The sequence below is a fragment of the Myotis daubentonii genome, chromosome 9 (genome assembly GCF_963259705.1).
Source record: "Myotis daubentonii chromosome 9, mMyoDau2.1, whole genome shotgun sequence".
NCBI classification, from domain to species: domain Eukaryota; kingdom Metazoa; phylum Chordata; class Mammalia; order Chiroptera; family Vespertilionidae; genus Myotis; species Myotis daubentonii.
In genome coordinates this window covers 79,409,555-79,470,502 of record NC_081848.1, presented here as the reverse complement: position 1 = coordinate 79,470,502, position 60,948 = coordinate 79,409,555, and the positions used below count along the sequence as shown (strand labels likewise).

The window sequence follows — 60,948 nt, the reverse complement described above, 5'->3', positions numbered from 1 at the left end:
ATACATATATTTCTATTATCATTTCCTAATTCTTACAATGCGAAAGTCTTTACCAGTCATTGCATAAGCTCAAGCTAAGAGTTTTACTGAATGGAAGTTTTATTGACCTCTTCCAAGTGGTCTCCAGAGTGTGGGTTTCACCATCCCACACAGCAGAGCCAGGACAACATAACAACGGAAAATCAGCTCCTTGGAAAGCGTCAGCGGTGACGGCCAGGCTGGGACGCACAGACTCCTGAGACAGTGACGGCTACCAGGTGTCACTGCTCAGACCCTGGGAAGGCCAGCCTCAAAGGACCAGGCTGCCATACAGTTAAAACTAACATCATAAATAAGTTACTGAAAAGAAGCTTAAAAATGGAGAAAAGTGGGCAATAGGACATTTTATTACTTTTCCCTTAAGGTTGACATTCCTGTAATGGCTATTGTTGGTATTCCAGGAAACAGTTCAAGATGGGTTCTATGACTGTCTACAAAACACGCCAATCGGAGGTGGGGATGAGGTGACCTTCTGTCTGCTGGGCTTTCCACACGGGGTCTGGGCCGGACCTACCCTTGTGGCGCGAGTCCCGCGTCTACACAGGGACACCGTGAGGGTCGGACTGGTCAGTCAAGTGCTCTGAAGACCTTGGGACAGGCCCCAGGGGCTGCCCTGCTGGCACAGGAGGCACGCTGGCTGAGCGAAGCGGCCGAGTGTGTGCCACATGCGCCACATCGCTACCTGGGGGCTGAACTGCACCGTCACACACAGGCGACACGAGACTACAGAAGTAATGCCTTGGGAAGGAAGTAAGGAAAAAACACTGCTACATTTAAAAAACTTTTATGGATATTATTAATTTCTACTTGGATCCTACTGGCAATAGTGTTAAGGAACTGAATTTCCCAGAATCTGGGAACTGGGGGAATCAATTAGGAATGACAGTGAGCACAGAGGTTTTTTTCTCCAAGGGATTCCATTACCTGCAGATTCCTTCAACATTTAAAACTGGGGCTCCCTTTCCAGACACTATGGATCCCTGGACTTGGTACATAGGAGCACTGTGTGTCGGAGAGTATACGCACACGCTTCCCGGAAACAGAGGCCCGCTGGCTCAGCGCCTGCTGCAGATTCACATTCCCCAATTCTCTGTCCAATGATTTGTAAAACAATCCAGAAAAAGCAAAGATGGGTACTGAACATAAAGTAGTAAAATTTCGTTCATTAACTTACTTAAAATTAATTTATCTTTTCAAAGTGCTTCAAAAACAAATTAAATCTGACTCTTCTTTTTGTCTAACTGATAATATAGTCAAAAACTCTTTGACATTTTCATACATAAACTAACATAAGTCAAGAACTCCCACTGATGCAGTGCTTAAAACTATGTATTTATAATTTCCTATTTTATTGGCATGGATATTTCTAAACTTAAAAACCTTCCTGGTAAGTTCTTTTAATTTCTTATGACAAAAATTTCTCACAACACACAAATATTTACAACATATACATTGTTTTCAGTTCTTTACATTGAATTTCAAAGACAAACATTTTTATAGGTTACCACAGAACAAAAGCTGTGACTCATGTTTTTATTTCATAAACTATTATAAGTTAAAGTGAATAGAGTTTTTTAATATTCCTTGTAGCATTTTACAAGTGCAACAGAAAACTTGAAGACCCAAATTAAGATAGCTGTAGTTCATTAAATGTTGCTTGTTGTCATCACATTGTTCACAGCAAATTTTTGAAAAAATAAGCACCAATCATTCTTGCAAAGAACAATTTTATCTAAAAGTATTGAAAAGTGTTAAATACAAGGTCTTTAATTTACATGACAAGCAATAAATACGCTGTATCGAAACTCATCCTGCACACTGCTACCCTCGTACATATAATGTACTGAAAAGTTGGCTGTCACGCATGGGATTGTACTTTAAAAAAAAAATAATAATAATAAACCAATTTGACTCCCAACTGATGGTCTGCTATTTAACCAAGGCCACACACAGTACACCTGGCCAGCAAACAGTGTGGAACTGATCAAACTCCAAGGGGGGAACATCTAGCAAATAAAACAAAAAGCCAAAGATCATTGCTGGTGATATTAGCATGGACTAGAAAACCTTAATATGCTGCTACTAGGATTGGTTTAAGTTATTATTTAGTCACATATTAAAGAGCCAGTTGATGCTCTTACAAGTTAAAAAAATTGTGTAGCCACATTATTGTTTTCAACGTCGTGTGGAAAGTTGCTATCACTGTAGTTTGCTGAGCCTTTACTTTACAACAGGGCTCTCCCTCTAACTCGGAATTGCACGTAAGGAGGCTATTCAAAAAGTACAATAAAAATGTGCACAAATCAGACTTCAGGTAAGTCAGTATGCTGTACACTTTCTATGTGTTATGCCGATAAGTGAAGAAATGAGAGAAGTGCTGCCGCTAAAATGCTTCAGTTGAGGAATAATACACTGGAATTTTTTATTTGTAAGTAGTTTATCCCAGGTCAAATTGAGACCCAGAGCTTATGCGTTAAGCCTCAAAGACTGATCTTCTCTTCTCCTGGAAGAAATGTCAATATCTATTGAGTCTTTCCCAACTATTAGCCTCAGTCGCTTGGCTGGAGGGAGGGGAATAAAGTCATCTTCAAAGTCATCGTCGTAATCATCCTCCTCTTCGTCCCCCTCAGAGGAGGAGGAGTCATCTGTACTGTCTTCCTCGTACTGACTGTAGTCATCGACGTCCATCTGCGACTCCAGGAGAGAAAGCGGGTCACCGCAGCACACCCCGTTCTCGTGACGCCCCTCTACACAGGGCCCCCGACCCTCCTCGTCCCGTTTGAGCTGGATTTTTAATTTTGTGGCACTGCTGCCCGGTCCTGAGTTAAATCCGTTATTAAGCTTTGCTACGTAGAGATTATTATCATTTTCATGGTCTTTACTTAACTTGATGCTTATTTTGGAAGAATTCATCCCATCATTCTCTGGATTGTTTGTCTTGCTGCTGCTATCGTGACGCCTGCGAAGAGTCAATTTGGGGATCCCAGAGTTATTCTCCAGGATTAACTGTGCGTCATACCTTGTGATCCGCCTCTTCTTTTTACTCTTTGCAGTCCTGAAGCCGTCTTTTGTTTTGAAGCTATCTGATGTCACCACCGAACCATCAACAGGCGAAGGGGCCCAATCCATGTAGCTCCCGGGCAGCCCCTCCGAGCCGCTGTGCTCACCCTGATCGGGGAGGGACCCCAGCACGCTGGGTACCACACCGGCTTTCCCAGGGGGACTGTGCTCCGGAGTGGACTCCCCCGCCTTTGCCAACTGTCTCACAAGTTTCCCTTGCCGTGACTTCTTTTTTGCAATGCTGCTGTCACTCCTCGGACACGTCGCCTCCCCGTTGTGTGCAGTGTCATGCACCAGTTCTTCTTCCTGTGTCGCAGGAGGTGGTTGCTCGCCACTCTCTGGGCAAGGCTCAGTCAGGCTGCTTTCATAGTCGTCCGACGTATTTGGTTCAAGCTTGATGTCAGAGGGCTCCTTCAAAATCATTCTCGTCCGTGCAGATCGCCTGGTTGTGTAGGTGCTGGGGGCGCCCTCCCCCGGCGAAGGGGCCCCTCGCCCCGAATTCTGTTTGTGCTCTCTTGCCGCATGTCTGGTTAAGCACCCACTGGCCATTGTGGCTGGTATTGGTCCCTCTGGCTCCTGATCTTTTTTAATGGGCAAATTTTTATATAGAACTACTTTAGGCTCTTTAAGGACTAAGTTTCCCATCTCGAGGTTTCGTGAAGCACTCTTCTGCTCCGGCCGTTTGCAATGATTTCTTAATTTTACCTTCGAAAGTAAAGGCTTTGCAGGCTGTTGCGGTTTCTTTGGTGCCCTGGAATTATGAATATGAGTTAGCTTGGATGAGGTAGAACTGGAAGAAGCCGGAGTTCTTGACACAGATTGCCTTGCTAACGTCCTGCTCTTGCTGGTCTTTTTCACACCAACGGAAGCTTTTCGGCTAGAAGCTGCAAAGTTAAAAAAAAAAAAAAGAAAAAAGATGAAAAATAGCCTTGATAACACAAAACAGCATCCAAAACCAGACTCTCGGCCCTGTGACGTTCACTTACACAGGCACCTGGCGGACAGACCCCGTCAGGTTTCTGCCTGCACATAAGCTCCCTGCACTTTCCTTCACAGTCTCTTTCTAATTTCAGCCTCTGATTCATGGAGCATCTATCACATTTGAACTGGGTGTTTGAAGAGTTCCTACTACCAAGTACCTAGATTTCACTCTATGCTTGTCCTTAATCTATCTATCATGATACTGGTCCACAATAAGTATTTCTTTTCCTGATTTAGTATTTTACCAAGTAAAAGGTTTAAAGTGGACCTAAGGAAAAAAAATCATAGTTTTATTTTCTTTCACAAATTCTTAAAATCATCATTTTAAATAGGTTTCTAAAATCCAAACTCAGGAAATATATTGCAAGTGGGCTCAGAGACAAATTCTATTCCAATGGTTTCAACAAGAGATCCGAGGAACCACATTGTATCCCCGACAACCACCCCGAAGAACTGCCTATCTAAAACCTCTCCCTGAGGCGCGGGGAGGTCAGCAGAGCTCACCTGGGCCGTCCCTCCCGTCCTGCTCACTGCCCACAGTCACACTGAGAGGGAAGGAGCATGCTGCCAGAATTACTCTCAGACAAGGGGGCTCCAACTTCCTTCCTCTGGACAAGGACACAGAAAGGCTGGGATGATCCTACTGGGAACTAAGGTGACAACTGAAGGGCTTTACAAAAGGCTTATATGTGACTCAAGTTTAAGCTGCGCCCCGAGAACCTCTGACCTTGCCACTGACCAGCTGCCATCTCTGCTTTCCTTTGCATTTACCTTTGGACCTACACAGTGTCTTACATGAGTCAACTTTTCAGCTTCCCACACTCCCCACCTGAAAACCTCATCCCCACCAAAGCGCCCCTTTTAAATTATTCACAGAGAAGCTGAGAATACCCAACAATCACCATCGCTCATCTGAAAACAAGGAAATAGAAAACAAGGAATGTGGTTAAGCCCAGCACACTGCCAACAAAGATGGTCCCTTACTACATGCCCGAAGGTTGCCAAGGCGACTGCTGTTCCTTCTGCTTGGTTGAGCAAGTAAGTCACCATTAGTTAGTTTTTATGGAGAACAAGAATGAGTAACAAGCATTCCAAGCGTCACACCACCAAGAATGGAGCTCTGTACTCAAGCCTGGCTCCTAAATGGAGTGAGGTACCCAAACCAGCAAAACTCCCAGAAATGGGGCCCACTATTTCTTGAAGAACAGTAGTAATTTTGGAGAATGTGTATATGAACTGGAATTACACAGAACTTGCTAGAAATAATTTTTAAAATACGAGGATATTTGGGGAATTCTTTGGCTAAAGAATTTCTGCTTTCAAGGCTTCCTTTAAGGTGAAACTGGTAGAGGTACTTATTTACTTATTTTTTAAAATGTATTTTTATTGATTTCAGAGAGGAAGGCAGAGGGAGAGAGAAAAAATATCAATGATGAGAGAGAATCATCAATCAGCTGTTTCCTGCATGCTGGGGATTGAGCCCTCAAACCAGGCATGTGCCCTGACTGAGAATTCAACCATGACCTCCTGGTTCATAGGTCAATGCTCAACCACTGAGCCACACCAGCCAGGCTTGATGTGTTGACTGATGTAAGTCAACAGCAGTGTTCCGTGCTCAGCTTTCTCAGAGTTGGCTATGTGGTCCTCTGCCCAGCTTGACTCTTCAAGGACCATCCTATGACCAAGCTTAGTGGTCCTCAGCCTATTGTTCCCTTTTCCTCATTTTGCACCTGCAATCAGCTGTAACTAGAATCACGGATACGTTGCATTCTCCACAGCGATCCCCCTGAAATCGGGATCCAGCCTGTCCCTCGCATGAGAGCCTTGGCCAATCTCTGACCACCTCCAGGTCGTGAAACCCGGTGAGCACTTTCCGCCCTTGCCTTCCTTTGCAGAATGTGATTCTGCCGACCATCCCTTTCCTGGAAAACCCTCTCCCCTCCGCTGTCCTAGGCCCTTGAAAAACAGTCTCCTGGTGATAAGCACCCACCCCCTTCCTGAGCCACTTTCTCTCACAGATTCTCTCCGGAATCACAGGCCCTACCACCAAATACCCGCTGGCATCCGGATCTCCCGAGGCTGCCTCGGAGCCCCTTGGTGAACATGCTTAAACTGAACTTGCCTTTAAGTCTCATGGCTGCTTCTCCGCCGCAGTTCTCTTGGCCAATCACCCCAGAAACTGGGGTCATTCCTGAGGTTTGCTTTCCCTAACTGCCTCACCCAATCGGCCTCCAGGTCCTGTGGCGTCCACTCCTGCCATGTCACTGGAGTGTCTACCTCTCTCCATTGTTAATGCCACAACCTCGTGCCTGAATGAGGGCCAACAGCTTCCACCATTTTTTTTGTCTCTCCTACTGCTTTCCCAACACCCCATCCTCCATCATGTAGACAAAATGATCTTCCTAGTACCCATGTCACTTCTGGGATTTAAACCTTTCAATAACCTAATGCTCTAAGAACCAAATCTAAAATTTTAAGTTATGCTCACATCCTTTCTTCCTACCTTCAATTCCACCCATGATAAACTTCACTTATTCAAGTCCTACACTCATCCCCTTATTATATTTTTAAAATAAAAGTCCCAAGTGCTTCACTTGGCCAGCTTCTCACCCTCTTTAAAGTTCAGCGTAGGAAACACTTTTCCAGGGAGCCTGCCCAGACTTTCTACATAGGACAGGGTACTCTTGCTACGTGTCTCGTGACACCAGAGCTCCCTTACTTGGACACTTATTTTAAGCCATTAGACGAATCTCATTTTATGGTGATTCTGGAGCGTGCCTCTCCTCTTGCACCCCTCCTTCCCATGGAATCACTGTTAGCTGACCACAGCGAACCACTCACAAAGCACCTGGGTGTTTGTTCTCAACAGCTCAGAATAGACGACTTGATGCTACAACTTGTTTCCCTTATGTTTATGTATTTATAGTGTATTCTCATTTTGTCTCAAAAGGCATGATCTCATCAAAAGTCCAGCTAAAAAGTGTGCTTACCAAGTCAAAGTTCAAAAAGGACATAAGCAAGCTGGGCAGAAGTGTGAGCAAAGTGGCTAAGACCGAAGGGTAGCAAGTGCCAAAGGGTCACACTATGCTTGGGCGCTGTGAGAACATCAGCAACAGGCGGGTAAGGGAGGAAGACAGTGGCCCCAGCGGCAAACTAATAAAAGTCCATCAGAGACTGAGGATGCTGACGTAGGACAGAAGGTGTGCCTGTGGTGGCCCTGGCACCAGCACTCACACCAGGCGTGACTCTCCGCTACTGGCTAGGACAAACCTCAAGTGCATAACCTAACAGTAACTTTAGGTGAAAACACACATTCTTAACAATTATTGTATAGCAGGTGCTGGGCAAATGGCCACCTTAGTATGATCTCAATGCTAATAAGCATTTTTTGGAGTAAGAGCTGTTACACTACATGAAACCAAGCTCACATGGACTAATGTGCCTCAGATCGTCCATCTGCTGAGTGGCAGGGATGGGATTTGAACTGAGGAATATGGTTTAAGATCCCAACTGGTTCAAGCACTGCCTCTAAGGTAAGCCAGTCCCAGCTCATGGGTAAAGAAGCCACGCACAGCCCTCAGAGTCATTTCAGGGTGTCCTCAAAATCATAAGGCAGCCCTGCCTGGGCATCAAGAATCGCAGGCAGACACAAGAGCAGCACAAGGACCCCAAAGCTCCCCGAGTGCCAGGGCTGCGTCCTCGCTCTGTGCTGGAGAAACCCCAGGAGCACAGTTAACACGAACCGAGGTGACACGAGGACCACACACAGCCGACACCTTCAGAACTTGAGGAGCCAGCATCCTCCATCTTACGTGACCAACACAGACTGGCAGCGACTGCCTGGATGGGGCCTGCGGGCTCGGCAGAAAGGAGTGCTGTCTGTGACAGGAGAGAGAGAAGCAGTGACACATCTCCTACCTCCAGGATAGGCGATCCTTAGTTAAGATAAGCTTACTCCACTGGCCAAGTCTTCCGGGTTCTGCACCGACCTGAGGCATTTGCAATGACACACATTCCATATCACAGTGATTATGGGGCATGGCCCAGCCATTCAGGCACAAAAACCAGAATCTTCCAATAGTGGCACAATTCAGGCATGCGAACTGAATCTGTGAAAAGGATTTCTCGCCTGGTTGGTGTGGGTCAGTGGTTGTGTTGACCCATGAATCGGGAGGTCATGCAGGAGGCAACTGATCAATGATTCTCTTCCATCATTGATGTTTCTAATTATCTCCCTCTGAAATCATAAAAAACATATTTAAAAAAATACTTAGAAAAAAAAAGCATTTGTTTCCGCTCTGTAGATGCTAAAGCAAACAGGTTGTGGCTCCCAAGACACCTTTCAAAAAAGGGTCTGGCCCTGGTAGATGGCTCATTTGGTTGGAGCATCACCCCACATACCAAAAGGTTGTGGGTTTGACTCCCATCAGGGCACATACCTGGGTTTCAGGTTCGATCCCATGTCAGGGCGTGCATGGGAGGCTACTGATTGATGTTTCTCCCTCATCTCAATGTTTCTCTCTCCTCCCTCCCTCCCTCTCTCTGTAAAGTCAATGAAAATTAAACATATCCTCAGATGAGGATTAAAACACTTTTTAAAAAAGGATCTGTGTGGAAGAAAGAAATAATTTTCTTCCCACTAGGCAGAAATGTTTAAGAAGAATATACACACTGCTCAGGGAAAGCAGCTCCTCCATCAGCCACTAAAGCCCAGACAAGCTGCAGAATCAAAGTGGGCAGCTACGCACGGAGAGTGCACTCTGACCCAATGGATACCACCGCCCTCAGGAGAAAGGCTCAGGCACTCTGGCTTTGCTACCAGCTGTGTTCTTAACAAGCCTCCCTCTCACACGGCTAGGAGGCTGTGTTTAAGACACGAGCACCAAAAGAAACACAGCCTAAAAGAATGCATGGAAGAGTTCAGGAAAATACTGCGTGAACACGGCGGAGTGTATGCTGGCCGAGGAGGTGACTGGGTAAGTCTGTAACTCCTTTAGAGCACAGAGCACGCCCACCACACGGCCCTCAGTTAGCACATTCACTCTGTACCAGTCAGTCAGTCATTCTGCAGAAAGCAGCTGAATGAAGTCAGCGTCCCCACATCCGCAGCCACCGGGAAGTGAGCACCTGTTCTGTAATGCTGAGATTACAGCTCAGAGGGATTACTGTTCCCTCTAAACTTAGGAAAGTGGCTCTGCGTTGTTACTTGTGCACCTGTCCTGTCCTGGAACTAGGCATAAGCTCCCGAGGGCTGAGTCTCCTACATATATGTATCTCTTCAACTACTACCAGGCTTTTAGTAAGTATTTGGTTTATTAATAAATATTCCCTGATGGTCACTTAGTAATATACTCAAAACCTTCCAAAAATACTTGTATTCCAATCTTTCAAACTAAGTGTTGTACTGAGTTCAGAATCTATGCATTAGAAATACAGTTAATGAATAAAAACACAAAGCACCCCCACGAATGTCAAGAGCCAATCAATGTGGACAGCACGGTGGCCGTCTCCACGTATAGGTCTCACAGGTCTCCTGTCTCACAAGGAACCAGACTCAGAAAACAAATCGTGATTGTGCTGTATTTATTATTAGAACCAGCAGTCCACAGTGAGTGACAGACTAACTGCTCTTTTGTTCACGTTGGACATTTTTATAAACCGGACGGTACACAGGACAACTTTTACACTAAAGAGGTCACGGGTGGCCTCCGACTCCCAGCAGCGGTAGATCTGGGAATTCATGGCATTGAGCTTTGCCACTGTGGGATTCTTCCCTTTCTTTGGGATTTTCTGTACAGGAGGGGAGCACCAGTGCTGGGTGTGAAAACAGGGAAAAGAGCCTGAAATAACCAGACCTCAGAGGGCATCAGGACCTAGAAGCACCTGTGAACATTCAGTGCCGAAACTCGCATACTCAGGGGACCACCAAGCCAAAACGTGCGAACTCAGTGCCTGTCAGAGCAGTCGGGCTGAGGAGCCTCCTATTTGGGTGGAGCCGGAGGAAACTGGCGTCACCGAGGTGAAATGCAGCCGCAACCACAATAGTCCCAGGACCTCAAAGCTCCATCAAGATGATGTGTTTTCTTCTGTTCGTTTCGGCTTTCTTCTCTTTCTTTTCTCTTTATTCTTCATTCCCTCTTTTTCCAGTTCCATTAGGTCTTGCGCCCCCTCCCTGACCTGGTCTCTTGAAGCTTGCTTCTTTCTCCTTTCATCTTGCTACTTCTGTTAGTGGCTAATACGTCATAGCACAGTGACATCTAAAATGTTCCTTTATCACAATTACGAGTCAGTAACTGGTAACTTAGGAAATTGGGTGAGTAGTAAAACGGTGGAAACCTTGAAGCCAGAAGCCATCACCTCCCCCAGTCCATCCTCCACCCTAACAGGCTGGCTAGGCACAGAAACACGTATGTGCCTGTCAGATTCCACCCCGTCCTGTCTTCTCAGAAGACATAATGATATAATTATGGTGAAACTAACACCTGGAAAATGTTTCTTTCATACATATATGATGACCCTGGAACACAGGCTGAAGAATATCCAGTTACCAAGTATTCAAGGAAAGCAGACAGGTCAGTCTAGACGAGTGCACTGAGTCTGGAGGCCAACAAGCCTGCTTCTGTGGCAAATCATTTCTAGAATCCTGCGATGCTGCTGGAGTGCACGAGTCCCAGGGTTTCTCTCAATACTTAAAAGATCAAAACTACTGAAACACACTTTAGAAAACAAATTGTGTGAAAACACTTAAGAAAAGATGCTTATCAAATCTCCCTTACTTACTTGCATTGTGTTTTTCCTGAGTGGTATCTGCATCAGTGTTAGAGCTGACAGATTGACTGTCTGAATTTTTGCTGCTGTCACCTAACTTTTTAAGCCTATTTAAACGTTTATCTGTTTCTCTGAGTCCATATTTGCTATTGATAACAGGAGCAGGCGCAGGCAGTCCCACTCTGGATTTAAAAGCACCAGTTCCTCGTCTGAAAGAGAAAACAGCACACGTCAAACAAACAGCGTACTTACTAACCGTAAGGTCGGCTGCCGAGGGCTCTGGGACGCATCAGATCTACAGATGTGATGAACTGATGAGGCCTCGACCATCACTGGAAATTTACCAAGTCTAGGACTCTCAAAAGGAATTAGGTATGTATATAAAAGCAACAAAAAACCCTAAACTTAAAACCACAAGACAAATTTTTATGACTATTGTCAATTATTAACTGCCCATGAGAAACCATTGAACCCTATAGAATTTCATGTGTAGATAACTAATTCTTCAATTTCAAAACTGGTTGGTGCAATAGTTAGGTCTAAATTGTAGCTTAAATAATGCACCTGTTAATTATATTCTAGCTTTGTTCTGCACAATTTAACACTACATCACTGAATATTGAGAATTAAGAAATGAAAAAACGAAACCAGAGAATTTCCATAAATGAGGCATTACTTAGATAGAACTGAATGTTAGATACAAATTCCACCTGAAATTCTGTCTAAGAAGGCTAGGCTGTGTTAATGCAAGGCTCACTTTCTGAACTATAAAAACTATTAAATGACTCTTTAAAGTTAGTGAATTAAACATAAACAACCACAATTAAGCTATAAAAATGTTACTAAATAAGACACTAAAAACTTGCTTTTCCCACGGGATAAGAACAATTTCTAACCTGCTCTAACTATTTGTATTGACGTAATTTTTCTGAAGTGAGCGTACTTACTAAGAGAGTTCTTAGACTTCCTAAAGGATGTAGTTTTGCAAAGCTCTGCTTTATTCAGCGTATAAAGGAAAATTCCTACTCAGCTCTATTCAAAAGAGTAAGTAAATTACATGTTAAGAGGTTTTTAAAAAGCACTCCTATTGCATTTAAGAAGTGAGAAGTCTCTCTGGATAGAACGGCCTTCACTGGTTGACCCTTCACTGGCCTTCGCTTATTAAGGAAAAGCCATATAACAACAGCTTCTGACCTGTGACAAAATCCTAACTGCCCTCCTCTGAAAGCGACCTGGCCCCACTGAGATCCCCTGGAACTGATCTTTCAGGGTTTCCTCCCCCAAGGAATCAGAGCGTTTCACTATTTGCTAAAGGACAACAGTTTTATTTTCTCTCCCCACCCTCTTCTTACCTTTTCATGCTAGGGAGCACAGACCCAAACCTAATGCCGAATCTATTTTTGTTAAGTAATGTAAGTATTTTTGCTTTCTTCATCTTCACAGAATGGATATGGAATTCTCTTTTTATTAAGGCTTTTGTAAAAACAACAAAAAACTTATTGTGGGACTGCCTCAATTCCTTTTTTCAAAAGGTGCATTAGAAATCCTCACTGAGGCAGGCAACCAGTTACACCCCACCCACCCCAAAATATATTCAGAAAGTAAATCCATAAATCCCAAAGGCCATTTCATTTCCTATGGACAAAGAAAGTAATAAATTATTTTTAGATATTCCATGCCTTTTTACCAGAACATGCAACATTTCTGGTTCATTTCTAGAAAGATGGGCCACATTTAAAGAAAGCTCTACTCTTCATCTGCTTCTCCACTACCCTCCCTTTTTCAACTTAGGAAAGTAATACATGCTTATGCTTGTTGCAACAAGCCAAACAATCCTAGGATATAAATATGCATAAAGCAGAAGTTGGTAGTATTTCCTAACCCCTGGAGCCCAGAGCCCCGAGGTCCAGTGCTAACCACCTGCCGGCACACCAGCTTCCACTCCTTTCCCACGGTCTACACACCTCCATACACTGTGGGAGCCCTCCAGGCAAAAAAACCAGCAGGGTAATGCCATACAGTCACTAAACAACCATGCACAAATACACTGGTATTGAACACATGTTACAAAAGTTGTACTTTTTACATAAACATCCCATAATTTATTCAATAACGCCCCATCAGTGATAGTAAAACCTATGGGCGATTTTGTTTTTGTTTGCCACCATGAATACAGCTGCTATACTGCTCTTGACACCAAATCCTTACTAACTGGTGCTCATATTTCCATAGGGTAAATTCTTCCATATGGGACTGACTGCCAGGTAAATGGATGCATTTATTTTTTGACACGTATTGCCAGATTCCTTTCCCAAAAGATTACAGCAATTCACAGCCCTAGTAACACCTGCCTGCTTCTCTAAGTCCTCACCAGCAGCATACAGTGCACTCCTTAAATTTTGCCACCCGATAGTGAAGATGAATACCTAATTGCTTTAATTGCTTTGTTTGTAGCCATCATTTTCCGTGCAGCATCTTTCTTACCTTTCTTTTCTAGTGGAATTTATTTTTTCCTTACGAGCTTACTTTACTGGAGCTTTTTGTAATTATAATATTAATTATTTGCCATATGTGTACTTTTCCCCTCTTCAGTTTATCATCTGTCTTTGACTTGCTTTACAGGAGCTTTTTGTAATTATAATATTAATTCTTTGCTATATATGTACTTCCCTCCCCTTCAGTTTATTATCTGTCTTTGACTTACTTTCAGCCATTCAAGAATTTTTGTATTCACCATTTCTTGTCTTCTTTCAAAAGAATTTTACTTCCCCAAGGTTAGACATATAATCTAAAGTTTTAAAAATAGTTTTGCATTGTATTTTAAAATTTACCTTTTTTTTTATTTACTCCTATATTCCCAGCATCCAGCTGGAATTGATTTTTACATAGTGTGAGATGGAGCTTAGCTTGGTTTTCCTCCAGACACACAATGAGTTACAGCTGACCCTTGAACAACGCGGGGATTGGGGCACCACCCTATCTTGCAGTTGAAAATCCACATGTAACTCCTTCAGCCCTCCACATATGCAGATTCCCAATCACGGATTGGAAATACTGCACCAACATCATACTCATCTCTCTTTCAGGACTCTCTTCATGCCCTCTTACCTACTTGTCCATTTCTGGGCCAATATCCATCAAGTTTTGGTCACAATTATTTCATAGTAACTTTTAATATCTGTTAAGATAAATTTCCCCTAACTATACTTCACAAAATTTTTCTTAGCTATCAAACATACTTTCATATAAACTTTACAATAATTTTGTCCTTCATTAGATTTTATTCTTCAAATTTTCTAGAGTGAAATTTGTAGTACTTATTAGAAACATACTACAATCACTATTGTGTCAGGATGGTTACAGCCCAGACACATGCATCCAATGCACCCAGGACACTCCACTTGTGACCTCAGCATCTTGTTAAACATTCTGTCCACTCTCAACTCTTCACTGGGCCACCTCTTCTCACCCTCAGCCTGACACTGTGCTAGTCTTGCTTACCTTTCACTTGTAGGCCTAATATAAAGTACCTTGTCAGTTAACAATTGAATGAGTTCCTCTGACTAGCGTCATCCTCTCATCAAACTGGTGTTCCTGAGAATTTAAAGAATATTCATAGCCACCCTTTCAGTCAAACTGCTCAAGGAGTCTGATTTAGCCATGTAGACTGTTCTGTATATTAGGCCTTCCCACTTCGGAAGGACTTGCATGTTTCTATTGTTCACACTAAGCCTGGAGAGGAGGTGGGATCACCACTATCTGACCGGTGAGAAACGGAGGCTCAATAAAGAGAACTAATCTACCTGAGGAACACGACAATGCGTGCAGTTCTGAACCAGTAAAAGAGCTGTTTCAGGGCTGGTTTGGAATCCTGAGTGTGTGGTTACATTTTCAGGACAACCTCCAAAACCTTACTGGCATGTCATTTGCTTCATTTGATCATTCACTCAGCAAATATTTTTCAAGTACTTATTATGTGCCAGGTACTGTTCTGGATGCTGGGAATATAGGAGCAAATAAAAAAGGTAAAAACTTCTGTCTTCTTGGAGCATCTTTTCTAATGGGAAAATAACCTATATTTAAGTGTTACCTGTGTACAGTTCTACATACTTTATGTGAAATAACTAATTTAATCCTCACAGCAACCCTATGAAATAACTTCTGGTATTATTCCCATTTTACAGATGGGTAATTAAGGTACAAGAGCACCTAAGTTGCCCAAGAAATCATAGCTAATGAATTGCAGCGTCACAGGATTCCAACTCAGGCAGTCTGACACAGATCTCAGGCACTTACTTAACTGCTACGCTATGTCATCTCTATGAAATGATTTTAAAGCATTATTCAACTATAATTAAACTACTTCATGGATTAAAGGGTCTTTCTGTAGACTGGTCTAAGAGTCAACCAATGCTTAAACCATTTTTTTATATAGAAAAAGATACATTTTATACTCCCACCCCAACATAAGGGAAATGTCTGGCTACCAAGGAAGAAGAAAACTGGGCCTCTGGTCTGGCTGCAGGCTGGGTGTTCTCAGTGGGAGAGGTAGCACCACCCGATTATCTTCGCTCATATTTGCAAACACAACATGATGCGGAAACTGTGAGGGCTCTGAAGCAAGGCAGGTCTGGATTCAGTACTTAAGTTCTGCATTTGCAACAGGGCCACACTGCTACTTCTCTCTCACAGGATGGCTGTGAGGACTGAATGAGTCAAGATCAGTAGTGTCCAGGGCAGTGCAAGGTACGTGAAATGGGCTCAACAAACATAACCAAGCCTTCCTGCAGCACCACCCAGATAAGTGTGGGGAGCTGCCCCTGTGAGCTCCTGCAGGCAGAAGCCACTCCAATGAGTGTTGTGAACATCACTGCTGCCAAGGGAGATCTGGGGCATCCACAAGGACTCCCAAACCTTGATGGACCACACAAAGTGACAGAACTTAGGATTATGAAAGTATGTGCATAAAAAAAATCCAGAGGACACAGCTTGATAATACACAAAACTATGTCAGGGTTTTTACATGACTGTCAGCGGCTGAACTTCACTTGCCATTTTCAGGGCAACCCCACCTTGGCTGTGGCTGTGGCTGTGGCTGTGGCTGTGTGTGTGTGTGTGTGTGTGTGTGTGTGTGTCTGTAAGGTGTTTCCCATTCTCTACTTAAGCACATTTGAACTCTGATCCATTCATAAGAACAGCTGGTAATAATATTTTTAAGGGTCAGGTGCCAATGCCCTTGAAAGTTAAGGACGCTTTGATTTTGTTTATGCATGCTACTGGCTGCAATGCTCTAGAATGTAAAAGACTATTCCTGCATTTAAATAATGAGGAGATAATGTGATTTCATGCCCATGATCATAAGGTGGTTAAAAGAATGGAAAAGCTGAACATCTTACTTAATACTTTACCTTTCACATGTGTAACACTCGCAGAACTCATTATTTTCTCCAAAAAACCCATCTCCATAATAACAAGAAATTTCTTCTCCAGGTTCAATATCTCTCAGAGCCTTCACACATGCTGTATCTCGACCAGTTGACACAAACTGAAATAAAATGAACTTATTAAGAAACTCGTACCTAAAGCAAAAACTAAATACTTGAGATAAAAAGTTTTTATGCTTACCTTACAGTTAGGTCTGCAATCTGAAAAATGTCCAAAAATAAAGTCAATTAACTGTTGATAAGATCTGAAACACGAACAATTACAGAAATCTGAAATAAGCTTTCCATGTAATTGTACAACCTTTGGTAGAAATGTATGTCTCCAGTTAAACTACAGGAATATTACTTTAATAACTCGGGGCGGGGCGGGGGGAATCATATTCTTACCCCACTTCAAAGGAAGATAAGGCCTTACTCAGATTGCTACGCCATTCTAATTTTGAGCAGTGCCACCCCACGTTAGTGCTGATACCTGAGAAATCGCGCTTACCATGGTTTATAAATGCGGCAGGGCCGAGCCAGAGCTGAGCACAGTTTTTCCTTGTGGAATACATGACACTGAAGTCGTTCTCTCCGTGTCTAAGTAGCATGTTCTCCTCAATTTCTGAAAGTTCGGCAATACAACCCACCAGTAATTCTATTTTGTCATTTCGTTTCCTATTTAAAATATGTGATGTTAAAAATTACTAGTAATTATAAATAAGGTGGCTTCTTTTATTAAAACAAGCCTGTCCAATAAATATCCAAGTATTGAGAAGACCCAGCTCTGCATATTTTAGCTGACTTGCTTGGATCCCCACCAGGAAGCCCCAGAACCTTTGCCATGGTTACTTGTGCAGCTGCCCTATTCCTACCAGAGGCTGGAGAGTCCTCCAGGACAGAACTGTGTACCTATCCATGTTTCTGAATACCCTGCAGCACCTAGCATAGTGCTTTGCAAGTAGAAAGGACTCAAATCCCTGCTACACGGAATTCAACTTGCTGACATTGGATGAAGGAGACATAGATGAGTGTGGGAATGAGCTATGCGGACCCAGAATTGATGCTATCCTCTAGAGCAGCGCCATCCCACAGACAGCAATGCAAGCCAAGCACGGAATCTTCAATTTTCTAACAGCCACTTTAAGAAAGTAGAAACCTGTGAAATTACTTTTAGCAATGTATTTTAATCCAATATACCCCAAATACTATTTCAGCAGGTCATCAGTTTAAGAAATATTAATGAAAATTTTAATTTAATATGAAATCTGGCATGTGTATCACATTTACAGCACTTCTCAATTCCGACTTGCCACATTTCAAGAGCTCAAGAGCCACATGTGGTTGGTGGCTACTGTACTGACAGCACAGCTCTAGGACCAAGACCTCAAACCTCTACACCCATTGACACCACAGGTAGCCACGGGAGCTGGCAAGCAGGCATATCATCCCCAAGATAAACAAGATGCGCGCGCGTGCGCGCGCACACACACACACACACACACACACACACACACACACACACACACACACACCCCCATCGAGCCTGAGAGTAATGCTCTCTGCCCTCCAATTTCAGGCACTTGACCCTAAATTTCTACTATAAAATATATTAGGGTGGTATATGAAAGGGACTACATGTTTCTTTTGGGAGAAAGGCATCAGAGGAAAGAAGATATAAACACACTCTCCCTTTTCCATATGGCTGTTACCGCTCTAATGGAGCTCAATGTTACTACTTGTATTTCAGCTGTATATATAATTTTAAAGCAAGCAATGTGCTAAGAAGTTTCCACCTGTCAACTTCCTAGGATCATGAATGCGTCACACCCAACTTTTCTTCTAAGCCAGTAAACGACCAACTCCGGAAGCCAGTCTGTCCAACCTTGGCCTCCCTAACTTTCAGTAGTCCCGTCATTGAGCCAGGAACCCAGATTTAACCAAAAGAGAACAAAACACCCTTCAGCTTAGACATAGAATCTGGTCAACTCAGACTTCTAATTCTAAACAACAAAGACGGGAATAAGGAGCCATCAATAGGCCCTGGTTGCTGAGCCAAGGCACTGGCCCTGCACTGGCTCCATGACTTCCTTAGCACTTGAACAGTAATTTCAGAGAGAACTTTAAATAAAATTACTTTATGGGTTTATACTAATACAATAGTTACCACTCTTTTGTTGCAACTATTTTGGCTCCATTTTGTTCTGATGAGTATCTATTACAAGGCAGTATTTCAAATCCACTATCAGTTGCAAACATTCTCAAGTAAATGAACACCTAAAAAAGAAAAAATTTGACATTAACATTATAGTAAATTGTTTGTCCTGCTAGACTTTCATAGAATTATAAAAGCAAACCACTAACAATATAAAAATGTTGCACTTTTAAAATACTTTGTTGATATTTTAACATTTCACATATTTGAGTACCTAATGGCTTGGCCATGTTACTCTAAAAGCTCACCACAAATTTCACTTCTAGATGACAAAGTTTTCTCTTTGGATAGTCAAAGAGGATCCTATATGTTATTAGATCTTCATATGAATAGTTTCACAAAAAATTGATTTCAAGTTTTCACCAAAATTTAGGCTTTCGTTTCCTTTACTCTTATCCAAACATATAAACAGTATTCATCTTATTAATAAACCTACATGTTCCTTGAATAATTTCTCCTGCATTTTGTTCTTGTTGAGAAAATAGTGTCGCGCCCATTCGCCTGAAGTCAAACATTTGAAGGCTTTCTCCAAGTGCTCATCTTTCTTAAAACGTTCAATTACTTCCTTCAGCTCTTCTTGCCTTCCTTTAATAGGCCGAAATCTGAACAAAATCAAAACGATAACTGTAATTATCTGCCATCACTCTTGAGCCACTGTTAAGAGATTACTGAGAAAGAGATAGTAACCTAAAAACTGTGAGACAGAACAAAAGAGAACAATCAATAATCTTTATAATTACTACTCAAGTAATATTAACCACCACGAAACATAACTTCTCTGTCTTCAAAATGCATTTTAATATTGTTATTTCACTGTTATCTCATTAACTGAGAAGTGACCAGATGACTCAAGTTAATGCTCTCTGATTCAGGCTTATTCCAGTCTGAGGTACAAAATGAAAGACCTACAATAGAGCTCATCTAATTGTGGGTTAGAATGACAATTTTTAAAAACATGCAGAATCAAGCCAGAAGAGTGCCAGGCAATGAGCTTCAGAAGAATGACGAAGCAAACAAAATCATGCCACAAACAAAACATTCTTTACGTTCAGTTAGAAAAACCCCAAACCAAGTACCCCAGTGAGTCCTGAAATACACCTTGATGTTCCAACACCATGTCAATTAATCTTTGACAACTGCATTCAGAGAGCAAAAAGAGGGCAAAAGTACAACTGCTGTATGGTGATGTAAGGAAAAACAGTTGGCGTAGCATTATAAAAGGCTTCTATTATAAAATTAGCTGTAATGACTTCAGTATATTACATTTCTAGTCATAAAATAACACATGATACAATCATAGTCCAAATAAAATTAAGTTTACAAGTCCCTCATTCTAAAGTTGTGTTCTCAATAAAACATGTACTACAATTAAAGGTACTTGGATCTTAATTTTAAAATGTCACCCTGGCAGGTGTGGCTCTGTTGGTTGAATGTCATTCAGTACTCTGAAAGGTTGCTGGTTCAATTCCAGTTGGGGCACATGCCCAGGTTGTGGGTTCAACCTTCCACCCCACCATTGGGGTGTGTGCAGGAGGCAACTGATCGGTATTTCTCACATCAATATTTCTCTCTCTCTCTCTCTCTCTCTCCCCCTTTCTCTTTCTCTAAAAATCAATATTTAAATGTTTTTAAAATGTCTTTTCATGTCAATTTCATTTGGCTTATTTTCCCAAATAAAGTTAAAAAAAAAAAATCCAACCAAAAAAAGGAATTTCAGACTGCTATTCAAATAGAATGCATTAAGAAAAAAAATATTAATGGCCAAGGAGTAAAAGCATTTGAACTATGCACCTTAACTATAACAATTAAAACTGTGCACCTCATAAACCTGAAAATGCTAAAACTGAGACAAGATCTAGGAAAGGAAGCACTCACACAGGATTCTTTCTAGATGAGCCATCATAAATGTAGTCACAACATTTCAGTAAAATTTTAAGCCACAATATTTCACCAAGGCTTATTTATTAAGTGCTGTGTACACAAAGGTGTTATGGTGAAATACAGAAGTGACAGACAGGCCACTGCTCTTACATGGAAAATTTATCCAGGATTAAAGGACATACACATGCATCAATAGTTAAGCAAAGCGGCGATAGGCAAATGCAGGTTACTATGGCACAACTACACTATAGCACTTTCAAGTATGGAAATCATAACTAAAGTGAAGATATGTATGGGCAATGAGGAGAGTGTGAATTTAGCTTTCCAGAATAGGCAGAAAGGAATCAAAGGAGGGCAGGCAAAGTGGGAGGGAATTTAAGCAGAGCATCTTAAGGCTACATTCAAAGAGATGCACACAGGGACTGAGGGAATCAGCTGGGCAACAACATTAAAGGAAAGAACAGGAAGAGAGAAGGCATGAGGTGAGAACAGGCATAACACTACTGCTGACAGGACTTCTGATACATTAATGCATGCTGACCCCTTCAGGAACTTACTTGCTTCAGACTCTAGCTTCGGTAAGCTCTCACAACTACTAAGCAGAACCATCTGAGAGAGTTCAAATATATCCCAGAGACGTCATATAAAGAAATGGACGTCATAATTTTATTTTCCCTGTTCTATTAGCATACCCACTCTGACAGATAGATGAGTGGAAGTCCTTTAAACAATTCAGAATGTGTTTAAGTAGGATTGTCAAAATAATCTAAAGATTTGCAGAATTGTGAAAGTCTGCAAACTTCCATCCAGTTATATTAAATGACTTGTAGACATCACAAGTGATTTTTGTCAAGATCAGGTTTCTTAAACCATTCTTGCTGCAAACCTACACTAGGGGTGTTTGCACATGAAGGACAGATAAGGTAACCAAGCAACTGTTAGCTAAGGCATGCCACTTCACACAATACAAAATATGAAATGTCAGGAAATGGATAACCCATGATTTATGCAGAGAACAGAAAAGCCAATACTAGTACTTCACTCTGAGCAAATACAATGTATAATCCATGACGTTAATGCTACAAATAACAGAGAAAGAACCCGGCAATATTGGTTATGTCCAACATGGAATTGACCAGTGGTGACACCCTACTTAAAATAATTGCATGGCTCAACACATTAGCAAGCAAATCAGAGTAAGGACTAAATTCACCTAAGGCTTTAAGGACACAACAGAAAAGTAAGTTGCAGCCCTGGAACGGACACTGGCTATTCCTATGGGCTTGCTAAGTGCACTCCACTTCCTGAAATCTGTAGCTTCCTACCTAAAAATGCCCTTCAGCTATCATAATTTTGTTTACTTTTTGTTCATGATGCCAATTTATATGCTAAAACCAACACAAAATAATCTATTCTTGATCTAGCTATATTCTGCTTTCCACGTTTCCTGTGCTGACTTTTGTTTCTGCTTTCCTGAATCAAACACAAGCAAAGCTGTTACTTGCCAACAGCAAGAACTTCCATTTCACTTAAAATATAATTTACCATCAAACTTTCTGTCACAGTTGGCTGACATAGGCGTGAAATGATAGTGAGGCAAAGGAAGAAAAGGGTTCTGGGTGCAGACAGGAAGGGGAAGAGACAGCTGTTTTCAATAATCCTACAAATAGACATTAAAATCACCAGGCTGACAGTTCCAAGTCAAATCCCAGTATAACAAATACTGAAGGAGAAATAAAAATTACTTAATAGCCTAAGATTATTACAACTATTAGGACCAGGCAATCAGCAATGAAGACCTTACAAAACATTAAAATAATTTTCTATTATTGAGTAAAAAGATACCCTTTGCCCTCTCCTTCATCACAATCGCTATAAATCTCACATACACATTGCACAAAGCTCTCCTTACACGATGGTTCTTAAAGCTAGAAGAAAATTTAGACTATCTAAAACAGCCTTCTTATTCCAGAAGGGAGAAAATAAGACCCATGAGGGCTAATTAAGGGAAGCCTTCCTCAGCCTGCTCTTATGTGGACACAGAGGGCCCTCTCATGTTGTTTCACATACAATAGGATTTGACTTGTGTCTGCCATGGAACACCAGCCCAGAGCCCAGCCAGCAACAGAGCTGGCTGGTATTCTAGCAATACAGGGAAAGGTACTAGATACTTTTAAATTTGGTATTTGGGGGTGAAGTGGGGTGACAGGGGAGGCAAGAGAAACAGGTATCTGGATTTCCAAATCAATATGCCCCTCCTCCCTAACACAAAATCTACTACTTTAAATAAACCAAACATTTCTTTTTCTCTTCCCACACCTCTGATGAATGGCTGCTATAAGAAAAAAAGTCATTTACAATCATTATTAATAAAAGGGGCAGAAAAAAACATGAATTCACACTCCCACACACCTGTTCCCCACTCTTTCCAGAGACTGACTTGCCAGGTTTTCTTGCTATTTGGTTTTTCTGTATCCAAACCCAAGAGAGCACTGTGGCAATGAAGAAAGGCTGTAGATTTGTGTTAGCTGTACTACTGTCCCTTCCACAGCATGTACAACCAAGAGCTGACTGGAGGAGGGGGAAGAAGAGGAGGACAGAAAAAAGGGGCGCAAGGGAAGGAGAGAGGAAAAGAGAGAAAAATGCTCAAATATTTAAGATATAAAATAAGAAACCACGAGGCAACAGTGTGAACACATTTCCCCTTTGAAGAAAGTTTAACTGCAAACTGACAGCGCGCAGGTGCCGAGGAGGAGGCGGCCGGCCAGAGCCACAGCTCTTCGTTCCTTCTTCACCTGAAAACAAATAACAACCAGAAACATACCTGGCTGAGTTTTGCACTCAGTGCTCAGCTAATCCCAGGGAGTGACTCCTGATCTTTTGATGAAAGATTTCTCTTAAAATTACCCTGTTATGGAGTACAAGTGATTTTTTTTAAATACAACTATGACTAAGACCAAACTATTTTAAAAGGTTTGCAACATGTTCTAAAACTCATGTTTTGCTAACACCTCCATTATTTAACATCAAAGAACATCATAAAGGCTGTGACAGGTGAGCGGGCATCTTATTATTGTTTGTAATGCACTCTACCTACCTCACAGGGTTGTTGTGAGGAAAACTGTCAGATTTTGAAAAATGCCTTGAGCTCCTCGAAGGAAAGGCGCTATATAAATGCAAAAACAAACAACAACAATAAAAAACTATTTTTACATCCTGTACTTGTAATCTCTAAGCAGATTCACAATATTAGCTGTTGCAAAAATCCTTAAGACACTGGTATTCCAGTCTCAGCATGATAAAAGCCAGATTCTAAAATTCTTTCTTCCCATAGAACATCGTTTTACATTACACCGAGTTAGAAGATCTAAGAATTTCTTTATGCTTTCTAGTCAAGCACTTAATTTCAAAGTGACACTTAACGTGATTTATAAATTCATATCCAACAGTAGATATAAATAATCAAATACATAAAGTAAAATAAAATTAGATAATTACAGTAGTAGAAGGATGAGTAAGGACTATACAGACTGCAGTTTGGATCAGAAAAATTCCAAAGAAAAAGTGACTCGTGCATTTCTTTATAACATTATTTTCTGCTCAGCTCACTTCCAAGTCGCCCACTCCGCAGGACACTGTCCGATCTCTGGGTTCTACAGTCTCCACAAAGGGCATGACTGGAAGCATCTGTACCGGCTTTACTATATCTGACTCCCCACTCTGATCTTTTGAAAATCAGAGGTATTACTAACAGCTCTATTTTCCAGCTAAAAGGAAGAATTTAATTTTCATAATTGAAGTGAACTAAATCTAAATATTTTCCAATAAACTGAAATTACTATTTTGTTTATACTATTTCTAGGAATTCATGCTGTAACTCTGACTTGCTTATTAGTAAATAAAGGGGTATATTAAGATGAAAGCATGATAGTTAGTTTGGAAAATTTTCAAATCATTAAACATCTACTGTTTCTGAACACAGTACATTGAAAGAAGTTGAAAGGAGGAAAAGGAACACAAAAGAGGAAATGAAAACTGACAATCAATTACAAATGTATAAACATGAAACAAAGAGACCATTCTATAAGTAACAGACAGCGAGTATTAAAATCCAAGCTCCAAACTTCTCTCTTCCAGTCACTTTGTTTGAACCCCAAAGAGAGAAAAGCCCACAAATTAGTAATTTAAAATATATTTATGGTTTATTCAAATAAAGCACTATAGATTTTCCTTATTTTCTATAAAATGATATCTTTGAACATGACGTGAGTCAACATTCTGGTAAATCCTTGCTCAAAAGATGAACCAGAGCAGATAGTTTCATATTCAAATAAGTCCACCAAGATTTAAAGCTTCATTAATAAATTTTCTGTGTATTCCTGTTAAAGTACCTTTGCATCAACTGCTGAGCACAGGGGCTAAGGGTCCCCGCTGCTGCCAAACCAACCCGGTCTGCCCAGGGGGAGTAGGACTGTCTACACCATCAATGGCTATTTTAGAAACTGTATGAGAAGAATTAAGTGTTGCACTGAAAATATATGTTTTCTTCTGCATGTTTAACTTGGTTTAATCAGTTTTTATTTTAGATCCTTCAATTTCTATTCATAAAAATTTTTACATACTGGATACTTTTTAAATTTAGGGGCACTTGGATAAGGTTTTGAGTTTTAATATTTGTGTAGCAATCTTGAACTTTACATTTTAGGACACAGTTTTTAAGTGAGTCCTAGGAAACTACTGGTAAGGAGCTTTTTATCCACTTACAACATAAGAAGGCACAGTAGGCCAGGTGCTTTAGGACCTGCTACTGCAGGAGTAGAAATGGAGGCTCTCAGGCCCCACCCCACAGCTATTAAGTCAGCAACTGCATCTTTTTTATTTTTTTTATTCTTAAAAGTTTTCCCCAATTGACCCCCCCTCAGCCATTCCCACCCCAGGCAAGTCCCCACCACCCCAGTGTCTGTGTCCATTGGTTAAGCAGTTGCATCTTAACAAGATTCCCCAAGTAACTCTCATAAACTAATTACCAAGGGGGATTTTATAGAAAACTAGAGGCCCAGTGCCTGAAATTCATGCACTCAGGGGGCGAGGGTCCCTCAGCCTGGCCTGCGCCCTCTTGCAGTCCGGGAGCCCTTGAGGGATGTCTGAATGATGGCTTAGGGAGCTGGCCTAAGCTGGCAGTCAGACATCCTTAGTGCTGCCATGGAGGTAGGAGAGGCTCCCGCCACCTGCTGTGCTCACCAGCCATAAGCCCAGCTCAGAGCTTCTGGCTGAGCAGCACTTCCTCTGTGGGAGCACACTGACCACCAAGGGGCAGTTCCTGCATTGAGGTCTGCCTCCTGGTGGTCAGTGTGCAGCATAGTGACTGGTTGTTCTGCTGTTCAGTCAATTTGCATATTAGCCTTTTATTATATAGGATAGGATAGGAGTTATTTCCTATAGCAGAAGCCAGTAACAGGTAACCCTTCACCCTCTGAAACAGTCAAAGCATGGGGATTCTGAACACAGATTTTTTTCCTAAGCCACTAAAAATGTTTTATGATTTTGATGGAACGCTTTCTAAAATGGTTTATATGCTTCCATATTTCAGTATATAAGGCTTAATGAAGATAATCCCTTTCTTAATGACTCCAGGTCATAATTATGGGCCTTTGCAGTAAAATCTTGAATGTTACTAGACCAATGATGGCGAACCTATGACACACGTGTCAGAGGTGACACACGAACTCATTTTTTTGGTTGATTTTTCTTTGTTAAATGGCATTTAAATATACAAAATAAATATCAAAAATATAAGTCTTTGTTTTACTATGGTTGCAAATATCAAAAAATTTCTATATGTGACATGGCACCAGAGTTAAGTTAGGGTTTTTCAAAATGCTGACACGCCGAGCTCAAAAGGTTCGCCATCACTGTATTAGACTGTTATTAGAATCAGTGATTCACATTTCTTAACTCAAAACAAAAACAAAAAAGGCTAAAGGGTGGCTTAAATACTATCAGGATCCTCTGCAAGCATGTCACACTCTTGGCCAGCAGGCCACGAGTGTGACATGCTTGCTCTAGAGCAGTGGTTCTCAACCTTCCTAATGCCGTGACCCTTTAATACAGTTCCTCATGTTGTGGTGACCCCCAATTTCATTGTTATAAATTGAACATAATTAAAGCATAAGGATTAATCACAAGAACAATATGTAATTATATATGTGTTTTCTGATTGTCTTAGGCGACCCCTGTGAAAGGGTCATTCGACCCCCAAAGGGGTCGCGACCCACAGGTTGAGAACCGCTGCTCTAGAGAGTGGGCACTGGTCTCCTATGTTCACTGGAAAAAAAGAGAAATGGACTTAAAATAATGCAAACTAGATTTTACTTGGACACTATGGCATCTTGAGTCTGCTGACTTTCCAGAGGACAGCCATCTGCTGCCTATTTAGAAAATTTAAATATTTGCCCTTTGAAGGCAGAAAAACTATTTAAAGAACCTCTCAAATCCATCCCAGCTTTTCACTTCATTTTACTAAGTAAAGATATATGATGACAGCCCTAACCGGTTTGGCTCAGTGGATAGAGCGTAGGCCTGTGGACTGAAAGGTCCCAGGTTCGATTCCGGTCAAGGGCATGTACCTTGGTTGCGGGCACATCCCCAGTGGGAGGTGTGCAGGAGGCAGCTGATCGATGTTTCTCTTTCATTGATGTTTCTAACTCTCTATCCCTCTCCCTTCCTCTCTGTAAAAAATCAATAAAATATATTAAAAAAATAATAAAAAGATATACGATGACAGAAAATTACATGAAAATACCAAAGGCACATTTTCACCAGAATTACTTCTTTCTGGGCTTAGAATGTAATTAATAAATGCATCATACTGTATTTTGTTTTCATTCTAGCAAGGGAGAGTTAAAAGGGAAAAAGATGAACACAGATTTTCCTCCAATCACCTCTACTCACCTATTCCTACTTCCCCCTAGCCAATTATCCATGACTATCCACTGGTGATCAAGTCCTTCCAGGGCTGGTCACTGACACTGGAGCTACTGAACACCAGTACAGGGTGACTGAGGTAAGAGTGAGAGGTGGCCCAGAACTTGCTCTACATTCTAAATCCCTATACTTTTCCATCAGACTTGAAAACCCTTTGCCATGGAAGTTAAAGAGAGAGAGAAAACTTCTAAAGCTCTGACTTAGTGTATGGCAGAAGTCAATTACAAAATTATCTAAGAGCCTTTTTGTGGGAGAGAAGGTATTTAAGAGAAGTACAATATAGAAATTTAAAGGATCACAGATTTCAAGAGTGATGCAGTAATATTTTATGTAGATGACATTTAATACTCAATAAAGCACTTGCACATCTATTATCTGCACACTGAATGTAAGCACGTCTTTAAAAATATTCATGCTTACTAAGTTGAATCTTACTTAGCTGAATGCTTTGGTGCATCTCAAAGATCAAACACAGTGGCAATTATTTAAAAAAAGAAAAGTCTGGATTAAAACTATGAAGAAAAAAAAGGTCGTAATCTACTTTTAGTGGAAAATATACATTTTTAAGGTTGTACAGGATGCCTGTCAGATTTCTTTTCACTAATTAGCATCAACATTTAAAACAGAATAAAGATGCTCCCCCAGCTTTGTATTTTAGTAATATCCTGAGATAAAATAAGAACACAGAATTAAAACTGACAAGATTCTCAGAAGCTTTTGTTGCTTTTCATGGATCACATATAGAAAATCTTTCTGTAACAAAGTACTTTCCTTTAATGTCGTTTAAATTTTTGACTGAAAGTAAAAATCTATTTTCTTTCTTTCTATCTATTTTCTTAAGTTCAACATCATCTGTGTCATTCAGGATAAAGACTTAAAATTACCTAGTATTCATTTTGTGTGTCTGAAAACCTAAATAGGGATCAAGAACCAAACTGGTTGCTAGGTCATCATTTTCACAGAGTTCCTTGGCGGACATTCCAGAAGATGGTACATATCGACTCTGTCCTTCGAATCCTGAGTTACCATTACCTGCAAAAAGAAAAAGCAAAGTAACTCAAATTGAAAATGACTAAAGTCTACCTTAAAAACCTTTGCCCATTCAAGCTAGTAATCAAGAACTAAAATTATTTCAATCAATTTTAATAATGGAGATTGGAGTACTATTTGCATAAACGTAAAGGCAAATGCAATAAACTAAAACCCAATTATTGAAAGTATTTCGATTACAAATAACACCAGGTTTCCCAAGAAGAGCGTCTGTGAGCATCTTGGGCTCAGATGCCTTGCCCCTCCAAGGAAGAGCTGAGAAACGGGAAGGTGGAGGTTCACTGAGGCAGCAAGAGAGCATCATAAAAGGCCACTACAGACAGGGCTGGGGTGAGGAAACAGGATGAACGAACACAAGACACTGCAGTAAGTGCCAGAAGGGGAGAGCTTGATTTTAAGTACCCAAAGGAGTCCCATGTAGCTACCTCCAGCTTCCTGCTTTAGATGGATGAGTGATTATTATTTCCACTTGGCTGGGAATAGGCCCAGAGGTTAAGCAATTTACTTGCCTAAGATTACAAAGCTAGGTAGTAGAGGTGGGGAAAGGAGAAAAGAGAGAATGATAGGCCTATTTCTAACTGACCTGTCTGAAAAAATGTTGACTGAAAAACAGGGAAGATGAAAGAAATATATATGTGATGGAAGTCATTGGGTTTAATTGTGGAAGAAAAACACTTTAAAGAGAGGAAAGGAAGGCCAAATTTGTATATATAAGTTTCATCAGTGCTCATTTCAGTACGTCAGTGATAGTCTTATCAGCAGTCAGTGAAGATACCAGCTGTATGACGTTAAGCCTCTCAAAATTAAGATGTGGAAGAACGAGAGAAACACACAGTGAGAGGTATAACTTCTTTTCATCCACTCTTAAAAAAAAATTAAACACTTATATGAAAATCCCTGCCAAAGGATAGGTATATGATTTGCATGTGGGTATGTGAAAAGCTATCAGATCATTTTATTTTCTGTAACAGCTTTATTGATCTATAATACACGTACCATATAATTCACCTATTGAAAGTGTACAATTTAATAGTTATTTTTTAATATATTCACATAATTGTATAACTACCACCACAATCAATTTTGGAACATTTCATCACTCCCCAAAATAACCCCCATACCCATTAGCAGTCACTGCCTACTTCTCCCTCCCAGCCCCATCAACCACTAATCTAGTTTCTGTTTCAATGGATTTGCATACTTTGGAAATTTCATATAGCTAGAATCATACAATATGTGGTCTCTGCGACTGGCTTTTTTCAATTAGCACAATGTTTTCAAGGTTCATCCATGTTGTACCATGCATCAGTACTTCATCCCTTTTTATGCCTAAATAATATTCCACTGTATCGATATAGCACATTTTGTTTATTCATTAGTTGATGGACATTTGGGCTGTTTCCACTTTTGGCTATTATGAGTAATGTCTCTATGAACAATCACATGAAAGTTCTGTGTGTATGTATGTTACCCTAATTCTCTTAGGTACAACCCTAAGAATGGAATTGCTTAGGTCATATGGTAACTCCATGTTTAACCTTTAGAGGAACTGCCAGACTGTTTTTCAAAGTGGATGCACCATTTTACATTTCCAACAGTACTGTATGAGGGTTCTAAGTTCTCCACATCATCACCAACACTTGTTATTATCTATCCTTTTGATTCTAGTTTTTCTGGTTGTTGTATCTTATGGTTTTAATTTGCATTTTCCTGATGACTAAGAGTACTTTTTTTTAAGATTTAGTTTTTCTGGGTCCCTTAAATTTCCATAAGAATTTTAGTATCAGCTTGTCAATTTCTGCAAAGAAGCCAGTTGAGATTTTGATTGGAAATGCATTCAATCCGTAAAGTTTTGGGGGCTAAATCCCTAGTGTGGATTTAGCATGCAGGAGGCGGCTGACCAATGATTCTCTCTCATCATTGATGTTTCTCTCTCTCTGCCCCCCTCTCTCCCTTACTCTCTGAAATCAATAAAAATATTTTTTTTAAAAAATTTAAGAGATACCTAATTTACTGAGCAGAGCCAACACCACTGCTATAGTCACTACATTTCTCAATCCCTCCAGGTTCCCATCACATGCTAAGGGGTAAGGAGGTGTCCATGCAGAAGAGAATCCATTACAAAAACAGTGACCTGGTCTGACATGGAAAGGTTAAGGGCAGTCTGGGCCCAATGAATAGCATAAACCCCTAAAAGGTAAAAATGAAATGAATCAGAACTAGAGCAATCGAACTGAAACTGCAGAATACTCAGGCTAATTCAATCTATGGGGAGTAGGCAAAGTCCAACACAAACTAAGGCTGTTTAGCAGTGGCTAAATTAGCCTTAGGAAAAGTAAGAAATAGAAAAAGTTGTGCTCCTTAACATGGTCATACACTTTTGGACAACCTTTGTATAGTTGTCTACTTAGGTTTATGTTTATCCTGGGTTGATTTACTACTTGTAGAAGAACCATGAAACTCTACAATTTCTCACAACTCTCAACAAGTCATTCCATTCTTACCAAGAGGTATAGAGGTAAAAAAGTAACTTAATATCAATAGTGCTCCAGATAAAGGATTGTTCACCCTATACAAATATAAGAAATGGTGACAATTTGTGAAGTTGCCCTAAACTCTACTTATCACGCAAATCAGAATTAACTTTATTCACATTATGCTAAGTTTTCAAAGACATACATATTTATACTTACATCAAATATAAAAAATACAGCTTGAACTTTTAAGAAATGCAGGTCAGTAGCAGTATTTTAGTATTTTTTATAGAACAGATTAGCCATTTAGGTATAAATTCTACAAAACATAATTTAAAACCATGGATATAAAAAGATGATTGAAGTTATTATATTAAGCATTAAACTGAAGTTGTACACATTTGATGAGAATAAAAACTGATACAACTTTGAAAGAGTAAAATACTATATTGTTAACTATGTGAGAACATAAAGAATTGTTTTGAAAACAACAGAGCACAGAATACATTACAAACTGGAAAGAATTACTGCCCCATATCACAATCAAAAGAGCGACAGTTTGAGTGTGTACATACATCTGCTCGACCTCCTCTCCACTGCGTTTTTGCCAGCCTTCACGGTGTCCTTTCCCGTGTGCTGTAATTTTGATTGATTCTGCTGATGGTCATTAGACAACTTGCCTCCATTTCTCCTGCCATTCACCACCATGTTCTTGGATTCTCCCAACCACTTCATACCCACAGACAGCCTGACCCAGGTGCATTTAGTCACTCTCTTCAAATAGCTTAGAGAATAATTTCAATGTTCTCTCCTAACAGAAACAAAATATGAAAAACAAAACAAAATGGGGAGGTAAATACATAAAAACCATGCTACACAGACTCGTGAGAAAGATACAGAGTATTAAAAGTACTATAGTAATTAATGTTCCCACTCTTTAGACTACCTGGGCTCCAGCCGGTCCTATCATGCTGAGCTCTTCAATGCCCCCAGGCTCTGAGGAAGGACTTATTGGGTCTTGCTCATAGCTTGTGCTTTGAATAGCAACTGGTAAATAGCAAGGGCTCAATAAATGTTTATCCTTCCATTACCGTTAAGAATCATCTTTGCTCTTTATTATGCTATCTAGGTATAGGTCAATAATCAGCTCAAATCACACATTTTGGTAACATTCTATGAACTCTGTGAGTAAACTATGAAGATATATTTATTATCTCTTGTCTGCAACAGTTTTGTTACATCTTTTTGTCGTTAAAATCAACATTCAAAATATTTAGGGGTATTTTATCAAAGTATTGCCCATCATAAAATGTCTTACTCAGCGTTCCTTTACAAAGGCAACAAAAACTTGAGGTTATATTTGCTCATATAGAGGTATCTCTCACTATATGAATACTAACTAGCTGAATTCGGGAACTGAATAATTTGGACAGTGAGGGATACCTGTAATTTTAAGGACCTTTGGAAGTGAGGGTATAATAGATTGTTTGTTGGTAATGGAATGAGAAAAAGGATGTCCATGACATCACCTCATTATGGAAATATGCTTTTAGTGTAAGTCAAACTAAAAGGCTCTAGGATAAGAAAGTGCAAAACATAAACAGGATGACACTCCAACCAACTGAACCACCCCACGAGAGCTAGAAAGAATTAAGAGATGAAATAGCAAGTCATCTCTCCACAGAGAATCCATAAGTCCCATCCCATCAGATTTCCACTCAGAGACAAAAAGCCGAAACCTGAAATGAGCCCCAGCAATTTGTTTTAATATGCCCCCCAGGTGATTATGATCCAAGCTCCAGTGTGAAAACTGTTCTAAGTTCCTTATCCATTCAATTGATCAGTTGTTAAGGCAAAGGACAGATGCCAACATTTTAAGGAAAATTGTGGAATAAAACATTTAATTGGAGGAAACTGTACCTATCAACCTAATCCCCCCGCCCCCCAAAATTAGGAAAAGTTCACCAATAAATCATTCTAGTAGCACACATCAGCCCAGTTCATGGAACGTAGACTGAGATCCACTCTAACTTATACATAATTTCAGCCAAATGTGGGTTAATGATCCAAACTGGAACAAGTTCATAACTTCAAGTATGAGAGTGCTTGTGTCTGGATATATTCTAGCAGAGACTCCAATACTCTTCACTCGTCCAGAAAACGACAGATCATTAGGGTAAAAGACTAATGAATACCTGGTGAAAGCAGTTCTAGTAAAGCTATCAGAAATTTGGGGGCTATTTATAATGTTTTAACTCAAGATGAGTATAAACAATAAAAACTCTTTATATACAATAAAAATAATTATCAGGTCATCGTTTGTTCTGCCCCATGAGTGTGGAATTTGTTCTTGTTGGCATGTTCTTCCCTGTAAGATTACAGTGGGAGGAAAGAACACTTATGTATCAGAGGTGGAGATGGAATTTCAAAAACTAACAGTCAATATGGTGGTAGACTGTGGAGAAACAGGCTGCAGAAATCAGATGGCAAGCAAAACCTAGAGGCTTCGTGGCTATATGGAGGTCCCCCTCCTAACATAAGCAAGGGTGCGTCTCTCTGGCCTAGAACAGCTGGCTCACATGGAAAGGCACCATGGTCTTTGGCTTGGTTGACAGTACCTAGCTAACTGGCCACTGACTATATTTAGAAGTTAAAATTACCTCAAATTTATCCCAAAATTGGCAGAAAAAAAGATTTCCAGAAATGAGTACTGACCACTTCTTAAATGGCTAACAGCTACAAATCTTTGTTCTGATCTCAAAATATAAAAATGCCAGGAAAATTACTAGACACCTACGATATTCCAGACACTGTTCCAGGCACTGAGGATACAGCAAAGAACAAAACAAGGTTTCAGCCCTCATTTGTGCTTATATTCTAAAGAAGAAAGCCCCGGGAAATAACAAATTCACAAATAAATGCCAGTACTGGGAGACAACAAAGCGGTTTCTAAGCAGCAGGAAGTGTTTTGGGTGGCGCAGGGCCTGATGGGAAAGCTGGGCAGCAGTGGGGAGAGTGAGAGGCTAAGGGCACGGAGGAAGCTGAGGAAGTGCATCTGAGGACCAGCACGGAGCCAGGGTGGCGGGGCAGAGAAAGGGGCAGGAGGAAGGTCAGAGAGGCTGCCAGAAGAAACCTCATGAAGCCAAGGGTTCAAAGCCTGCTGAGACTTGGACACTGACTCTCAGTGAGGCGCAAAGCAGAGCAGCGACATGATTCAACTTACAGTCGTAAAGGCCCCTGCTAGCTACTTGCTATGTGGAGAGCTCACAATGAATGCTTTTAAAAAAGAAGTTCTAATGAAGCTATTAGTAATTTGTGGGGCAAGAGAGAAAACACCAGTTAAGAGACGACTGCACTAAAGCAGAGGAGAGAGAGAGATCCTGGTGGCTTGCAGCAGCAGAGGTGGTGACAGGTGATTAGTTTCAGGATCTTTCCTGAAGGTCTTGCTGGTAGATGGGATTTGCTAACAGTCTGTGTGGAAGAAAAAGGACTCAAATGTGCCTCTGTGTGGAAGAATGGAGTTAATATTTATGAAGGTGACAAAGGTGACAGGGAAATCAGGTTTGGGCAGGGGTCAGAGTGCAGGAGTTTGCTTTTGGTAACATCTGAGATACCCATTAGGGACCAAGTGGAGATGATGAGAGGCAGTTGGACACCAGGGCCTGGCGTGCAGGTTGGATAATTAAACCTGGTGTCAGTACAGTACTAATACTATTTCAAGTCAGAGGATGGAATGAAATCATCTGGGAAGTAAGTCTAGGTCAGTGGTTCTCAACCTTCCTAATGCTGAGACCCTTTAATACAGTTCCTCATGTTGTGGTGACCCCCAGCCATAAAATTATTTTCGTTGCTACTTCATTACTGTAATTTTGCTACTGTTATGAATTGTAATGTAAATATCTGATACGCAGGATGTATTTTCATTGTTACAGATTGAACATAATTAAAGCATAGTGATTAATCACAAAAACAATATGTAATTATGTATGTGTTTTCCGATGGTCTTAGGCGACCCCTGTGAAAGGGTCGTTCAACCCCCAAAGGGGTCGCGACCCACAGGTTGAGAACCGCTGGTCTAGATAAAAGAAGCCTAAGGACTGAGGGGGCACCCTAGCATTTAAAGATCAACATGAGAAAACAGCAGCAGCACGGGACAGTGACAGGAGCAACTAGTGAGAAGGGAGGAGAAGCCAGAGCAAAGCAGGGATCAGCACTTCAGGAGGGAGCAGCCATGCTGGGCACAGGCCGCCAGACTCCGAAGGCAAATCCCTCCTTTATGAGAGTTGAAACTCACAGACAGGATGGTCTACTCACCATCTGTGAACCTCTTTCAGAAATAGCAGAGAACTTCTAAAATAGACATCATGTCTCAAAACATAGGCTCTTGGGAACAGAATTGGATAGCAGAGGGGAAATAAGGAATAAGGAATAAAAAGAGCCCTAAAATCTTGTGTCATCTGTTTCAAATAAGAGAAAAAGAGTAGAAATTTCACATTCAGAAAAGATGTATGTAAATTAAATTCAGAGGGTAGGAGAAGAGGGGGATAGGTTAATTTGATAACTGTATGCCCTGAGAGAGTGTATAAAGATCTTTTATATAAAAAACAGAGCCCAGCCAGTGTGGCTCAGTTGGTTGAGCATGCCCCAAGCACCAGGAGGAGGTCACTGGTTCAGTTCACGGTCAGGGTACATGCCCAGGTTGCGGACTCAATCCCCAGGAGGGGGCATGCAGGAAGTAACCTATCCATGTGTCTGTCTCTCTCTCTCCCTTTCTTACTTTAAAATCAATAAACAAAACCGTTTTTAACCAAATAGATGTAGATGAGTACATCGCCAATTCTCTGGACTGGCATAATAAAAATTCTCTGGTAATGGGGCGGAATCCCCGAGAGTATCGTGCAAGTTTTGCTCCTTCTACTTTTATGAGTTCACTGGAAGGATCAGGCTCTCTTACGGAAATCAGTGTGACTGCCCCGGCATGGGAAGCTCACCTGACACTAAGCCAACAGGAAAGGAAGATTCACCTGACAAATTTCACTGACCAACATGTGGGGAAGGAAGCACATGCTCCAGATTCTAGTACCAACCATAAGCAAAAGGGCAGACTACCTACGGCAATACAAAACATACTGGGAAAGTGCTAAAATGAGAGTTGCATTTAAAGAGGAAACTAGTTAAAAGAATTATGTAGAGTTGTATTTAAAGAGAAAACGTCTGATCATATAAATACCACTGCAGGAAAAACCGCGTGCACACCATATCACTCCTATCCCAAATCAACAACATAATGGATATCTTTGAGGGAATGGGATTAACATTAAAAATCACACCCACCCCCAAAATGTTTATAGTAAACCTATTTTTTTTTTAAATATATTTTATTGACTTTTCACAGAGAGGAAGGGAGAGAGATAGAGAGTTAGAAACATCGATGAGAGAGAAACATCGATCAGATGCCTCCTGCACATCTCCCACTGGGGATATGCCCGCAACCTAGGTACATGCCCCCGACCGGAATCGAACCTGGGACCCCTCAGTCCGCAGGCCGACGCTCCATCCACTGAGCCAAACCGGCTTCGGCAATAGTAAACCTATTTATGAATAATTGGGAAAAATTACTGATACTTGAAAGAGTTTCAAAAGAAAGCACAGAATTGTTTCATAAAAAATGTGTCTGGCCGAAACCGGTTTGGCTCAGTGGATGGAGCATCGGCCTGCGGACTGAGGGGTCCCAGGTTCGATTCCGGTCAAGGGCATGTACCTGGGTTGCGGGCACATCGCCAGTGAGAGATGTGCAGGAGGCAGCTGATCGATGTTTCTCTCTCATCGATGTTTCTAACTCTCTATCTCTCTCCCTTCCTCTCTCTAAAAATGAATAAAATAAAATAAAATTTAAAAAAAAAAGTGTCTGGTTCATGTGAAGTGCCCACTCTATTCCCAGCAGTGATGGGCCAACAGATTCCAACACCGTTATCACTCCTACTGTCCCTATGACACAGAGGGTTAGAAACGTTTAGTGCAAGGGTCCTCAAACTATGGCCCGCGGGCCACATGCAAATACAAATATTGTATTTGTTCCCGTTTTGTTTTTTTACTTCAAAATAAGATATGTGCAGCATGCATAGGAATTTGTTCATAGTTTTTTTTAAACTATAGTCCGGCCCTCCAATGGTCTGAGGGGCAGTGAACTGGCCCCGTTTAAAAAGTCTGAGGACCCCTGGGTTAGTGACTTCTGAGTTAACTGTTCATGCCCAATTCATTTGAGAACTGTGGTTCCAATCCTTTCTTACTTAAAGCTTTTGGACAGGAGTTTTGATGAATGTTTTAAACACAAACCAGGATTTTAAAAAATCTGTTAGAAAAATAAAAACACTGATTCTGAATAACTAGCAAGAATTTTAACATAACCCAGCCGGTGTTGCTCAGTGGTTGAGCAGAGGCCCATGAACCAGGAGATCACGGTTCAATTCCCCATCAGAGCACCTGCTCCAGTTGTGGACTCGATCCCCAGCGTGTGGAGTGTAGAAGGCAGCCAATTAATGACTCTCTCTCATCATTGATGCTTCTATCTCTCTCTCCCTCTCCCTTCCTCTCTGAAATAAAAAAATATGTTTTTTAAAAATGAGAGAAAGCACTATCCAAAGAGAAAACAAGTAACACACACCAAAAGAACAAAAGCGTCCACACTGGATCAGGAGTGAGACCACGCTGGCAAGTATCATTTCCAACAACATCCCACTAGTTAAGTGAGCCTTGTGAAAATTACATGCAATAGCAAGACTAAAGGATTTGGAATTGTTAAGAACCATTATTAACAGAATTTACATAGCCCACGGCTACGGGATCTTGCAGATCCAGCCCAGCTAATATTCCAGACACAGCCTGGTTTACATCCCTCTAGAGCAGTGGCTCTCAACCTTCTGGCCCTTTAAGTACAGTTCCTCATGTTGTGACCCAACCATAAAATTATTTTTGTTGCTACTTCATAACTGTCATGTTGCTGTTATGAATCGTAATGTAAATATCTGATATGTAGGATGGTCTTAGGCGACCCCTGTGAAAGGGTCGTTCGACCGCCAAAGGGGTCGTGACCCACAGGTTGAGAACCGCTGCTTTAGTGGTGCTAGGCATTTTCCCAGCACTGGCCTTTATACTTGGGATACTGCCAACCTGACAACCAGTCCTACCTCCAGCCCACCGCCTGCCTTGTTACATGCTTTAACATTTCTCCTTCATGGTGCTTGTTACAACTGTACTCACTCCTTTATGCAATTACTTGATGGCACTGTCTTCCCCACTGCACTATAAACTACTGAGGTATACTTTCATATCACGGGAACCTAGCACAGGCCCAACACACTATAGGTCCATTCACAACCCCCTTTTTAGTCTCAAACCTAACTGCCAACATATAAGCCCAAGTAGTTATTAGTTCTTTCCCTCAAATCTAAAATTACAAAAGGACCCTACAACATATCAAAGAATTCCGCATTGTCTTTATCAATGGTTACTCCAAAGCCATCTGCAATAATATATATCCAAGGTTCCATGGAATCCTCTAGTAATAACCCACATGATAGTACCAATATAGGAAGCCCTGCAAAGCTATCAGGAGCATTTGTGATCAATACCCCCTCATAAGACTACAGTGCAGTAAAATAGGGCAATTGTTCAGTTGCTAATTCATTAGAAAACTACAATGAATTCATGATAGCACCTGTAACCTTAAAACTTGCTCCTAAAAATATTGTGGTCAGAAATAAACGTCATTTGAGAATTTAGGTGACTTGTCGGAGTTCAGCTAGTGCTATGAAAGAGAAACCTTGGGGAATTCTGTTTTTCTGAATGCACAATTAAGCCTTCACCTAAAGCAGAGCTGTTGCTGTAAGACAGGAGGTGTCGTGGAAACTCAATGATGATTGGGTATCTAGCACCAAACTCCAGAGCAAAAACAGGTTCTTATAGGTACCTATAAAATACTTATCATGTTATTATTGAAAGTTTCTCTTCAGCCTTCTTTTGCTAGCTGATATGCATTTTGCTTTAGCCAATTTAGTAGCTTTCACAGGCAGCTCAGGTGGTGAAGCCCCATTGGGACAAGCAAGAGATGGCCTGTTTCAGAGCAGTTTCCCACCATTGCATAATGATGCTCCACCCACCACCCTTTTAGGATGCCTAGAGGACAGCATCACTCATTATGCTAAACTGGTTGCAATAACTGCTCTAAAGAACATTGTAGTAGCCCTAGCTGGTTTGACTCAGTGGAAAGAGTGTTGGCCTGTGGACTGAAGGGTCCCAGGTTCATTTCCAATTCAAGGGCACATGCCTGGATAGCGGGCTCAATCCCCAGTAGGGGGCGTGCAGGAGGCAGCTGATCAATGATTCTCTCTCATCATTGATGTTTCTATTTTTCTCTCCCTCTCCATTCCTCTCTGAAATCAATAAAAATATTTTTTTTAAAAAATACTGCAGTAGGCTGGAAAATGATCCCCAAAGATATCAAACCGGCAAATGTTCATTTATAAGGAAAAGGGTCTTTAGAAATGTAATTAAATTATGGATTCTGAGATGGAAGAGATGATCTGAGTGAGCCCTAAATGCCACCACACACACAAGAGGAGAGGCAGAGATTAGAGAGATGTGGCCACGAGCAAGGGGATGCCACAGTCACAGAAGCTGGGAGAGAGGCAAGGAGCAAATTCTCCTAGAGCCTTTGGGTGGATCCCTACCCATACCTTCATTTTGGCTCAGTGAAACTGATGATGAATGTCTGCCTTCCAGAACTGAGAGGGAATACGTTTGTTGTTTTAAGCCACCAAGTTTGCAATCATGTTACAGCACTCACAGGAAACTAATAGAGACCACGAAAAAGTAAACCAAAGTAAAAATGCTTTACAGTTAACAGACTTCAAAAACACACAAAATTCCAATGTATCACGGAAAAAAAGATTTTAAAAACCTTTAAAAAGTTGTTTTAGATACACTTTAAAAAAGTCATTTCCCCTCTTCAACTGGAGTTTGAAGCTAAAGTCTCAATCCCATATGTAATTACTCACGAACTGTGCTTAAGCCCAGTTAACCAAGACCTTCCTTAGAAATACGGTGATGGAACATGTTTATGTTTATATAAAATTAACAATAAAAATGAAAACTAAAACTACTAGAATTTTTCATTTAAAACTTTATTTTTTAAATTGATGAGAGAGAGAGAGAGAGAGAGAGAGAGAGAGAGAGAGAAACATCTATCCGTTGTTGCACTTATTTATGTATTCACTAGAAGCCCGAATTCATGCATGGGTGGGGTCCGGCTGGCTGGCTGGCTCACCCCAATCCGGGCCCTGGCCAGCTGGGGGGAGGGGCCATGGGCAATTGGCTGGTGGGTCCCGCCCCGACTGGTGTGTGTGGGGGCAATCAGGGGCAGGGCCAGCCAGGGGGAGGAGCTGAGGGCCGATTAGGGTGATGAGGGCCCATCTGGGGCAAGGCCCACGGGGGGTGGGGGGGGGCTGCAGGAGGTTGGCTGGCCAGCCCTACCCCCTGGTCAGGCAGGTTCACTCGCTGCAGTGGTCATTCTGGTCGTTAAGGTGTTCCAGTAGCTGGCTATACACACACACACACACACACACACACACACACACACACACACACACACACACATATATATATATATATATATATATATATATATATATATATATATTAGTAGACTGGTTGGTTCTTGTATGTGCCCTGACTGGGGATTGAACTGGCAAACCTTGGCACATCAGGATGACCCTCTAACCAACTGAGATACCCAGCCAGGGCTTCAGAAGAATATTTTAAACAGCAAAATATACACTACTAGTAATTCAGCAATCAGACATTTACAACACAACAGCTGGGCATGTAATAAACACCTCTCTAACAGCATCCTTACAGAAAATATTGCTTCACAGTTCCTTATTTACTCATGTCTGATTATAACACAACAAAGAATTTCACATTAAAATTCGTGTCTCAAATTGCCTTAGTGGGTATTTTTAAAATAAAGGTTTTAGCTGAGGTAAATGTTCCAAAACAACCTGCTTGCCCATCTCTCCATATCTGACCCACCTACCTACCTAGTAGGGCCTATGAATAAAATCAAGGATGCTTCCTTTGTTACTGTTTTCTAAGACCCAAACAGCATTTTACTTTTCTATAAACAGATGCCACCTAATGTCAAAAGCCTGCAAGTACAGCCCTCAGTTCCTGAGGAGCTAGCTCTGAGGCAAGTAGAACAAAGAATAATTAATTCTTACTGGGCAAAGACAAAGGTGAGAAAAACTTCCAAAAGACAATTCTTGGGGTGGGTCTTAAAAGCCAAGGTGGCAGGATGTGGACTTTGCAGGGTGCAGCGTGCACAGTGGCTCAGGACATGGCTCTGGGGGAGTCAAAGTGCCTGGTCCCACCTTGGCTTCCACTGTGCTCTCGGTGTGAGCAGTGTGACCACGAACAAGTCATTTACCCTCATTAATGCCTAATAACAAAATGAAAATGGGGCCTACCTCCCTGGTTTATCAAAAGGATTAAATGAGCAGAAATTGCTAATAAAATAAAGTTATCCACTGTCTCTTTTTGAGTAACTACAACAGAATCAAAGAGGGCCAGGCATGTTGGCCCATTATTAACAAAACCTTAAACAATCAAGTAGAAATTTCCCCTTAACTCCTCACCCTACCAAAACTCGCCCCCCCCCCCAACCACATCACCTCATCCATTAAAAAGTACAAGTTTTCAGGAGAATAAACAAGGGCCAGGGGTGCGACTTTATGCTCCAGAGCTGAGACCAGCTCTGCTTTCCTACTGCTCCTGAACAGGGGGATGTGACCGCTGGCAACAATGTGAAATTAAAAATTATACCAAACTACAACTCACAATCAATGTTCAGAGGGACTAACGATTTTATTATAGTGGAATTTAGCTTGCTGTGTATCTGGTAAAACATTTTTTCTTACTGTAACTCCATTTTTAAAAAAACACCAGTAAATCATAACCCCTCTATTCATTTAGTACTTCCTATATTCATTTTATCAGTTAATTCTCACACCCTGTAAACCTGTTGTTATTACACAGATGAAAGGTTAGAGAATTTGCTTAACTGTACTCTAGAAAGGACCCCACTGGTGGAAAAGCATGTGACTGGAGACAGAGAGACCAGTTAGAAAATTAAATGCAACAGAAGCAGTGAGTGGGAAGGGAGAAAGGCGCTGGTGGTCAAATATAAACTTGGCTAGATATGGAAACAAATTAGATTTAGGTGGTGAGGGACAGAAAGGCATTCCAAATGAGTCAGAAATCTCTAGTTGGGGCAAAAGTTTTAGTTGGGGCGACTGCAAGGTTGCCATTAACACAGATGCAAAGTCTGCAGGAAAGATGAGAAAGTTTGGATTTGCAAAATTTTTTTTTTTAATATATTTTATTGATTTTTTACAGAGAAGAAGGGAGAGAGATAGAGAGTTAGAAACATCGATGAGAGAGAAACATCGATCAGCTGCCTCCTGCACATCTCCTACTGGGGATGTGCCTGCAACCCAGGTACATGCCCTTGACCGGAATCGAACCTGGGACCTTTCAGTCCACAGGCCGACACTCTATCCACTGAGCCAAACCGGTTTCGGCTGGATTTGCAAAATTTGAGGAGGGGGCACTACCCAGGTGAAGCTGGCATAGGATGTTAGAACTCAGGAGAGAAGTGGGACTGTGAAAGAGTAACATTAACAAAAAGGACTTTACAGACTACCAAGCATTCCAATATTATTTTAATTCAAAGAATCACAGAATTTCAGAACAGTCTTAGAATAAAAGAAGCAGGCTCAGGGAGAGAAATTACCTTCCTAAAGTAATTCACTTCTTCTGACAACGTAATGTGCTACCAATACATAAAACCAAACTTCCTTTTTTTTTTTTTTTTTTGAGCTTTATCAGTTGACTGAAAGTGGAAAGGGGAGGAGAGAGAAGGGAGTAACATGCGCACCGGCATCTTGGAGAGACAGGTCTTGCACAGCAGCATCCCCACTTACACTGTTCAGGGTTATTTGCTGTAAAGCGCGCAGCAGTGTCCACCACACATGTAAATAACTATCTGCTCAAGACGTGAGTGAAGACCTGAAGGCCGTAGGGATGATTTGCAGTCTTGGGCACAACTGAGAGACACCTCTTAAGCACTGGTTTTCTGGGTACTACTTCACAGTATTGCCCTATGATCCAAGGTCTGTGCTGATAGCTTTACCTGTATGTCACTTGCCCACATCACAGTCCAGGGGTCCTCAAACTACGGCCCGCGGGCCACATGCAAATACAAATATTGTATTTGTTCCCGTTTTGTTTTTTTTTTTTACTTTAAAATATGTGCAGTGTGCATAGGAATTTGTTCATAGTTTTTTTTAAACTATAGTCCGGCCCTCCAACGGTCTGAGGGACAGTGAACTGGCCCCCTGTTTAAAAAGTTTGAGGACCCCTGTCACAGTCCCTTAACATGTACAATATATTAAATATATTCATTCACATAATAAAAAATTAAATTATACAGTAACATAAAAGATACTACTATTATCAGCCCATTTTACAAATGAGAGCAAGCCTTAGAGAATTAGAAAAAATTAAGCCAAGGCTGGGGTTTAGAGACTATACACTCCTGACACCATATAAGCAATACAATCCTGACTCAAAATTTTAAACATAGAGCAGGTCCTCCAATAATGTCATTTTGTTGTAACCCTGATGAGATGCCTGCCATAGGAGCTTAACTCTTGTTTATATCAATTAACCTATGGTAAACTGGTTTCATTATATGTCATTTTGCTTAAAGTCACACAACCTATCAAGGGTGTTACGTGAGGACTTACTATATTTTGCCTGGCATTTGAATAAGACCCTAGAACAAAACAGACATGGTTCCTGATTTCATGGAGCTCAGAGAATAATGTGGGAAGAGATAAACAATCTAATAAGCATGAAACTATAAATTCTGGTAAGAGCTATAAAGGACACAAATAGGGTGCTAAGAGACAGAATAATGTGGGAACAGACTATAGACTGGATGACCAGAGAAAATAAATCAAAAGCATAGATACAGAAACAATCACCTTTTGGGGGTCAAAACATTCCTGGTACCTATTTATATCCAATGAACATAGTTTCTAAGGCAGGGTGGGCAAACTTTTTGACTTGAGGGTCACAATGGGTTCTTAAACTGGACCGGAGGGCCGGAACAAAAGCATGGATGGAGTGTTTGTGTGAACTAACATAAATTCAAAGTAAACATCATGACATAAAAGGGTACGGTCTTTTTTTTCAATAGTTTTATTCATTTCAAACGGGCCGCATCCGGCCCGCGGGCCGTAGTTTGCCCACGGCTGCTCTAAGGCCACTGGCTTTGCCGACTAGTAAACCCTCTTGGACCTGAGTGGGGTCTGCTTTGTTTCTGTTTTAAGGGAGGGGGAGGTTCCATATGGCCTCTCTCGCCCAAGACTCCACTGGCTCACTGGCTGAAGAATCAGGCCCCCCTCGACTCCTCAGCCGGGGAGGTCCACCTTCCTAAGAGTAGGTTGGTTTTCTTGCTAAAGAAATATATCCCTCCACATTGTGCCACATAAACATTTTCTTGAAAATAAAAATACACCTCATGGATAATTTATCAGATACTTCAACCTTGTTATACAAATCAGACAGACAAAATGAATCATTCTGCAGATTTAGAATCCACTCAATCCAACATTTATCAGGAACCTACCTACTGGGAGCCACTGGGCACTGTTCGTGGTGCTGGAATATTGGTTGTGTCCACGAACACTAGAGGGCGCACAAGAGCTTCAGCTTTCAGGAAAACCCGTCTACAGAACAGGAAGCTGAATGACCCTTCACTGAAGGCGTCTCTAGCCTAAGACCTGAGAGGCAACCCCAGTACTATTAGAGATCTGCTGTTCCTGTGTTAGAGACCAGGTGTTTCTATAAAGGTGCACAACTGGAACACAGGTGTTTGTTTCGCCCTAACACACAGGACCAAGAGTTCACCAGCTTGGCAGCCCTATGATGTAGGTGAGTCGGGTTATTATCACTACAAATGAGATGGCTAAAGCTCAGAAATAAAGTTGCTTTCCTGAAGTCAAATGGAAGGTAAGTGGTAAGGCTGGGTCTAAAGCTCTAGTGTTTAAGCTGCAGTCTGGGGATTTACTCCAATATTTGAGCCACATGTGCTTTAGTCAGAAATAAAGAGGCTTATCACTGAGGAATGCTTCCCCAGGTCTATTTACTTGTGTCTTTAGTGTACTGTTATAATACAGAAAATAAGACATCTTGCAGAGATGCAACTGACAAGTAGGAGCCACAGAGACCTTAAGAATCAAAATTTTGGGACCAGTGATATACCCAAGTCTCTTGATTATAAAACCCAATTGACTGTAAGCTATATCATCAATTTGATTTTTTTTAAAGGAGTAAAACTACTAGTATATGAATATACAGATGAACTATATAAACCAATTAGTCAAAATATGATTAAAATAGTCCTTAGAATAGGGTGGCAATTAAATGTAAAATATAAACTATAATATAGGATTTTCTACTGAATAAAACAGAGATTAATGTTTCATTATTTTACAGATGAAGAAAGTTGGCCCTCTCGATGATCTTATATAAATAATAACAGAGCAAACTGGAACAAAAGTTTGTTTTTAAATATAATATTTTTATTAGTTTCAGAGAGGAGGGGAGAGGGGGAGAGAGTGAGTTAGAAACATCAATGATGAGAGAGAATCATCAATTGACTGCCTCCTGCAAGCCCCACACTGGGGATCAAGTCCCTAACCTAGGCATATGTCCTAATAGGGAATCGAATTGTGACCTCCTAGTTCATAGGTCAACCCTCAACCACTAAGTCACGCCAGCTGGGCCGAAACACTAGTTTTGATACTTACTCCAGTGGCCCTTCAACTAGCCCCAGAATAGTATGTATATGTAATAGTCCTAATTATATACACCCCTAGAAGACACCAGCCAGCCCCCAATCTGCCTGGCAGATGCAGGAACCAGAGACAGTGAGTGATCAAACTAGTCCATGGTCCTTGGAACCCTTTAGCGTGATGAAAGAAAAATTATGAAGCAAAACATAATTTAAAGCATCAATAATTATGAAAATCTGTGACTTATTTTCCCTTTTGTGAAGATATTTTACAGTTAATGTAAATGATTCCTGGTTCCATCAGGAACTATATAAAGATAATATACCTACACTAACTTACTGCCTCTGAGCAGTACCAGGATCAACAGCTAACGTTAGCCCTGGCTGGTTTTTCCCAGTGGTTAGAACATCAGCCTGTGGACAAAGGGTTCAGGCTTTAATTCCCAGTCAAGGGCATGTACTTCGATTGCAGGTTTGATCCCTGGCCCTGGTTGGGTGCGTGGGGGAGGCAACCAACTGATGTGTCTCCCTCACAATGATGTTTCTCTCTCTCTCTCTCTCTCTCTCTCTCTCTCTCTCTCTCTCTCTCTCTCTCTCACCACTCCCTTCTCTCCCTTCCACTCTCTCTGAAAATCAATAAATCAATGGAAAAAATATCCTCGGATGAGGATTGGAAAAAAGTTAACATTTGACCTTAATGTGGATTACAAAAATAAGGTGATGATTCTTTCTTGTAGAGATGGATTCTCTCTACAGCATGCCTTTAAAAGAGTAAAATCCGGGAATGCATTTAAAATAAGATGTGCAAGCCTAGCCAGTTTGGGTCAGTGGATGGAGCAACCGCCTGTAGACTAAGGGTCCCAGGTTCGATTCCTGGTCAGAGCACATGCCTGGGTTGCAGGCTCGATTCCCAGTGTGGGATGTGCAGGAGGCAGCCTGTCAATGGTTCTCTCCCATCACTGATGTTTCTATCTCTCTCTACCTCTCCCTTCCTCTCTGAAATCAATAAAAATATATTTTTTAAAAATAATAAATAAATAAATCTCTCTCTATATAAAAGGCTAATATGCAAAGTGTCCCCTTGGGAGTTCAACCGGAGACCAGGAGTTCAATCACTCGCTATGACGTGCGCTGACCACCAGGGGGTGGCACGAAATGAAGGAAGGCCCAGGCCGGCAGCTGCAAGGCTCTGATTGGTCCTGATCAACTGCCAGGCCCAGGGACCCTACCCGTGCATGAATTTCGTGCACCGGGCCTCTAGTAAATATATAAGAAGATATGCAAGACTAAAATTTGGGAACCTGTCTACTGAATAAAACAAGGTATGTTTGTGGGTAAAAATGTTCTTTAATTTAACTAGAACAAAAAGAAATCCCAATCACATTAATAAATACTGGGCTAGATATTGATCAGGCATGACCTCTCCTCTCAGCCAACACTTCTAGAAATACCCAATTATGGGGTATAAAAGGAATTACTAAAGTAACAGATTTGTAGAGGTTTTCTTTTGGGAGTGGGATATAGCATTGGTAGAAATAATTTAAAGAAAACTGTTAACTTCCCCCCTGTTAAAAGTCCTTTAGAGCCCTAGCCGGTTTGGCTCAGTGGATAGAGTGTAGGCCTGCGGACTGAAGGGTCCCAGGTTCGATTCCGGCCAGGGCACATGCCTGGGTTGCAGGCTCGATCCCCAGTGGGGGGCGTGCAGGAGGCAGCCGATTGATGATTCTCTCTCATCACTGATGTTTCTATCTCTCTATCCCTCTCCCTTCCTCTCTGAAATCAATAAAAATATATATATTTTTTAAAAAGTCCTTTAGACAAAACCCTGCAGTACTCCCTCATGTTGGGATCCCCTTCCTTGCATAGTTGAGTCAATGGAACTCAGCCATTGAAACTACACAGTTTAATTCTCATTTCAAACTTAAGCACTTCTCACATAAAGTATATGTTTTGAAATTTCAAATTTGGCAGTCTAGCCAACAAAAAAATGACTTCCCAAATCACTGTGTTCTAATGTTTAGAACTCCCTAATGCTTATAATTTAAAAGCACTTTGGATAATTTTACATTTTACCTGTACTAATTTAAGTTTGTGGTTTTTATAGCAATTAAAGCTATTTTCTACACCAAGCTGAGTCAATAAAATAACTTTTTATAACTCTCCCCCAGCCCCCCCAAATAAAAACTAAAAATCAAGTTGAAAACTTTAAAAATTATTTCTATTGCATAGAGCTGTATCTGAGATACAACTACCCCTCTCTGCTCTCTCCCTGCACTTACTTAGTTTATCTATGTAACCAAGTGTGTCACAGTGGGACAGACACATGGCCCTTGTCTTTAATACTGTGTAGAAGACAAAAATTAGGAGTGTTCTGGGGCTAACAGAGTCCTGTAACTCTTGCCCTGGAGAAGGATTTTGGAGAGTGGGAAGTGAAGTTCATATAAAATAATGGAAGTATGGAAGCAGGGAAGAGTGTGGAATCTCAGAGGGAAGGTGGGGGAGGGTGGTGGGTGGGAGGTAATCAACCAAAGACCTTGTATGCATGTGTGCATATATGCATAACCCATGGACACAGACAATAGGGTTGTAAAAGGCCTGGGGTAAGGGGCAGGGTGGGCTGGAGGGGGCCAATGGGGGGGGAAGGGGGACATATGTAATACTTTCAACAATAAAGAATAAAAAAATAAAGTAAAATGGAAGTATAAAAAATGGAATCTATGTGATTTATCTGAAAGGATTGCTCTCATAAGCCATGGGAAGGGCATTCCTGTGGACGGGGAGCTGTTCAGAAGCTACACACACAAGTATGTGTCTTTATAAAACAACTGGGCCACATACTCATGCCCTTTAACAAAATGATACTCATGTAAAGAAAAACCAGGTTCAATGACAGACGGATACGACCAGGGGAAATTTACAAACCAACATCCCCACCCACAAAATCCTATGCTCAAAGGCGTGCGAACAACCTGCAACCACTTCCTTCACATGCTGATTCTGACGTCCGCCCAGCCTAGCACCTCCCCCAGCACTGCCCACTGGTGTCTGGCTCAAGCACCGGGAGTTCAAAGCGTAAGCAATTCAGTGTGTCCCCGAAGACAGATGAAAATACAGGCAAAAGAGCACTTGCAAATGACAGAGTTCAACTTCCAAGTTTAAGGGTGAAAACTGCCCTACTCTACTCCCCTCATAAAGAATAAATATCCGTAACATTCATTCCGCTCTAAGTTGTTCTGCTAATGACAACAATGTCTTAATTACATTAGAAGATGTTATTAAAACAATGTTTAACAACACCTTGAAAAACTAAATACGAACTACTGAACTTGGTAACTTGGGAGCTTAACAAACTTAACACTTCAAGTGTCTACTGAGTAAGCACCTGCTCTGCCCGTGCCCCTGAGTGGAGATGAGCAGCACAAGCTCACAAGGAAGCCAAACAAGTAAAAAGCCGAACGTAATACATAGACTACTGCACAGAACGCGATGTCCCCCTGCTCAGGGGCACAGGAAGTGTGCGTTCTCCCGAGCGAGCAGCCCTGCACCCGTGTGTGCAGGAGGAGGTTTCACCGGGAGGCTGACTGTCCCTCAACGCTGTGACCGAGGGGGCGGGGGGGGGGGGCAGGACTGCGGGCGGACGCGGCCCGGAAAGGCGCCCCGCACCGACACCCATGGGGCTGGCGCTCAGGAAGGGGAGAGCAGAAGGTGCGAGGTTTAGACATCAAAAACTGAACACGGGGCCCGAGTTCCCACACACGCTGGGATTAAAAGCATTCGTGGACTTTAATCTCGGAACACAGATAGGGGAGCCCCAACAATGACAGGGCCACGCCCCAAACTGCTACAAAGTAAACTCGCATCCACTCTAGACACAAGTAACCGTCTGACACTTTGCACTGTGCGCAGTGATTTCGCCCTTCCCTTCCAACATGTTTGTGCTTCTACTACTCATCACCCAAAGTTACAGGCGTGCCCCTCAATATCCAAGGGGAAAGTTTCCTCGGGTGACCCCACACAGCAAGCAGCCTCCGGGGCCACAAGGCCACGCGTGGCGACCCTTTAAGTCCACGTGGTTCAAACCTAAAAAGGTCCCGATGAAAATCGCCATCGCAACCGACCCGTTCCTCTGCCCCTGGGTCTAGATCTACCCCCCAGCCCCGCGGGGTGAGTTTCCTTCGGCAAGTCCTAAAAAAGAGGCTTCAAAGAACACACGTCGCCCCCTCGGCACCCGCGAGTTCGCTCCCTCGGGGGACGCGAAGTTCGAGCGGGGCCCGAGGTCCCGGACGCAGCGAGCGCGGTTCTCGGGGTCCCGCGCGCTCCCACGCCGTCCCGGCCGGTGGGGAGGACGGTCCCCCTGAACACACGCCTCCCCCTCGCGGTGGGAGGGGCGCGGGACACAGCGCGTGCGGCTACGGGGAAGGACGACGCGGGGGGACCCACGCGTCTTCTCGGGGCCGAGGCGCCGGCCGGCTGCGCGGGAAGCGGCCGAAGCGCAACGGGGTCCGGGCCGAGGGGCGCGGGAGCCGGGACGCTCGGCTGTCACCGATGGGCGGGGAGGGCGGGGGCCGGCCCGCGCGCGGAGCGGACGGGAGGCTCCAGTCCAAACAAAAAACACCCCGAGGTGGAGCGCGGCCGCGGGAGCAGATTGGGCGAGCCGGCTCCCGGCCGCCCATTGGAGCAGAGGGAAAACAGAGTCCCCCAATCGCGAGCGCCGGGGCCGCTCCCCTCGTGCGGCCGGGCCCGGCCCCGCGCGGCCCGGCGGCCGCTACCGCTCCCTTCCGGCGACGGCGCCCACTGCAGGCCCCGCGCCCCACCCGCGGCCCCGGCCCCCGCCCGGCCCGGCGCCCCCGCGGCCCGCCCCCCGCCCGCCCCGGCGCCGCCGCCCCGCTCACCGCCGGGCGCTGCCCGCTCCTCGGGGCGCGTCGAGGCTCCTCGCCAGGCCGCTGCGCTGGGGGGGGGCCCGCGCTACCCGGCGACACTTCCCGTCCCCCCCAAAAATTAATCACCAAAAAATAATTCCAGAGAAAAATGGAGAGTAAAATCCAAGATGGCGGCGCGACCGCAGCACCGCCCGCTCCCTCCGCTGTCGAGAAATGAGTCCCAGCCGCGGCCGAGCCCCCCGCCCCCATCGCGCCTCGCGCCGCGCCCCCGCGCCCCCGCGCCCCCCGCGCCGCAGGCCTCACCTCGCCTCGCACGCGGCCGCGGGGTCCCAGAGGCCGCCGCCAGCTTCGAGGCTCGTGTCCCAGGGGCTGGCGCCGCGCTGCCACCTCCTGTACCCGGGCGCCCTCACCTCATAGCCCCGGAGCCTCGCCGACCGCGCCGCAGTCGCGTCGCCGCCCCCGGTGAGCCGCCCGGACGCCGCCCGGGCACGGTGGGAAGACACGAAAAGGAGTGCCCTCGGCCGGGCGGAAGGACACCAGCCGGCTCGCGCGGCCCAGTCACCTCTGTTGCTTTTACGGGACTCTGCGGGGGGAGGCGGAGAAACCCGAGGAAGAAAGGAGTCCCCGCCGGTTGCTCCCGCGGCGGAGGAACAAAAAGCGAATGTGTTGGACCGAGCCGCCGCACTCCTCCCGCGCGGAGGGATCCGCGCTGCGCAGCCGGCAGGGATCCCTCCGCCGCTCGCTGCCCTTTAAATCGCGGCTGGAGGCGTCGGTGCCGCACGCCCCTTGGGCGCCACCTCGCTGCGTGGTTTTCTCGCGCCCCCGCCCCCCCAGACCCCCTGCGCCGCCTCACCCACCGGGACAGCCCCCGGGCCAACACTGGGGGCTTCTCTGCGGGGCGCAGGCTCCTCGTCCGCTGCTCCCACGGCGCCTCCCGGGTGCGCCGAGGCGAGGTGGCCCCACGGAGGCGAGCTTCTTTGTTGTGGAAATGGGTGTCGTTAGAAGCAGATACACCCCTGAAGTCCGTGTGGGCAGCCTCAGCATTCCACCGTGTCCTGTGGGAGGGAGGGAGGGAGGGAGCGTGCACGAATCGGGCCACGGGCTTCCTGGTGTCAACCGGCCCTGTCGCGAGCACCTACTGTGTGCCCGGCTTTCCTTGAAGCGGTGGTATTGCCACTTGCCTCCTAGCTGGGCAGTGCCGCACCGACCGTGCACGCCCTCCAGGTGCCTAGGCGGGTTGGGAAGAGGCTCAGTGCTTCGCACCCGGTGCTGCGCTGGGGGCATGGTGGGGAGCCCTGCCCTGGGGATCCCGCAGTCCGATGACAATGACCACAAAATAAATGATGACAGTAGCATGTGCACAGCCGTTCGCCCTGCTATGCATTCCTTACAACAACCCCCGGGAGCTGGGACCCTTGTGGTTCCCAGTTTACACACAGGGAAACTGAGGCACGGAGCGGTTAGGCCAGCTCTCCAACAGCCAGCCAGGGCCTGGGCTGGTACCCGGGCGAACCCCGCAGACCTCGAGGAGAAGCGGCGGTGGCCACAGGCTGGCAGATGCTGGGACGGTGTCCCCAGGGAAGCGGAGACCTAAAGGGGTGGGGGTACGTTCGGGAAAACGGGGCCCATAGGAAATGGGGGACCAACTGGTGCAAAGGCCCTGGGAGGGGAAAGAGGCGGCATCTTCCTGAACTGAGGGAACCCGACACAGCTCCTGCAGAGGGCGGGCAGGGCGGGCAGGTGGGCCCCGCACCCGGGGGCCTGGCACAGAGTAGACCGCACGGGCCAGTGGAGGGTGGATGGCCATGGGAATGGACCCACCAACACCTGCAAGGGCTGACCTCGTCCCCCCTCCTCCTTGACCGAGGGTGGTCCGCACGGAGGGCTGGTATCTCTGCACAGGCGGGACGGAGGCCCAGTGTTGCTGAGGGTACCTGTCTAGTAGAGGCGGGAGCAGGTCTTGAACTTCAAAACCAGAGCTCCTCCCTGCACCCTCCCCCTCCCCCCTGTTTCCCTGCTCTGCTCTGGAGGCTGACTTGGGGGGCGGGGGTGGGGCCGAGCCCGCAGGTAAAGCGGACCCAGGCCATTGCTCTGGGCCTCCTGCTCTCACCCTGCAGCCTGGGGCCATCTGTGACATCAGAATCCGCCTTGTCACTTTCCTCTCTGCAGACACACCTAGCACACGACGGCTTTGGTTTTATTCGCTTCTGATTTATCACTAAACTTTCTCTCCAGTATTTTCCTAGTGCGTGGCTCCAAATACTCAAATTGCATCCCACGGAGACTGCCTCTGCCCACAGGAGGGGTGCACACCTGCCTCCAATGGGCTGCCACAGCTCTAGGTGGACCCTCCGGGGCTCGGGGCCTGGGCAGCCCCTTGCAGCCTGGACCGCCCCCCAGTTGCCTCCACACCCCAAGCTTTCCAAAGTCAGCCCAAGCACAGCGGGCTCTCCATGGCCCCTGGGTTGGCACCCAAACCCCAGCCCTGTAAAGGCCCAGGTTCTCAAGATGCTGGCACCTCCGTTTAGTCACTGCCCAGTGCCAGGCTACGCGTTCTGGGCAGTGACTCTCAAGGGAGCAGGCGGGGCCCACAGCTTGGCAGGGGGCAGTGAGCAGACCCAGGCAGCGCTTCCTCCAGGCCCCGGGCTGGGGGACTGCCCTCCCCAAGCACCTGCATTGCAGGCTGCTCTTCCAGCCTCAGCTGAGAGGCCCAGGACAGGCAGAGCTGAGCTGGGGCTCAGGACCTCCATGGAGCCATGCTGAAGGCTCGGTGCCTTTGGGGGGGTCCCTGCTGGGATCCTGTGCCCAGGGAGGTCAGGGCTGAGTTGGTCAGAGGGCACAGCCGGGAGTGGCCCTCCGGGGGAGACAACAAATTGGACTTTCCACAGAGTGTGGCCAGCTGGAGACTCCTCCTGCCAGCTGGCAGGGGAGTGAGGAGGGGGGACAGGAAGTGGTGCGGCCAGGCACCTGCCCAGCCCCCACGTGACAGGAGCCATTGGCATTTCCACTTCGAAGCCTCCGGCTGCCCCAAAGTGGAAGTGCTAAGCCACAGAGGCGGTGGGGCCCCACCAAGCCCGGACAGGCAGCGAGATAGCAACAGCTCTAAAGAAAGACCTAGTCAGCTAGTCAGCAGAAGGGCCCGGCCAGCCCCGGAAGCCTCAGGAGTGCCAGCCCAGCCCGGCGCTGACCCGGGAGCAGTGCCCTTGCCAGGAGCTGGCTGAGGCCTCGGGCCTGTTCCGGTCCCCCAGCAGGGCCCAGGGCACTCCAGAGACCACGCCTGGTCCCACCAACCCTGCAGCCCTCTCCAACTGCCCTTCCTCCAACCCCAGTTTTGCCCAGCGACCACCTGGCAAGGGTTTGCCTGCTGGGATCCTGTGCCCACCAGGAGGGCCCCCCCGGTCATGCTGAGCCTGAAATTCCAGGCAGGGTGATGGGTGGCTTCTCACGTAAAGTGACATGTTGGTTCTTGGACTCTGCGCACCAGTCTCACCCGGTGCCACCCGTCTCTTCCTGGAAGACTTGACTGTTCCGATGAGAGCAGGGGTCTGAGACTGGTGGGAAAGGGGCAAGGGGCACACCCAGAACCATTCTGGTGGCCCATCTGGGTACCTGTCGGAGCACCACCAGGCCCCCTGCATCACCCCCATCTTCCACCTGCCCCTCCACTGCCCACCTCTCCTGTGATGGGTGAGGAAACCAAACCTCTGAAAGGTCCAGCGACCTGCCCACAGCCCCACAGCAGCAAGACTGTGGCAGCTGCAAACAGGCTTGACAGGTTCAAATCCCAGCTCCGCCACCCACCAGCCATGTCATTTTGGGCCGATGAGGTAGCCTGTCTACAGGGTCTTAACTGTGAGAAGGTGCCAGCCCTTGGACCTGCTGAAGTAACCTCACTCATAGCTTCAAAATCATTGTTGTACTCAAGGTACCCAAATTCCTGCCTCCAGCCTGGCGGAAGGCATTTCAAACACAGCGTGGCCAAAACTGCGCGCGCGCGCGCACACACACACACACACACACACACACACACACATACACACGTGCAAACTTCCGCCTCTCAGATATCCTGCCCATTGCTCATCCCAATACCTAGCTTTCATTCTGCCTTAACCGCCTTCATTTTTTCTCTCCTTAGAACGCATCACGGCCTAGCATCCTGTAATTTTCTGTATTCATCGCTCCTTGAGGGCAGGGGCCTTGCCTGCCTTGTTCAAGTTGTATCTCCGCATCCCTGGGCTGCTTGGGTGGAGGCTCAATCCCCAAAGGACAGCCCCTTCCCGGCCTGCTGCAGGGATCGAAAGAGGTGGAGGCGGGTCTCTAACCGTGGTCTTGGTTCTGGGCTCAGGCGGCTTCCCCGGTGCCCTGGGGTTTGTGTCCACCTGGGCAATCCTGTGGCCCTGGCACAGCCCCGAGTCCCTGAGGGACAGGATCTTTGGGGTTCCCCCCACTCACCCTCTTTTATCTTCCCACCAGCGCCAAAAGAAGCCCAGCCTTGCGCACCCTGTCCTCCCACACACGCCTGGAAGTAAACACAGAAAGACCAGCAGCAGCTGAAACAGGTTTCCTCGCGGGCAAGGAAAGCTTCGCCTCACTGCTGTTTAATAATTCCCCAGTGGCACAGACTGCTTCTCCTCGATCACGGGACTGTATGGCGCCGTCCAGAGCCCCCGTGCCCTCTGACACGGTGGGGTGTGTTTCCTTCCCGCTGAGCTGCCCTCCACAGAATCAGGCTCCAAGGACCACCAGAGTCAAGAACTTAGCATTCCCGCCCTGGCCGGGTGGCTCAGTGGGTTAGAGCACCACCCCGATACGCCAAGGCTGTGAGTTCCATCCTCAATCAGGGCACATACAGGAAGCAACCAATGAATGCATCAGTAAGTGCAACAACAAATGGAGGTTTCTCTCTCTCTCCCTCCCTCCCTGCCTCTCTCTGAAATCAACAACAACAAAAAGAAAGGGACATTCTTAGCTCGCTGCCATGGAGTCTTCAGACCGCATCCAGGTTTTCCTGAATCCGGCACCTTGGCTGTCCTGTCTGCTTCCTTCGCTCTGGAGCCGTTTCCCCCTCTTTCCTTGACTTGCATGGCCTTGACCCCCCCCCAAAGGTTACAGGCCAGTTATTTTGTGGTATGTCCTCAATTGAGGTTTCTCTGAGGGTTCCTCGTGATTAGATTAAGGGCAAGTCCCTTTGGCAAGAACGTCACAGCAGTGAGTCTGTGTTCTCCTCCACTGCGTCCAATCAGGTGGCAGAGAATTCCACTTGACCCACAGGAGATGATGTTCCCTTGGGTCACCTGATGGAGGGACGTCCTCCAGGCTTCTCCCCAGAAAGCCACTCGTTTTCCTTTGTAACAAGTAAGTATTCTGGGGAGAGGTACTGGGGGAGGATGTAAACATCCCATTCCTCCCAAACTGTCAACGTGTTCATAGATTCAAACCAGTATACACTTACGTTCTTGTTTATATTTTTGTTAATCCTCACCCGATGATATTTTTCCCGTTGATTTTTACAGAGAGTAGAAGGGAGGGAGGGAGGGAGGGAGGGAGGGAGGGAGGGGCAGAAAGAGAGTGGGAGAGAAAGAGAGAGAGAAAGAAAGAAAGAAACATCGATGTGAGAGAGGAGAGACACATTGACTGGTTGCCTCCTGCACACACTCCGACGGGGACTGGCGATGGAACCTGCAACCCAGGTATGTTCCTTGACCAGGAATCGAACCTGAGACCCTTCTGTCCACAGGCTTCCGTTCTAATCACTGAGAAACACAGGCCGGGCATGGGCTCCAGTTTTGTTATAATCTGTTCCTGTCTCTCCCTCCCCTTCTCCCTCCCTCCCTCTTTCTTTCCCGCCTTCCTTCCTTCTTCCTTTTCTTTCCTTCCTTCTTCCTCTCAGATATTTGGGCAGCTTCATTTAGGATGGCCTCAGACTGGAAGCAACTTGAATACCAATGAACAAGAGAAAGGCTGCACAACCTGTGGCCCGTCCCCGGAAGGAATCCTACTCAGAAACAGGGAATGCGCTACTGTTAGAGGCAGCAACACAGACACATTTCACAAGCCTCATGTTGAGGGAAAGCAGAGACCATGGAGGACAGCTCATTCCAAATACGTGATGTCTTCGAACAACAATAACAACAACAAAAATCCAGCTCCGCATCGGAAGAGTCGTTTGCTTCTGGGCAGGTGGGATTGCCTAAGTGGGGGCATGAGAAACCCAAGGGGTGGAGGTGGGGGGACTGGACAAGAAAGTGAAGGTGCCCTGGCCGGTTTGGCTCAGTGGGTAGAGCGTCGGCCTGTGGACCAAAGGGTCCTGGGTTCGATTCTGGTCAAGGGCACGTACCTTGGTTGCAGGCTCTTCCCAGCCTAGGCCCTGGTTGGGCGCTTGCTGGAGGCAACCAATCAATGTGTTTCTCTCACATCGATGTTTCTCTCCGTCTCTCCCTCTCTCTTCCACTCTCTCTAAAAAGATCAATGAAAAAGTATCCTCGAGTGAGGATTAAAAAATAAAATAAAATAGAAAGTGAAGGGATTTGCTAAAGAACATGTATGCACACCCATGGACACGACAATGTGTTGAAGGCCAAGGGATGGGGTGGGGGGGAGGGGGTAATGGAGGGGAGGGAAAAACCTGGAATAATCTCAACATTAAAATTTTTACTAAAAAAGAGAAGCCCTCTGGCGTGACTGACACCTGAGTGGGGAGCGGTTTACCCAGGTGCGTGCCTTGTGAGGACTCACGTACTGTGCGTCTAGGTTCTGTACACGCCATTAGACACTCAAAAGTGGGGGGGGGGGGGTTCTGGGGAGAAAGGTGAACGGGACTGGGCTCCTGCTCAATGCAGACTTATCCAGCGTGTCCAGGGCGGGCATGCGGTCGGTAGCGCATTTGGTGAGATGGTTTTCCTTGGGCGTTTCCCGGACATGGCTTCTAGGAACGATGGGTTCAAAGTGCAGGATCCCGGCTCCAGGTGCAGGACCCTGAGGTTCTTGCTCCTCCATCCGGGCACCGTCTGCGCTGCTGTGGCTGAGTTTTATGCAGAGGAGGAGGACGGCCTGCTCCTGCCTCTAACGGCCTGATGGAAACTTCCACCACCAGGCAGCGCCCCTGCTGCCGTCCGCCGCACCCGCCTGCCAGCCTCCAGCCCATTTTAAGTTGACCTTGATCTTGGCCAGATCTACATGCTTCCCTGGGGAGTTAGCTTGTTGCTCTTTCTCGTCACCCTTAATCCCCTTGTCACACCTCACAGATACACTGGGGCTGTGGCTCGTCCCTTGGTACATCCCTAGGGTGGCGCTTCCTGAGTCAAAAGTCGAGACAGTTTCCTCTAGAGCATCTGGCTGGCCGGGCAGAGAGGTGACCGGGCCAGCCGTGGCATTCGGGGTGGAGACGCTGGTTTCAGAGGTGGGGCCCCTAATGGCTCAAGGAGACCTTGGGGTTGAGGAGGGAGCTGGCTCACCAAGGGGGAGAGGAGGGCATGCCAGTCTTGCCCCTTCATCAGAGCAGAAGAGCTGACAAGCCCCAGCCGAAAGGATAAGCTCCCAGGAGTCAGAGTCTCCGTTCCTGTCCCCATGATCCACAAGCACGAGATTCACGCCGTGGCCGCAGGCCTCGCTCACTGCGGGGCCCAGGCCTCGGTGGGGGCCCTCAGTAGACTGGACTCGCTGCTCGGCGTGGGGCGGGGTTGTCGGGGAGACAGCCGGGGAGTCGGGGCAGAACTTGCTGGAGAGATGGAGTTCTCCGAGAACAAGGCCGGGTGGACATGCAGACAGATCCGGAGGGTGAAGTGGGTAAAGGAGTTCCCCAAGTGCTGGAGCGCCATGCAGGGCTCGCGGGCCAGGCACAGGCCCCTCCCACACTCCCAGTGCCACGGGCAGCGTGCAGCTGGGCTGATCGGAGCCCCCGGCATCTGTGCCTGAGCCTCGGACGGCAGAACTGGTTGTACCGGATCTCATGCCAGCCTGACCCCAGGCACAGGCTCCCACAGGGTCTGTCTCTTTTCCAAAGGCCTTGAACCAAGCAGGGAAGTCACTCAACCTTGAAAGGGCTCAGCCCAGAAGAAGGTGGCTATCTCCTCTTTGTAGTTTCCTGTGGCTTAAAACAGAAAACTATTCTCCCATGGTTCGGGGGCCAGAGCTCCAAAATCAAGGTGTCACAGGGCTGTGCTCCCTCTGGAGGTCCTGGGAGAGTGTCCTCCTTCCCCTCCTCCAGCTTCCGGGGACGCCAGCTTCCCTTGGCTTGTGGCCACATCCCTCTAGTCTCCGCCCTGTCTTCACATGGCCTTTCCTCTGTGTCTCTGTTACCTGCCTCCTTTCTCTTACGACACTTGTTATTGATTTAGGGCCCACCCACATGATCCAGAATGACCTCATCTCAGGATCTTTCATTTGTAATTACATCTGCAAAGACCTTTTCCCCCAAGAAGGTCACATTTTGAGGATTCTGGGGATTAGGATGTGGACACATCTTTCATAGGGCCACTATTCATCCCCCCACATCATTATTTCTTTGGCTGCCCAAATGGCCCCCAATTGGGCCAGTGGGAACCTCTTAAAACTGGCTTCTGTCTCTTTTTAAAAAAATATATATTTTATTGAGTTTTTTACAGAGAGGAAAGGAGAGGGATAGAGAGCCAGAAACATCGATGAGAGAGAAACATTGATCAGTTGCCTCCTGCACACCCCCCACTGGGGATGTGCCCGCAACCAAGGTACATGCCCTTGACCAGAATCGAACCCGGGACTCTTCAGTCCGCAGGCCGTCGATCCATCCGCTGAGCCAAACCGGTCAGGGCTTCTGTCTCTTTTTTATAGGGTCTCCATTGTTCTCTGAACCTCAACCCACAATCAATCAGTTCTCCAAGGAGCAATGGTTCCTTTCAGGGGAGCCATTATCTGGGTGTGAGATGTGCTTAGGGCTGCTGTGAGGGTACTCTTCCGGGGCCTGCATGTGAGTGCGTGTGTGAGCGTGTGTGTGTGTGTGTTTGTGTGTGTGTGTGTGTGTGTAAATATAGAATATACTCATGTTTGTATGAGTGTATATATTTATAAATACATTTACATCTATCTTTCTCTATATCTAACTATGTATAAAAACAGATTTCAATCCAATTCCAATCCAACATCACAGGTTCATTTTAGTTTCTCCCTTTTCTCCCTTTGCAACTCCCTCCCCAGCAGTCACAGCCTGTTACTACTGTTAGAGCTCATGGATTCGGAACATGAGTCTGAAGGAACATTTATTTCTCTCAGTTCTGGAGGCTGGGGAGTCCAGGATCCAGGGGCCGGCAGATTCCACGTCTGGTGGGGACCTGCTTCCCAGTTCCCAGAGAGCTACCTCTCATTGTGTCCTCAATGGTGGGTGGGGCTTCTTTATAAGGGCACTAATCCTATTCACGAGGGCACCTCCCTCATGACCTCATGACCTCCCAAAGCCCCCACCTCCCCAAAACTATCTCACTGGGGATCAGGTGTCAACATATGAATTTGGGGAACACAAACATTCAGTCGATGGCACCACCATTACTTACTTTGGCCAGTAGAATCCACTTTCACTGCCTCTCGTCTCTCTGGACATGTTCCTGTGGTTCTTAGAACATTGCCTTACTTTCCGAAGCCTGATGCCATAAGAAATCCTAGGATCAACTTGGGCTTCTCCCATTCTCACCCCTGGAACCAATCATAGTTCTAGAGGGCTCGCTTGCTTTCAGTGGAGAATGGATCTAGAAAGCAAGATCCTGCTCTAGCTGGTTTGGCTTAGTGGATAGAGCATCGTCCCGCGGACTGAAGGGTCCTAGGTTCAATTCCAGTCAAGGGCATGTACCTTGGTTGCAGGTTCGCCAGCCCTGGTGGGGTGCATGCAGGAGGCAACCAATCAATGTGTCTCTCTCACATTGACGTTTCTATCTCTGTATCTCTCCATCTTCCTTCCACTCTCTCTAGAAATCAATGGAAACATATCTCTGGGTGAGGATTAATAACAACAAAAAGATACAGAATATCTCCATCACCCCCAGAAAGCTCTCCCCTATCTCTTCCCCCATCTTCTTGCAGAGGCAACCACAGGCCAGTTCTTGAACTTCATAGAATTAAAGCACAATGTATTTGTGATTCATGCAGGTTGTTGGATATATAGGTAGTTAACTCATTTTTCTTGCTGAGAAGTATTCCATTATATGGGTACTAGAGGCCTGGTGCACTACATTTGTGCACTGGCACAGGGGGGTGGTCCCTCAGCCTGGCCTGTGCCCTCTTGCAGTCCAGGTCCCTCAAGGGGTCCTTA

General features: G+C 44.6%; 1 protein-coding gene across 11 annotated transcripts; it reads right to left on the bottom strand.

The window, feature by feature from the left end:
• Positions 1 to 1,925: 1,925 nt before the first annotated feature.
• KMT5B (lysine methyltransferase 5B) lies at positions 1,926 to 51,549 on the bottom strand. Of its 11 annotated transcripts, none has more exons than XM_059709853.1 (12): positions 50,976 to 51,332; positions 31,822 to 31,922; positions 31,451 to 31,686; positions 28,236 to 28,383; positions 23,465 to 23,533; positions 18,923 to 19,088; positions 18,439 to 18,548; positions 16,783 to 16,949; positions 16,474 to 16,493; positions 16,257 to 16,393; positions 10,861 to 11,057; positions 1,926 to 3,983 (listed from the first exon to the last, which is right to left on the bottom strand). In XM_059709853.1, exons 3-12 carry the CDS (start codon positions 31,608 to 31,610, stop codon positions 2,506 to 2,508), a joined length of 2,652 nt encoding a protein of 883 aa, XP_059565836.1. In that variant the 5' UTR covers positions 31,611 to 31,686; positions 31,822 to 31,922; positions 50,976 to 51,332; the 3' UTR covers positions 1,926 to 2,505. The 11 variants fall into 11 exon arrangements, with proteins under 11 accessions (XP_059565836.1, XP_059565839.1, XP_059565841.1 ...); XM_059709856.1 differs by lacking the exon at positions 50,976 to 51,332 and adding an exon at positions 50,685 to 50,846; XM_059709858.1 differs by lacking the exons at positions 31,822 to 31,922; positions 50,976 to 51,332 and adding an exon at positions 51,530 to 51,549.
• Between the last annotated feature and the right edge of the window lie 9,399 nt (positions 51,550 to 60,948).

Coding starts and splice junctions, on each gene's coding strand:
- KMT5B (XM_059709858.1), bottom strand. CDS start 31,610: ATGAAGTGGTTGGGAGAATCCAAGAACATGGTGGTGAATGGCAGGAGA. Junction 11,058..16,256: donor GAGTGTTACACATGTGAAAG/GTAAAGTATTAA, acceptor TTTCTCTTTCAG/ACGAGGAACTGGTGCTTTTA. Junction 3,984..10,860: donor TCAGGAAAAACACAATGCAA/GTAAGTAAGGGA, acceptor TTAACTTTGCAG/CTTCTAGCCGAAAAGCTTCC.